The sequence below is a fragment of the Microcebus murinus genome, chromosome 11 (genome assembly GCF_040939455.1).
Source record: "Microcebus murinus isolate Inina chromosome 11, M.murinus_Inina_mat1.0, whole genome shotgun sequence".
NCBI lineage: Eukaryota > Metazoa > Chordata > Mammalia > Primates > Cheirogaleidae > Microcebus > Microcebus murinus.
The window spans coordinates 51,124,914-51,197,002 of record NC_134114.1 but is presented as its reverse complement, the minus strand read 5'-3'; the positions used below and the strand labels follow the sequence as shown (position 1 = coordinate 51,197,002).

Here is a 72,089-nt window from a genome sequence, read left to right as displayed (position 1 = left end):
ATGTTCACGGTTTTATCTTTAAAAATTTAATCCTGGAACTTGTGAACTCCATTTATATTATATACAGCTAGACTTATTGTTTTGTAATGTGGCTACAAACTAATGGTGCTTTAAACTCATTTTAAAAGACCACTTTAAAAACTAATAAAGGTTTTGTGTTGATTCTGTTTTTAAAAAGTATTTTTAAAAAGAAGGTTGTTCTTATTTGAGATATATCAGGCCTCAAAAATGTGCTCATGTAACACTGACTGTGCCTCCCAAATGTATGGCCGGTAAACAGCAACAAACACTGTTTTTTTTTAGATGAAATAAATTTAACTACATTTTCATGATTAGTGAGTCCATCACTTCTCATACTTACCTGAATTACCCAGAAATACAGAAAGAAACTTCCCTGCCACAAATCTCTCTTTGCAGAGGGAATGCAAGGATATGATGGGAGAAGAGGGAGTTATCCAGGTTTCAGGTTTGAATGAGGAGAAAACATCAGAGTTATGGCAATAATTAGTCTAATAAAAAATGAGGCTTCTGGGCTCTAGCCTTTGCTTTTCTACCCACATTGAAGGAACCTGAGACATCTCCTTGTAACAGGATTCCCCACTTGCTTGTCAAGGGTCACAGATTTCCATTTTCCTCAAGCGTTGAGGTCTCTGCAAGGGTGAAGTGAGTCGGGTACGGTCAGTTCCTCCCCTTGAGGTCTGCAATGAACCTGAGCAAACGGAGGGGTGGGCATGCAGTGCTCTGAGCCACCTGCATCCGCCAACTCAGGGGTCCACTGGGTAGGCTCTACGTGCATACTGGTGGATCCTGTTGTTTTTCAGACATTTGAGAATGCCAGAACATAGCATTAAAAAATAAAAATCTTGCTTGCCATCCTGTTTCCAAAGCTTTGGAGATATGGTATGTCTGTTATTTTTAGGCAGCCAATTAGCCTAACAAGGAACTCATCCAGTTTCCCCTTGCCTAAACTTGGGAGAATAGGTTCATCCAAAGGCCATCAGTGAGGTTTGGGACGAGGAATTCACTAAAGGCTCAAGGTGCTCTTTGAAGGCAGTACAAACAACCTAACATCAGCTGAAAGGTGGGTTTGCAAGGGTTTTCATGCCCACTTTCCAGCCACAAATAGTGGTTTTGCCAGGTCATAAAACTGTTAAATTCCATTTTGGGGAAGGATGTATCTTGTATTAGAAGAGTCTCCTAAATACAGGATCAAATGTGACCTCCCATCCCTAAGGAATTATGGTGGTAACCGTAAGTGTAGTGGGCCTGGATCTGGGCTCCTCTCTTTTGAGAAAACTGCACATTACTCTAAACTGCTGGCCTCTCTGCCAAGTGTGTCCTCTGTTTCCACGCAGTTCGCTGGGCATAGGAAAATATAGTCAACTACTAAAAAACAAACAGTGGGCTTAGAAATAGAGGGCAAATGACATGGGAAGAGCCAGGTTATGTCTAAACTGGGAAGATTCCTGCTAGATCATCTTGAACTAAAAGCCCGTCAGGTTCCAAGGGGTGGTAGTAGGAGGGGAGGGTAGTAGCTGTTTTGAAATATCGGCTTTAATATATTTATTATAGCATTTGATCATTGAGCCTTCACTTTCCAGATTCACTCAACAAAAACTTTGGTTTACAGTGAGAGAGTAATAAAGACAGACAGAGTAATAAAGTTTTTCCTAGATCAGGGTAAGGTTTTAGAGATCCCATCCTGCCTGGAGCCCTGTGTGAGAGGAGGCCGTAGCCAGACCTCCTGGTGTACAAACATGGGTGTCCTGGGCTCTGAAACCCAAATCAAGGAAGTGCAAGAGCTTCTATAGGTTCAATAGCAGAAACTTAATTTTTTTAACTGTAATTACATCTTAATTTTATTGAACTCTTAATGTACATGGCATTTATACCAAGATTATGAGGACTAGCTCATTTTAATCTTCAAATATCCTATGAAGTGGGTTCTACTCATACACTGGACAATATTTCTTAAGGGCCATTGTGTAATTGTTGCTGGGGTCAACAGTGGGCAGGATTCTCTGCTCTAGTAGTACTCACCTTCTAGTGGAGGGAGACAGACAGTGGACACATGGATTCTTCCATCAGTAGATGTTACTGATTACCTACTATTTGCTGTGCTGTGCTATCCACTAGGGGTATAGCAGTGGCCCAAACAAAAATATCTGCCCTCACAGTACTGCATTGCAGTGGGGATAAGATGGACAGTAAATAAAGAAACAAGTAGGTTATAGAATATGTTATATAATAAATGATAAAGGAACGAGAAAATATGGGGCACAAATTTTGGATCTGATGGTGAGCTAAGGGAATTTTTGCTGAATCAGTGCAAAATAAATACATCAACAAACAAGATAGGTTCCGAGTAGCAAATTTTATGAAATACTAGAACAGAATAAAGGGGGTGATATGAATTTGGGGGAGAAAGTATTTGGGATTGTATGGCCAAGGAAGGCCTCTTCAAAGGGTGACATTTGAATGAGACCCCCATGGGAAGAACTGGGGGAGAGACTTCCAGAGGAAGTTTCGAGGTGAGATTGAGCTTGGTGTGTTTAAGAAACAGAAAGAAGGGTAGCATTGCTGGCATGTGATGAACACAGGAGAGGGGCAACATGATGGGAAATAGAGTTGGATGGGCAGACTGGGATAAAATCATGTGGTGCATGTTCTCATTGGTCCATCTTCCAGATGAAGAAACTGAGGGCCCAAGAGGTGCCATCAAGGACACACAGTATTGGGATTCCACTGGCTCCAGAGCTCATGCTTATAACTGTCCACACATGGTCACCCCATCCTGGTAGCACACAGCTTGTGAACAGTCATCAGTATATAATAGAGATGTAAACAAACATTATACGCCCGTCCAGTTGCTCCATGAGGAATCTAGAGCGTAAATACATCTAGGTTAGTGATTTCCATGCAGGTGCATCTGGGGAAGGGCTGAGGGGAAGCCAGGGTGGCTAGTCCCTCACCTTCAACATGGTCTTTCAATGTTAGTCTGGCCTCCCCAGCACCTGGAACCCTGACCAGGAGAAAAGATCACTGCAAATCTGGTTGTCTCTAATCCGAGGCTGGGAGCACCCCCACCCTCCTGCTCTTCATTCAGTGAGCTCAGGCACATAGTGTCACCAGCAGGTGCAAGCAGGACACCCTCTGCCCTCCTACCTGGCCTCCCTGGCTGGCTGCCCAGGGAACATGCGTGCCAGCGGAGCATGAGCTTAACGACAGCCAAAAGAACCACCTCTTAAATACTTCTTACATCCCGGTCTCCCTCTATGCCTAGGGAAGCATCTTCTTAAAGGCACTGAGTAAATTGAAATTTTTTTTTAAAGCAACTTTCTTCAAAATTGGGGTTTCGGTTTCCTGTTTTTGCTCTTTCTTCATCTCACCTTCCTCCACCACCAGGAAGCACTCGGAGACTCCCGAGCCTGTGTTGTGGGAGATGATGTGGCTGCTGCAGGAATTCCTGAGTCATGATGGAGGATGACGTTTGCTGCCCTTTTACCTAGATCCGAGCTCCTCCCAGGGACACCAGCTATCTGTAGGGTCCCCACACTCCTTAAATCAGGAGGGGGCGTCTGCGGAGGGGCCCTCCCCATAGAGAAGCTGTCAGGCAGCACCCAGGAAGCCCGGGCTGCCTGTCTCCATCCTGACCAACGCATCTCCTGGGCACTGGTTGTGCTCGGCCCTTTCTCCTTCCGAGGACTCCTGTGTCCACAGTGAGTTCCTGAAGTCCTTTTGCTTATGTCTTTCTTCCCAGTCTTGGACCCTGAGCACATTTTCTGGAATGACCCCCTTTCTCAACACCCTCCTGCAATTCTGTTGTTCTGAAGCTCGTCCATGTCACCCTCCCCTCTGAGTCTCTCTTTGGCCTCAGGCACCAGGAATCTAGCTGATAGGCCTTGCCTTGGGCTGCATTGCTGAGTCCTTTTATTGAGAGCTTCTTCCTTTGCCTGTGTTTTTATCTTTATTTTATTTGGCTTCTGTTAAAACTTTGCCTGACATCACCCTTACCAAGCTCTAACTCTTTGGGAGAGAGAATTGATTAATTTTCTTTCATATCCCCTTTCAAACACATGGGCAATCTAATCACAGAAAAGTTCAGGTTGATAAAGCCAACAGCAGGGCAAATGTTGCAATAAGTGTCTCTTTCATCCCAGGGCGGAAAATGTAGGCTTTGGAAGGGAGGAACCACCCCCTACAGCTGAGGATATACAAACAGAGGCTCTGAGTTCATTCTGATTCTTGAATTCAACAGCTGAATTAATCATAAGCAAGTTGCCTAACCTCTCTGTGCCTTGATGTTCTTATCTTTAAAATGGGGCGAGAACAGTACTTATTTCAAATGAGTATTAAATGACATTAAAAAAAACAACTAAAGTGCATAGCACAGTGTCAGACATATAGATGCCATGTCAGCACTTTTTTTTTGAGACAGTCTCGCTCTGTTGCCCTGACTAGAATGCTGTGGCGTCAGCCTAGCTCACAGCAACCTCAAACTCCTGGACTCAAGCAATTCTTCTGCCTCAGCCTCCCAAGTAGCTGGGACTACAGGCATGCACCACCATGCCCGGCTAATATATAATATATATATATATATATATTTGTTCAGCTAATTTCTTTCTATTTTTAGTAGAGATGGGGTCTTGCTCTTGCTCAGGCTGGCCTCGAACTCCTGAGTTCGAATGATCCTCCCGTCTCGGCCTCCCAGAGTACTAGGATTACAGGCAAGAGCCACTGCACCTGGCCTCTTAATCTCATTCTTCCCTGGACTTGATTCAGTGCCTGATGTGACTAAGTCCCCACTATGCCTTGATTATGGGGACATCACCGAAGTGTGAGTGCAGCTTTCGAGTTTCCCTGTCACCCCACCCATACTTGGAAGTTATTTCTAGATTGCTTATCCCAGCCAGCTGCAGAAAGAGTAAGCAAAGAATAATTTCTTTTCCAATGATGTGTTCGCAGTACATATGTCCAGGCTTCTGAGTTGGTCACACGTCAGGAGATCCCAATCTATTTGAAAAATTTTAAACCACCTTAGATTTCTTATATGTCTGTATTTGGATCTTTCATTTAACCTAGTGCTTGTGGTCATTGCTGGTTTTCTCCCTGAATTAACTCTGATTTTCCCATGCATAATTTTTCTACATCTCCATTTTTTACCTTCAGTGTTTGCTTTCACTTTTTTGGCATGATTTTCAATAGCACAGGAATTCAACCCGAAGTATTTGCTATTCTTTAGGGACAGTTTGCACCCCAAAGAAAAATAAAAAGTATCTTTTACCTCTAGGGTTTTTGTTTTTTTTTTGCACTCTAAATAGAACTTGATTTTTTATAATCATCATCTGATTGAGCCTATTTGTTCTGTCTAAAATAAACTTATCTGTTGCTAATTTTTCTCTGTGCCTGAAAACAAAGTAAAAAGTTGTTTAAATGCCTGTCTGCTCCATTAGTGTATAAGCTTCAGGAGGCTGGGCTGGAGGGCTGGTCTAACAACAATACCTGGCTGATTAATTTTGTATCCCTGCTGCTTGTGTAGAGTTGGGCTTATAGGAGGTTCTCATTCAAATGTTTGTTGACTGAATATGTGTAATTTTAAAGATTGGCCCTTCTACATAAAAAACATCTTGCACTTGAATACTTTGCATCATTTAGTCCTCTGTGAATTAAGAGTGGACAGAAAGCTCTTTTAGATGAAGTAAAAGAGCTGACCAAAGGGTGAGTAGCTGACCAGAGCTAATCAGTGCTCCTGCCGGGGGCTTCAGGCTTGTCTGATTTATTAAATTTCGGATGCATATTCACCAGGGGAAATTATTCAGTGCAGAAATGTTAGAAGCTGTAAATACCCAGATTCTAATCAAGTCCAGAGGAATTAAAAATCTAACACTGAGTAAGTAATGCCCCTACTGGAAAGCCAATAGGTTCATTAGGAAAAATTTATAAGATGCAAGAAAAGATGATTAAATCTGAGCTAATAATACATGTGACATTTTAATAGAAATAGTCTGTATACATGCAAAAGAGTTCACCAGTTTTATTAACCTCATTATTCAGTATGTTGAGCTTACAAAATCGAGAAATTTGATAACAGTAATTAATCAGGAAAACGTGACAAACCAGAGCATCTAGGTGAGTTTCAAGGCATTGGGCCAAGTATTTTTAACCACCTGGCAGAGATGTTTATTAGAAGAGAAGGAAGGAAAGAAACAGAGAATGAATGAAAAAGAAAGAGAGGGAAGGAGGAGGAATAATTTGATTTGCTTCTTGCCATGTAGTTATCTCTATTCACCCACCTCATCTCCAATCTACTGCCTTAATAACTGGATTTGTTTTGATGACGTTGAAACATTCTGGCTTGCCATTTCCTTGTGCTCGGTGATTGAGTCATGTGGATGGGAGTGTTTGGGAAGCCTCTGGCCTGCCCTGCCCACTTATGCCTTTCCTCACTCTCTGCAGAAGACCCGCGGGGTCCTGCTGCCAGAAAGCAAAGGAGATTGAGTGACAGGAATGAGGGAAAGCCCACGCTCGGGTCTGGTTTCTATTCCTTCCTGTTGTGTTTCCTAAAGTATGAACACCAATCCCCAGAGGATCTCCAGGAAAGGATATTTTTATTGATTAAAATGATGTATATGTGGATAGGCGTGAGAGAATACTGCATGTTATATTTCCTTTTGGAGAATCACATGACCAATAGTATATGAAAAATGTAAACAGTCTCATAGTTTAAAAAAATCATTTAATTCAGTTTTTCAAAACTTATCTGATCCCTTTGGGGACCACCTGTTCGCAACCCATAAACACTGGGAAACCTTCTGGAAGGGGATGCCACTTATATAGCAAAGGTAAGGTGTTGTCAGGATCCCAGATGTCCCAGTTTTTAATGCAGCTTTCATTTCCTATTTCATTGCACCTTAGTGTGATTTATCATTATTTGAGCACCAGTATGCAACATTAACCCATGGTGGCTATTATAGAACTAGAAAGATAGACAAAGGTAGCCCCTGACTCCAGAGAGTTCATGATCCTGTGCTGAGGAACAGACATGTGCACAGTGTGACAAAGAAACCTTAGAGGAAATACAGAATGGGGGTTCAGAGATGAGAGAAGGCACGACCTGTTGGGAGTCTAATAAAAAGCTTCACAGAGGTGGCGGCATTGGAAAAGAGCTTTGAAAGGTGCACAGATTTCAAGACTGAGATGGGGCATTTAGGCATAGTGTTGAAAGCAGGGGGCATTTGGAAACAAGTGGCCCTGTGTGGTTGGATGTAGAGGCATGCAAGGGAGAGTAAAAGGGGAGCCCAGACAGTACTACAGCCGTGGCACGTAATGCTTGCATGCCAGATTGAGACGACTGATTGGACAATGGGTAGCCATTGAAGGTTTTAGAATAAGAGATCAAGTGGGAGCCCTACTTTAGGAATGATGGGAAACTATGATAGTTATGACCAGGATATGGCAGAAGAGGAAAAGGGGAAATAGAGGCCAAATAATATTCCATTTGAGTGGAAGTCAAGGGGAATGGTGATGAGATCCCAATTTAATGGGGAGGGGTAGGTGACATTGAGAACCCCCCAGGAGCTTCCCACAGCCAATGTCCAAATTCCTTGGTATGACCTAAAAGGATTCCCATGGTCTTTCCCCTCCCTGTCTCTCCAACTCAATATCTCACCATCTTTGTGCCTGTCGCACTTCCTTTGAACTCTTTGAACATGCCATGCTCTCTCTTATCTCCAAACCTTTGCATATACTGCCTGTTTTGCCTAAAATAGTGATGAAGACAATGATGATGCTGAAACATAGAGTGCTTACTATGAGCCTGACACTGTTCTAAGTGTTGGCATATATTAACACTTTTCCAGAAGAACCTCATATTTTGGAGTGGCGTTGTATCTTCTCTCATCTTCCGTGGGCAGCCGGTCCCATTGCAATGAAGTAACCAATAACCGACCTGAGATCGCAAGCATGGGGTTTCTAGCCCATGTTAATATTTAATATCTTTGAGGCATATGCCTAATTGCAATTGAAATTTATTAGAAAGTAAAAAGACTGCTATTCTATATGTGGGGGTGCATGCTTCTGTGTCTATTTTTAGAAAAATTAAAACTGTACTAAAAATGACCAGAAAATGATTTCACCATATTGCGAATACCTTAATGCAATATTACTATCAATTTTGTTAGCCTCTGACTGTATCCACAGCATATAAAACAGTTCCTGGCACACAGTAAGAACATGATATTTGTTAAATGAATGAGTGAACAAATAAATTAATGAAATTTCTGTAGAGATATGTTGTGGTCCCCAAGTCAGTTCCTTAATGCTTGGCTCTACCTATTTTTTTTTTCTCAGAGTCAAACTCACCAAGACCACAGCCACCCACTCACAGTGTGGCTTTTTCTCCTGTGGTCTTTTTTGATGGTCACAGAGACCACAGCAGGGTAAGAGTAATGAACCCAGCGCAATGTCCATGTCACTGTCTCTTCATCTTGCCCAGTTGCTGGCCCCCCATTGCCTGGGGTGTGGTGGGACAGGTGAAATACTCTAAAGGAACTTAGACATCTCAGAGGACCAAGCTCTGAAACGAAGGCGTGGGAGAGCGGGAAAGAGCAGTGCTTGACATGACTTGTCACCAGTTCTTGCTGGTGAAGATAATTCTAAGACTCCCTAATGAACACGCAAACTCAGGGGACACAGCCTCTGCCGTGGTATTGTCCGGGTGCATCTAGCTCTGAGCTTCTCGAACAAAGACCCGAGGGCCAGCTGTCTTCTTCACAGCCCCAGAGTTTTTAGATTTCATCCTCCTTGCCAGGTGATGGTGACAGACACGAGCCAGCATGGCTAAAGGTACCTGGGGTTAAAGACAGGAGTGCAACCATGTGGGACTAATGAGACTTACAGCCAGAACAAAGGCTTTGGAGCAGGGAAGCTCTCTTGCCTGTTTTATCAACTGCCTACAAAAACATGCCAAATATTGGACAGCAGCCTTCCATGAATATGAAGATTTTAACTCAGAGGGAACCAGTTTCACTCATATATTATTTTACTTCCCAAAGTTAAGAATTATAATTTCAAGGCAACTGAAAAGATAATTATGTTCCCAGTGCTGGATGAGGAGAAATAAGATAATGATCAGCTGGAAGTAAGGCTTGGGAAAAGGGTAGTTAGTTCAAAGGAATATTTCTTTACATAGGGAAAAATATAAGTTTTAAAAAATGGCACAAATTCACCTGATCATAAAAATTGAGATTAGCAAATAAATATATGGTCACCTTCAGAGAAAACCAATTTTAACATTATTATATATATACCACCTAACATGTATGCTGGTTGCATGTATATTTATTTTTCTATTTTTGAAAATGAAGTTATGTTCATACACCATGTTGTGCACAGAGTAGATATAGATTTTGTGGATCTAAAGTTTATAAAATTTGAAGGTCTTTAAGAAAATATTTCAAAATTATAAATATAAACATGTGTATAGGGTCTTGTAAGGGTCCCGTGCAAGTGATTAGTCCTAAAATTTAAACTTCATTAGTTTCTCGGTAAATCCCTCTCTTATGCCTTGGTTTTTGGGTTCCCCCTCCACTTAACAATACATAATGAATGGTCATAAATTTCTTTACCCTCTCATTTCTACTGGGAAGACACTCAGAAAAAGCTCAGTTCAAAAGCACACATTGAGCACCTACTGTGTGCCTGGCACTGAGACTACAATGAAGGCAAGTTGAGGCACCTGGCCTCAGCTCTCATCCATTGGGGAGTCACAGCACACAGGCAGAGAGGTCTCTTGGCTGGCGTCTCCGAATGGCCAGAGCACAATTCACTTACTTCACAGGCTGTTAAGAGCAAGTCCCGAGAGAAGCACCACTCCTTATGTTCAAACTGAGAACCCGATCTCACAGCTCCTCCCAAGCCACTTATTTCAAGTCAAGCTCCCCAAACTGGATTTCAGGAGGATGTGCTGTTCCACCTGCCACTACCCCCTGCAGTCACACTGTCATTGTCCATTGTTCCTCTATAGCACATGTTCCAAGAGCCTTTGTTCTAACAATATGGCTGATGGAGCACAGTCCTAAGATCTATCAAAAATAGATGTTATTATGTGAGTGATATAAATAATGTAGCTCCAAAAATGAGGAAAATGGATTTGAAGACTATAATTAAATATAGTTCAAATATTGTTTAAAGCTTAAATCACTATAGCTTCAGTTTGAATCTCTAAAGCTCTGAATTAGAAGGCAATTAATCCTTTCCTAGTGCATTTGAAATGCACACCATAAGGCAAAGGGAGTGTTACCCCAAGTTAAGTGCAATGGCAGCATGGAGCAGATGTCAAATGCATTTTCTGTTTTAACATGTTAACTACAGTGCTTTAAATGCAAGTGTTAGGATAACCCTTATTTAAGCACACATGGATATATTTCTAAGTTATTATTAAACACTATTTATTAAAGTTTTTATATTCATCTTTTAAAATGCTGTAAAAGTGACTGAATTTCTTAGTAACCACACAGTGCCTTAGGGCCTGGTGCAGAGGATTCTAGAGTCCACACTCAGCTGACACTATTGTTCAAAAGAAACCCTCAGGACCCTGCCTGGTCAGTATTATACAAAGCACCATCTGAGGAAAACTTATCTAATTTTTAAATACCTCCATGTAGACAGATTCCCAGCTGTTGTCAGTGAGCGTCCAGATTTAAATAGACCAACATTATGAGATAATTGCTCAACATTAGGAGACAGTACTAAAAAGGTACTAGTATATTCACATAGTGGACTACTATGTGGCCATAAAAAAGAGAAGGCTCTTTATGTATGGTAGGAAAAGATCTGTAAAATATATTGTAAAGTAAAAAAACAAAAGGCAAGGTGCTGAACAAATGCTACCATTTGTCAGAGAAAGTGGGGAATAGATGTGCAATTGTCTATATGTGCATATAAGATCTCTGGAAGGATACATAGGCGGGGAAACTGAGTGACCATGGCCCAGGGAAGCGGGGGAGACCTTTCACTGTGTACCTGTTTGAATTTTGACCCATGTGGCTGGGTCAAATTTTGACTATCACCGACTCGAAAGTTGAATTCAGAATGAAAGTATCATCACCTAAGGAAACCCTACATTTCCTACACTACAATTCGAATCTGATTTCTGGGTTTGAAAGTCAGGTGCTCTCACATGCTCTCTGTTCTTTCCCTTAGGAAAGCAGACCGTGGGACAACGTTCCACCTTGAGTTCCCCTAGAAAACACAGTTTTGGGGAAGTTTCTCTCTCGTAGCAATTATCAGGAAGGGAAATTAAGAGGCATAGTGTCTTGATCCTTCTGGATCACTCCCTTAGTTTTCCCAGGAGAGGGGAAGATGGTGACTGCAGGCTTCTCAGGAAGCTGCTAGGAAGGTGCCAGCAAGGGAAGTGCAGCCGGATCCCCAGTCAGCTTTCCGACCCTGGCAGTGATTGGCAGGTTCGTTGGCGCCTGGGTGGCACCTCACTCTGCCTGGCGGTGGGGGAGGGAACGTAGGGGGCAGAGCTGTGCTGCGCTCTGGGAGTGGCTCTAGGACGTCCTCCGCTGAGCAGTGACAGTGCCCAAACTTATCAGAGCGGCTGCTCAGCCCTTTGGGGGCAGAAAACCTCGCCCTCTGGAAGGGACAGGGCAGGAGGACACATAACTGCAGCAGTCCCCACGCAGAGCAGAATGGCTCCAAAGTGGAGATCTCCACAGAACAGAGACAAATGATGAACGCTTTTTTTTTTTTTTTTTAAGAAGATCTTTGATATTGAAAAGTCCCAGCAGAGCAAGGTGGCTCACTCCTGTAATCCTAGCCCTTTGGGAGGTAGAGGCCGGAGGCTTGCTTGAGCTCAGGAGTTTGAGACCCACCTGAGCAAGAGGTAGAACTGTCTCTACTAAAAATAGAAAAGTTAGCTGGGAGTGGTGGCACACCTGTAGTCCCAGCTACTCAGGAAGCTGAGGCAGGAGTTGAAGGTTGCAGTGAGCTCTCAGGAGCCACTGCACTCTACCTGGCGTAACAAAGCGGGACTCTATCTCAAAACAACAACAAAAAAAGCCCCACCCAAAAACTCAAAACAGGACTGCAGCCATCTTTATTACCTAAAAGAAGACATTCCTTGAGGATAAATCAAAGAACTTCATATTTTCTCCTGTTTTACGGATGTGGAGGTGAAGTTTTTCCCTCACAACGTTATATTTACCTAAAATAAATGGCAAGAGATGACAGCATCAATGGAAAATAAAAGACTTTTCAGTTCATCAATAACTGGACAGGGATAAAAATAGGCACTCAGAAGCCACAGCATAAAATATGCCCTCAAAGTTCTATGCTTGTGGGAGGAAATGGATTCTTTGGCTGATATCTGAAAACTCCTCAGAGGCAGTTACTCTTTAAAGAGGCCCCCTAAGGCCTCAGGCTTTTCTAAGTGTCCGCTATTTCAGGGCTTCTCCGCATTGTTCAGAAGCGCAGCCATGCTGCTTCTGTTGCGCAATACACAGAGAAGTCCCTGCTCCCTCTCCCCGACACCCGGCATCAGCTGCTGGCCAGGACATCTGACCCCCAGATGTTGATACAAACAGAGCTCAAGTTCACGGTGGTTAGTTGCTTGTCATGCCTTTCAGAAAGAATTTAAGCACCAGTCCTAAAAGGTTGAAGGTCAGGACTGATGAAGACCAAGGCAAGGCCTTGGTGGTGGTGGGGAAAATAAATGAATAATTAAATGAACTGAAGAAGAAAGAAACCCTCTAATATTCTACTTAACATAAGCACGAAACCTCTGTTTGTATCCCAGCCACCTACTTGAGCAGGTCACCCAATCTCTGTGCCCTAGACTCATTTGTACAAGGGGAATAATAATCGCCCACCTCACAGGGATGAGGAGACGATTAAGTAAAGCACAGAGATATTGCACGGCACAGAGAAAAGGCTCAGAATTTGGAAGCTATTATTTGTGTTATTAATATGCGGAAGCTGGGGAAGGAGCAAAGTGTAGCGTTTCCAGTAGCCTTCCCTTGGGAGAAGGCCAGGTCGGCTCAGGGATGTGATCGTGTTTTGTTTTTCCAAGTGCAGGCCTGGAAACCAGGTGGAAAAGTCAGCAAGAGGAAGATAATGCTACTTCCATCCCTTTGTGCCCATTCTTGGGGTTCCTGGTATCCCCACCACGCAGGCTGTCGCTGCTGTGTGAACCCCCGACCCCTCCGTGTCTAATAAAGGCAGCCTTCCCCGTTATCTACAGCCCCCTGCCATGCACTGTCAACCAGGTTATTCCAGAGTTGATTTGTGCCCAATGTGACTGTAATTGACACAGTTATCATACCATAAAACCCAAGGCCACGGGAAGGTGAAGATGGGCTAAAGAATCTATTATGTTCAATGAAAATAATATGAATAAATCATCTTGATAAAAAAAAAAAAACGACTATAGGAAAACACATAAACCCAAACAACACATCACATTTTTATGGGATTTAATGGCTTGCTTCTTTTCCTTTATGACTCGCTTTCCTTCCTTCAGGCACCATGGCCTTTTCTTGTCTGTAACGGGGGTCCTCTGCTGTTGTCTTCCATAATGATAACGGGGAGAGCTGTTCCTAGAACATATTTAGGGAACTATGTAATATATATAATAAGAATATAGGTGGATTTCACACAAAGAATTTCTTAAAGGCACTCCGAGGCAGGAGATTGCTGGCATCAGTTTTATGGGCTGCAAGATTCTTCCCCTGAGAAGAGATTCTAGCATCCCCTGGGGCAAAGTCAGGTGTGCCGGTGAGGATTGCAGGCAAGGGCGTGGAGGAGGATGGACTTCTTGTCCTTGCTCATATGCAAACAAGGCACTGGGCCAGCAAGGGAGAAGGTTCTGTTAGATTTTTTTTTAGAGGTCCTCTACACAACTCAGCAGTAATTTTAAGTTTAATTGCTCTCCCACAACGTCTTTGTGTTTTGGGCACTGCACCTCTCTTAAAGTAGATGTGACTCGTGTCCTGCAGAAATACCAGGTACAGACCCACAGAGCACAGAGAAACATAATATTGGGGTGAATATTATAGGGCTCCAGACTGCCTGGACTATAAAGACAGGCAAACCAGCCCAAACAGGGTTAACTTTCTGGTGATGTTACCTAGATTGTCTGAATTATCTTGAACAATCCAGATGAGGTTGGAACCATCCAGGTGAAGGCCTTTCTTTGCCTTTCTGTGGCGTAGGACTAGTCTATGTGTTCGGGAATTCTTTCCAACCCCAATCTCTCTAACAAAGCCAAACCTAATCATTACCTGTATGCAACAACCTCTTTGTATTGATAGCAGTGATATAGAGAATACCTTGTTTGTAAATAATGATGTAGAGAATAATACGTTTTTGTTTGTAAATAGCAGTGATATAGAGAATAATATCTTATTTGAGCAAGCCTGTTATTTGTGTATCAAGCGCTTTCATGTATACCTGTGAAAGATTTTAGAAGCATATTATAGTCTATGTTTTTACTGCCCCTAAATATTTATATGCACAACCGCAGTTTAAAGTGTCTAAAGGACCTTGTAGTTTATTTTAAAAGCTGTTGTAAATTAATCCAGCAGAAGGCCAATATAATCAAGATAAACACCTAGTCTGGCTCTGCCCCCCCCCCATCCCAGAAAGATAGCAGCTGCATAAATAAACAGCTCACACCAGCCTTGGTTCTACCCACTCATACTAGCATCGCATAGGGATGCTTCAGCATTTTGACTCTACACAGCACTTTTCATTGAATAGCTCAGCAAGGAGTTGAGATTTGTGGGCTCTTTTTAAGGGCTGGTATCTTATACAATCTCCCGACTCCAGCCTTCTGCCTTATCAGGGGCTTTGGATTAAAGGTGCTTAGTCCTGGGGTAGCCAGATAGTTCTATGTCTCCAAATAGTTGGGGATCGATCATAATTTGTTGGCTTTGAAAAAAATTTCATTTCTATATGGCATTGTATGCCAGGGCCTGGGGATGCTTTGGCAATAGGAACTCAGGATTCCTCTTTTCCTATTAGGATTGTGGGTGAGAAAAATGACAAGCAGGGCAGTTTTATTTGTGTGACTAGACATCTGACAAAATGTCTCTGCATTTGCATTTGTGTAGGAGATTTTATGAAAATGTAATATCCTTTAGGGGAGACAAAATCCATGGCCTATAATATAGCTATTATTTTTGCATGAATGGCCTCGCTGAATTTGATGAAATGCCTCTAATTTTGAGGAGAGATATTTCTAGACATTTTCTACCAGTTTTTTTAAAAAAGTATCAATTCTTCTTCCTCCATTATAATGACCATGACTTCTTGTTTGGTTTATTTGTTTTTTTCATAGCTCTTAAAGAGCCACAGAAAATTTTAAGCTTGAGCCAAGGACCATGCCTCCCAACACAATTTAGAGAAGGGAGGCATCGTCTGGGGGGAAGATGGCATGTGGGCACAGATCTCCACCTTGCTCACCACAGAAGGACACTCCTGTATGGGCAGGTGGCCACAACATCAGGAAGGAGAAGTTAAGTTTGCTTAAGTTGTTAGCCATTATTAATTGCAATAGTGTTGTGCATTTATTTAAGAGAAAGATGAACAAAACATAAAAACAAAAACGCAAAAACTGATGTTGTAAAACATTACTCCTATAGCTGTCATTTTGCAAAAGAATTTGGCATCTGGATACCTTAGAGTATGTCTCCTCAGCACAACAAAAACTGGTATACAATTTTTAAAAACTGTTTTGCCTATAATGTGATTGCAAGACATGTTGTCTAAAGATTTAGATATATGTTTATATATATATATTACATATGTTTTAGTAGGTAGTGTTTTTATTATTTATGCAAATACTACATACAAAGCATTATTTCAAACATTTAAAAATAACATGTAGTTTACATTCTCTAAAGCCATATTGGGTGATTGAGGCAGAAAAATGTCCCATGTTCCAGTAAGATGAATCTCTTGCCATTAGACAGAGTCTACTTAACCTCTACACCATGGCTGACGTACCGGATGGATCCGTGATGAGCATTAGTGCTGTGCTAACGATGTCCTGTCCTGCACATGGTATTGATCTGCTCGGGTTCCAGCTTACTAACCCCAGCTGCTCCCAGCTATCAGGGAGAATGCGCTGAATAAGCAAAGGAAAGAAGGAAGGAAAGGAAAGAATTGGCCAAGGAGACCAATTCTTTCCCTTCACTCTGGAGGGCTTACGTGACCCTCAACAGCAGGGACAACAAAAAACTGCACTGCCAGCATGCCCATGGAAGAGCATTGGAAAAATGAATGCTTGATCCTACCTTGGGGGCCACACAGGGGGTCCACAGTTCCAGAACCTGACCCAGGCCCTGCATCTATCTCTGGTTCCTCCTACGTGCTCTGGGATCCCACAACGAGGCAGGGGATGTTCTTGCCTTCGTTGTCTCATGGCCAGAAACGATCTGGGAATGCTTCAGAGGGTGGAAGATGGGCATTCTAGAGACCTTGGCTGTGTGGTTGTTCTAACAATTCCTGAGGGGTGTCTTAGTTTCTTCATCGGTAAAATGGATAGCACCTAGCTCACCAAGCTGTTGTCATGATTAAATGAGACAATGCCTGTAAACTGTTTAGTGTAATGCCCCACGCAGGCTTGCCATCCAAAGGGCATTCATGGCTGCTGCTGTTGCCATGGGTGTCTGAGCTGATGACACAGGGCTATATCAAGGGCCAACAGGGAGCCCAGAGAATGGAGAAAATAAGAGCTTCTGAGATACCCTTGCTGATCTGCTTGTCTACAAAGGGATGGGAGAATGTGGGGGCTCCTTTCCAATCAGATTAGAGTTCTCCAAAGGCTGTAGCTATTGTTTCTTTCAGAGCCCTACATTTGTAATCTGCCATCTTAAATTCTTGCTGTTTTTTTCTCTTACAAATTAAAAAAAAACCCTGTTTTCAGCTGCTCCTCAGGCAGTTTTGTGTAGGAAAGATTAAGAGGGAAAAATGCATATATGCATATACCCAAGAAATTAACTTACTTGTGAAAATGAATATGAACAAACCCTGAGATGCAATGCATTTCCCCACTTAGAACGAGAGATTGATTTCTTGATTTAAGACTGCAAGCACTGCGCTGCAGTCCGGTTATTGAGATGCCTAGAGACGTGCGCTTAAAAATAGAAGCACGGCTTATTGGATGATTGCTATCTATATCCTATGTAAATATGAAAGTGTTCCTCCCATCCGAGTGGTTAAATATGGAGCTATCCTGACATCGGGGAGTTTCGCATCTTGATGTGGCAGGCCCTGTCTCAAGAGGTGTTTAATGCTGTGGTAGGTGAAGAACACATTTCTTTAAATGTTCACAGCAGATGCAACAACTGGCTTTCTTCATCCTCCTTTAAAAAAATGTGTGAAATCCAAACGCTCAAGTCCTGGAGATTAAAGGGCCCAGGCGAATGCCTCGTTCCCTAACTAGTGGGATGAAACAGGGCCCTGCCCAGGATCTCCACAAGCGCTTCCTGCCTCTCTCAGGGGGGCTCAGACCCTTTCAGCTCTCCCCATCAGAGGTTAAAGTGGGGGATGCCTCTCCCCCAGCTACGCTGCCTCTCCGCTCCTGTCTTGTCCCTCAAAGTCTTTCCTTCCAGTCTACCCCATTCCCTGTGGCCCAAGCACACAAAGTCAGTCTGAAGACACAGTTCCGCTTTCTGGCAGCAGAAGAGAACTGGGGGCTTATAGCCCCTCACTACCATCCCTTGGGCATTGGATCTCCTGCTTTTCAAACAAGGCTGTGTTCTGGGGCCCCAGTGAAGACTGCATGTGTGGGGTCTGGGGCAGGGGAGGGGTGGAGCTGTTCCCTCAGTGAGAGACGGCCAGGGTGCCCCCTACGGCCAGGCCCGGACAGTCCACACGGTGAAGGGCTGTCCCAATGCCTGCACACTCTTTCCAAGTCTCTCTTCCATCGCAAGCCTCTCTTCCCTTCTCGAAGGCTGACCTCTAAGGCCACTAACTCCCCCTTTAAGACACTTCCTTTCAGTCCCATGTCTCCCAGAGACCTAGGGGCCAGGTCTCTGTGTGTAACCCCAGTATCCAGAATGGGCGAGATCCTGCTGTAACTCCTGACCTCTTGCTGGTGCTATGTGTCATTTCGGGTACAGAATGAAACGGGACCGAGGCTGAACATCTGATTCAGTGTCTGGACTCCCAAGCGCCTCTTGTGGGTGCTGTTCGCTCTAACCCCAACCTGGGACTTCAGGCCCAAGCCCACTGCCTGGCCAGCTGCTTGCTTCTTCCAGACTTAGCCCATGATGACATCTGCTCAGACCTTCGCACAAGTCCTGGTCTGGCCCCTTGTCCCCAGTCCTGCTGGTGTGGTGCCCAGTTCTCTAACAATGGAGACTTTTCTGCCTGGACACCAATCTGCTGCTCTGGATGTGGGTAAGAAATGCTCTCCTAGTGCAATTATCTCTGAGGACAGGATTACAGATGGTTTTTAATCTCTCCTAATTATACTAATTAATTTTATTTTTTAACAATTGGCGTATAGTTTTAGGCCCTCTCCCCCTTGCCACTTATTTATGTTTTCTTTAATACACAATGATGATACAATAAAATTTTAAAATATATATTCATTTTTTGTTACTTAAGACGACACTAACATTTTTTGTTAATCAGATGATGCTGAGGTATTTAGAGTAAAAGGTAACCATTCCACTTCTCCTAACCTCTCTTCAATTTGTCCTCTCCAGAATTTGTTATCAGTTTGGTGTGTATCATTCCTGAACATTTCTATGCACTTACCTATTAATATATGTATACATCAATTATAAATGTAGAAAAAAATAAAGGTTAACAAATGATCATTTCCTGGCAGCCATGCTGTCTACCATCTTGGTTAGTCTCCATTTTGATGCATCCACCTGAGATCATGTCTCGCTGTCTCGTGTTCCCATCCTGCTTTCCCCGGCCTGACTGACAACCTCTGGATCTGTTCTCCCGGGCCCTGCTCCACCCTTCTCCAAAGCCACTGCTTCTCTCTAAGTCTCCTTAGCTTTCTGCAGCCTTGCTTCCCAGCTGTGTCAGCACATTGGATTGATTTCTCCCTGTTTGTGCTCCCGCCAGATTCCTTTCTAGAAACAGGAGTCAGTAGTCATTTGTTCAAATAGCACACAATAACATGGAGGTAGGCAGCACTGTCTTCCACTAAGTGTCCCAGAATTATACCTTATCTTTACAACAATGGACATTTTATCACATATTCCCTTTAGGATGACTTCTCAATCTTAGCAAATTTATGGGAAGACATTTTTCTACAACCTTTCACAATTTACAAATAATAAAACTAGATGGTCAGTTTTTTAGCCCCAAGGTAGACATTGTCCCCCTAGACACAGAGTTGAACATCTGATACGTGGAAAAATCCAACTGAGAAACAACAGCTAAAAATAGAATTCAGAGAAACAGTGAGTCATGGCCTAAATGAACAAATACATTAAATAATATATTAAATAGAACAAAATGGCCAAAGGAATGTTGAGGCTGGCTTAGGTAACTTCCCCATCTCAGGACTGTAGATGTTAGAGGGTCTCAGGGATACTGGGGACCGCAGACAGTTTTTTTTTGGCAAGTTTATCATTTGTTTGTTTGTTTTTTATCCTCTTAAAGATATGACCTGCCCCCTCACCTCCCCCAACAATACACACACACATCCTTATTTTAGTCCTAAAATAAAGGTTGGTTTAGACAGATTTTTTTTTCCCTTAAATGGCAATAAACCTACCTTTGAAACAGATAAGCAACCTGGCTTCTGTGGGTTTAGCAGGACAGTAACATCTATGCTAATCCCTGATCAGCCAGGTGCTTTCCCCCTGGGTGACCTGGAATTAAGACCAGGCTCCCTGCTCCTCTCTCTTCTCCTATTACTTCCCCAGACAGTAACATTAGCATGCTCTTCTGCCCTCCTGAGCTGTGGGGTAAGCTAACGCACAAAAACATGGGAAAGCTCTTTGCAAAAAGGAACCCCTTGGTGACACAGGCATGATGAAAAGAGACAGGTCAGCTAAGACAGGAAGCTCTAAATCCTGACTATGGCTCCAGCTTCAGGCATAGAACCCAATCACCCTAAGTGAGTGTCAGGTACTGTGCCGGCAGCTGGGGAGATGGGACTCAAACACCTGAGAATCAGACAAAAGTACTAGAAAATAACTAGTGTCACCACTGAGTGTCACAGGATGTCACTTCTGTATTTGGAGTTTAAAATACCTCCTATGCGAGATTTCTCACTCCCTAAATTATGTGCCTTCTCAGGATGGCAGCCCTTGTTTCTTGATGTAGTATTTGGTTACAGCCCATTTGGTATAGCTTACTGTTTCACCTGTGCTTGTCTTCCCAACTGGTGTGTTGACTCATCACGGGTGAGAGTCACATGCTTCTTTAATACCTAAAAATTCATGGACATATAATGATGTTTTTTTTTCAGCTTTGAAATGTAATTCATATATCATACAATCGACCCATTTAAAATACACAATTCAATAGTTTTTAGTATAGCCACAGAATTGTGAAACCATCACTATAATCAATTTCATGACGTTCTCATCATGCCAAAGCTTTAGCTTTTGCCCCCCCATCCTCTCCTCCCCGCCCCCACTGCAGACGTTAATCCACTTTCTGTCTCTATGGCTCTGCCTATTCTGTACATTTCATATAAATAGAGTCATACAATGCGTGGCCTTTTGTGTCTAGCTTCTTTTACTTAGCTTAATGTTTTCAAGGCTCATTCAAATTGTAGCATGTACTGGTACTTCCTCCTTTTTATGGCCAAATATAAATGGATGCATGGATATACTACATTTTATTTATGCATTTATCAGGTAATGGACATTTGGGTTGTTTCCTCTCTTTTGGCTATTATGAATAATGCTGCAATGAACATTCATACATGAGGTTTTGCATGGACATATTTTTCATCTCTCTTGGGTACATCTAAAAGTGAAATTGCTGTTCAAATACTAACTAACTTTTTGAGGAATTGCCAGACTATTTCAAAGTGGCTATACCATTTTACACTCCCACCAGGTGTGGATGAATGAGGTCTCTGATTTCTCCACATTCTCACCAATGGTTGTTATTATCTGAATTTTTGATGTTAATCATCCTAGCAGGTATGAAGTGGTATCTCATTGTGGTTTTGATTTATAATTCCGTAATACCTAATGATGTTGAGTGTTTTTCCATATGCTTAATGGCCATTATACATCTTCTTTGGAGAAATGCTGATTTATTTTATTTTATTTTTTTTGGAGATGGGGTCTTGCTATATTTCCTAGGTGGGAGAGCAGTAACTGTTCACAGGTACAACCATAGTGCACTGCAGCCTTGATCTCCTGGACTCAAGCAATCCTTCTGCTTTAGGCTCCTGAGTAGCTGATATTACAGGCCCATGTCAGTGTGCCTGACTTCCATTGCCTACTTTTTAATTGGGTTATTTACCTTTTTAATTACTGAGTTATAAGTATTTATTTTTAATATATTCTGTATACAAGTTCTTTACCAGATTTGTGACTTAAAATATTTTGTCTATTCTATGGATTGTCCTTTTATTTTCTTGATGGTTTCCTTTGAAGCACAAAAGTTTTTAATTTTGATAAAATTCAACTTATCTATTTTTTTCTTTTGATGCTTGTGCTTCTGCCGCCATATTGTAAGACTTCATTGCCAAATCCATGTTTTCTACTAAGAGTTTTATAGTGTTAACTCCTACATTTAGATATTTGATCTATTTTGAGCTAATTTTTATATATGGTTATAATGATTCCTTAACACATTCCTGTTAACTATCCCCTTATTTTATAATCAAAAGAAAGTTCAAGGTGAGCTATATTTTTTATTAATCATTCAACAAACAAATATTTATTGAGAACCTCATATGCCCCAGGTTCTTATTAGGCACTTGGGATACAACAATAGGCAAAACAGTCTTGCTCTTAGGAAGTTCCAAGAGTAGAGGGAGAGACAGACAGTAACATTATCTCATACACGGCAGTAAGTGCTATGAATAGAAAGTACAAGGTGGTTTCAAAGAGTTCAGCACGGGGACCTGATCCAGTCTGGAAGGCCAGGGAAGGCAGTGATCTGGAGGGGTGGGGAGGGAGATAGGCAAGTGTGGGGTGAGTGGGTGGGAAGACTGTTCTTATCAGAAGAAACACAGCACTGAGAGCAAGAGGGGGATGGGAGAGAGGAAATTAGAAAGGTAGGCAGGGGACAGCACAAGGAAGACCTTTTAGTAAACACTTTCTATATGCCAAGTGTTGTAAGATCTCTTCTGTGCTGCATCATTTTAAAGAGTGTTCATTCCAACCCTGGGAAGTAGGGTCATTATGCATTTCTTGAATGAGGAAACCATAGGGGAGGGAAGTTAGGTGACTGAAGAGGTGGGTCCACCCAGCCAGCAAGCAGCAGAGCCAGACACAAGCCCAGGGCTGTCCAGGTCACATGCTGCTCCCATGGCTCTGCTACATTGTTTCTGCTCAAGACTGGAGTCATCCTCCAGGGAAGCTCTGAAGTTTAGGTTTAGTAAAGAGCAGCTTTAATTGAGACATTTTAGTAAAGAATCATCCCAGAAGCACTTATTTTGGGGAGAGAATAGAGCACCCACATACAGGGCCAGAGTCTTCTGGACAGTGAAAGTGTGAACATGCCAGCTGCCCTGGTATTCATCCACACCTTGTGGGAGTGTAAAATGGTGTAGCTGGCATACCTTATTCATAAGGTCATTAGGGAAAAGCTTAGTCACCCTCAGTGTCAGTAGCCGGAGCTTAATTGTCTGTCTTATGCACCGAAGACATGTTCTGAGACAAAGCCCCCTGGAGTCACATGGCCTCAGCTTGGAGGCCACAGTGGACTTGAGGGGCCCTTGCTTCTCTGAAGGTACTCAATGTGACATCATTCTCTGCTTACTCCAGAGACTTCAAAAACTGGACTTCAACATCACACTATCCCAGCATGGTCCTTGCCTTGATCAGAGTAGCTGATTCTTCTGGTTAAAGAAAATCAATAAATCATTTGATCTACTCTACTCCTCAAAAGGCACCACAGCCTTTTAAAGGGCAGGGTTGCCCACTCGAGTATGTGAATCTCAACTCTGCAGGCACCCGGAGAAGACTGATATCACAGGAAACTCTAAACGCAGATGAAATTTCCCACCCGATTACCCAGAAGCAAGCAGGCTGGTGTAACTGTACAGCCTTGGGCAGGCAAATGTTCTCCTCTGGATGTTGTAGGCTTTTAGCTTTCAGACTCTGGCCAGCTGGAAGCTCAGGCAGGGATGATAAAGCAGAGCTTATGGCAAAGTGTTATGGAAAGCAATCTCGTAAAAGTAGACAAGGAAAGTTGTTTGCCTCAGACGACAGTGCTTCTTGAGATTTCTGTACATCTCCTCCCCCACTCTAAGCCAGCTCTTCTTGCTTATCTGTGAGCTTGAAAATGAAACTAGGGATAAATTGGCCTCCGTGTTGGGCTTGTGCTCTTTGAGAGCGTAACTAAATGCAAGGATACTTGCTGCTATGTAACTGGGCCTTACCACCTTGTCCCTCCATTCTAGCTTGTACTTTTACGTCTTGTTCTATTTTGCTTAGCAGGAGGCAATGTCACAATCTCAAAGCGTCAAGAGCCAGGCGAGTCATTTTCATAAATGATTAAAATGGGCTAGGAGTTAGACAAGAGGGAGCAGCACAAATGGAAGAGGCAACAGCAACTAAGCCCCAATTCATTGTTGCCAAGCAACAATTGGGCTAATGTTGGCAGATCTCACCATTTTCTCAAAAAAATCCAAAACCCTGAATGTTATTGGACATATTCATATTTTAAAGCAATGTGAGGACCAGGCACATTGAAGGTTCATAGGCTACCAGCTTGCAATCTCTGCAGAATAGCATGGTGCCTGCAAGCACAAACTCTGGAATCCAATTAACTAAATTTGCATTCTGTGCGAACTGTGGACCTTGAGCAAATTATCTAATCTTTTAGCATCATCATCAATTAAAAATTCACCCATTGAGATGTTTGGAGAATTAAATGTGCTTAGCACAATGCCTGAGCTATAGTAAACTCTCAGTAAAGGTTAACTATTTCTATTCTACCCTGATTTCCTTTGCAAAGACAATTCTTCATCCTTGAAGAGCAGGTTTGCAAAGACCCCTAGTGCCGAAAACTGCCCAGCAACAGGGCCCGCTGGGAGTGCTGGAGCTGCAAGCTCAGTGGAGCAGCCACTTGCTTTCCTGCAGCTCCTCCAAGGCCAGACACTCAGCCCCTCCCCCACTAGGCATGCCCAGAAACTATAGATCCTGCCTTAATTACCAGCAATTAAGCCGGCTTCAGTTTGCAATACAGGATCAGGCACCGTGCCATGGCCTCCTGAGGGCCTTACAGGAACACGGCTCAGTCCTTCCGGAGCCTCCCCTACCCACCCCCCATTTATTTAGTCCCTGGACACCCCTACACCCCCTTCAACCCTCCCTGGTGTGAGACACACCCTGAGCCAAGGAAATCCAAGGTCCGTGGTGGGGGAGGGTAGTCCTTCCTTAGCCACATTCTGAACCTCTGCCTCTAAACAGGCTTTCTCAAGGGCAAACCTCAGCTCGCAGGATTCACTGAATGATGAGAAATGGAGCCCCCTGTCCTTGCCAGTACAGTTTTTTCACTTGCTAAAAAACATTTGTAAGAGAGAATTTTCTTTCAGTCAGGAAGGAAAGCATATATTTACTCGAGTAGAAAAGAAAATTGAGAAAAGAAAAATAAGAGGCCTTCGAGTATGGGAGAAAGGAAGAGTAGCAGTGGCAGAGGTTTCTTTAGAGGAGGACCCTGTCTGCGAAAGTTGAGTGAGGAATTAGGAGGACACTGGGGGAGGTGTCCATCCACACAGTTCTCCAGACACTCGTGCAGACCTTAAATGGAGAAATGGTGAGAACTCTGGGGCTCAGACTTGGAAATGCACTTTGGTAAAAGCATTTCTGGGTCTGACGTGCTCTGGTTCAAGAGCCTCACATTTCTGGTGCAGGCTGAAACAGCTAGGAAAGTCCTCGTTCCCAGCTTTTGTTTGCAGCTGGGTCTCAAGGCAGCTCTTCCTAGCCCCGGGGGAGACTAGGCATGTGGCTCACACCTGCTCTTGGCTCTAGGGCCCTGAGGCCAGATGAAGTTGGTGCTCAGGGTAGCTGAGCCGCCTCCATCTGCGACCCAAGGTTACAATGAGCCTCTGGGAAGGCAGGCAGGAACTTCCCTGGTTTCTATGCCACAGATGGCTTTGTTCTATTTACAGATCTGGAGTCAATTGCAATTCACTAGTTCAGTAGTTATTAATGTTTTTCAGCCCGGTTAAAAAACACACACAATTAGAAAGTTTTAAAACGAAGATTTAAGGTAGCTTCCTCACATATATTAATCTTATCTTTCAGGCATGTCTGTGTTTACCTAAATAATCCAGGCAAGGAAAATTCCCACCAGCTCGATCAGTATGATTACCTATCGCAGCAGACTCTTGCTCTTTTTTTCTTGTGTAAAAATTAACCAGATTAGGATGTGAGTTCTTGGCTGAACCTCTGCATGACTGGTCACTAGGTGCTTTACCCATCTGTTCGTTCTCCTATCCTGGAACCTCACTAATTGTATTCTACCAAATGGCATGCCTACAGCCTCACTGAGCATAAAGTCAGCCACACAAGGACAAGAACAACATTAATAAATATTCAGCTCCCGTAAGTTCTAATCTTTCAGAAATTATGTCAAACCAATTAGATGCATGGCAACACTAATAAAAAGCAGAGGTCATTTGCAGCAGCCTGGAAAGTTGGGGTGACACCAACCAGAAGCTCCATTATACCTAAGGATGTAAAGTTCAGATTTGGGGTGCCAGGGGTAAACTCAGGGAAATTCATGCACAAACCAGAAGATGTTTTTAAGGAAGCTTTTTCACTGGGATGGCGAGTGGGGTCACACACAATGAGGAAGAACTCAACTGGTAGAAACATCTGCTGCAAATGTTAAGAATAATCGCACAGGACTAGCCCTATCTCATTTTACCTCATTCCAGGTTTTGCTGAGTCTTGGACCTCTGCTACTTAGGAAAAATGGGCTCACTCTCCATGTCTATGTTTTCTCAGTTGCACAGATAAAAAATTGGACTAGATATTCCCTAAAATCCTTTCCAGCTGTAATATCCTGAATTTAAAGACATTTGTTCTTTGTTCTCTAACCTTTCCCACCTCACCCCACCTCTACCTCACGTGATTGCACAGGCCTGGTGTCCTCACCTCTACGGAGGATGAGTTACTGAGCTAGGAGAACATTATCCCTTAACCATTGGTGTTTCAGCACCACGGAGAGCGACATGTGCATTAAACTACTCCGCACCCACTTTACCCCCAAATACTTTGATATGCCTATGTCCAAGTCACAAATATATCTTCAAGAAAAACAACTGACATCATAGAAATAAAGCCATTTTAATGGATATATACAATTCTATTTGCTCCCTTTAGCCTTAACTCAGTTATCAAGTTATGACAAATATTTTCTTGTGTAGCCAAGTCCTTAGGCCATTGTAAAATATCTGAGGTCAGTGGGTGTAAGCTCTTCCCAACATAGGAAATTCTTCTATAGTATCTCTGGCAAGGGACTCTCAGGCATTTACATGATTATTTCCAGGCACAGGAAGATTGGTACTTCATTGGAGATTACAAAGACTTTATTAAGAAGGAATTTCTTTCATTGTTGCGGAAAGCTGCTTGCTAATAGCAATTATTATTCATATCCAGAATATGACCTCTTCTTATCCCCTCCACCACTAGCCCTCTGGTCCTAGTCACTATAAAGGTGACATAAAAGATTAAAAACAGCAATTATTTTAAAGTCTAAGTCGTACTCATGTCATATTACTGTTCTACCCTATTTTTCTCAGAGTAAAAGCCAAAATACTTATAGTCATCTGAAAGGTTTTTCATGACTTGCTCCTTCTTCCTTCATCTATCTGTGGCCTCATCCCCTATTGCTCTCTCCCTCCCTCACTCTGCTTCAGCCACACTGGCCTCCTTTGCTGTCCCTTGAACACCAAAGACACTCCTGCATCAGGTGCCTTATAGTTGCTGCTTCCCATTACAAGAAGACTCTTTCCCCAGATATCCACATGGTTCACTTCCCCACCTCTTTCTAGTCTGCCCAAATGCCACCCTAACAGTGAGGTCTTCCCTGGCCATCCTATGTAAGGCCCCTATATTCTCTATGCCTGATTAACTCTTAGGCAGTGATTGGTAAATGTTGGTAAATATTTAACAACCCACTTGGAGGAGGGATCCTAATTTGTAGCATTTGCTGATTTCTACGATGCAAATACTCCCACCATAGCCAATTGCAAGCTATCAATGTGAGTTCGCTGAAGGCACAGTTGAGAAAAGCTAAAAGTTGGCTGTCATGTACTGATATAAACCAGTTTAGCAAACTACTGCAGGTCAAAAAGGCAAGGAGGAGGCATCATATTCCTGGGGTTGACTGCAATTGTGGCCATGAGCTTGAATCAGGAGAACCCCAAAGGAATGAAAAAACCCATCATGAATGGATTTTGCTACAGCAACAGGGAGCATCAAGCTTTACTTTGGTCTTTCCAGGTGTTTTTGGAACAACTAAATCTGGATGCTCTGTGTGCTCCTTAAATACCACATGCTAAAAGCCAAACCCTTGCTTACCCTTCCAAACCAACATTTGCTGATTTTTCTGCTTCTGACCATGGCACTTCAAGTCTCCCCATCTTTGACCTCTTGTTCTTCCTTGCCCTACACATGTACTCTCTGTAGTGCTGACCTTCCAGGCTTCCAGGCTGATAGGACCATTGTGTCCTGGGATAACTTTTCTCCATGGTCTGTGAAGACATGTGGACACTTGTAGATAGCCTAGTATGTCTGGAACCACCCATTTCTCCTTTCTCTGCTCTGTCTGCATCCCACATTCTTGCCTATAAGAGCTTTGGAAGCCACTGAGCCCAGGTCATCTCTGGCAGTGCAGTGACTGGTTCTGCATTTCCAGGACCTTCTGACAGTGTCTCCAAGACCCCAGCACAATGATTCTCATCCATCTCTTCTGCAGCACATTGGTTTCTTAAACATTTGGGGTTATAGGTTCTCACTCTAGAAAAAATACATTTATGCACATGCCCACAACATTTTGCATATAACTTAAGGGTTACATAGACTGCCTATGAAGCCGACTCATTGATTTCCTAGGTATCCGTGGCCTCCAAGTTAAGAGTCCTGGACCAGATCATCATTAAATTCTCCTACTAATTTTAATATTGTATGATTACTTTAATTCTTTTACAATCCCCCAAGCTTAGTCATCTAAGCTTGAGGGAGAGAGAAAAAGAGAGAGTTAAATTGGTTAAATTCTTCTTACTTAATTGGTCCTCTCCAGCCAAATAATGGCACTTAATTATCAAATTAGTAAAGCATCTCTTCCTTATTCATAATGTGCTTACAAACAAATGGATATGTTTTTGCAAACAGTGTTTCACTGAAGGGTATGACTAATGAGTTAATACACAAAAACTGAAAATGAATTACAATATGATTACAACTTTTCTATCATTCAGAATGTTTATTTGCAACAATCTAATGCAAAAATAAAAATAGCCTCAAATAAGATGCTCAGTTCCATTTTTAAAAAGATAAATAAGCTGCTGCAGTTGGTTTTAAATGCTAGTTTTGATTTTATTTTATTTTTCACATTTTGGTCTTTATGATGTAAAAATATTACAAAATTCAGTAATTTCATCAAGAGATTATTTTTGTTCTTCTTGACTAGCTCTTTTGCAACCTTCAACATTGTCCTTTGTTCCGCAAAGATGATTGAGAATTTTTTGGAATTTGTTTAAAAGAAAAAGGAATAACTACACAAAAATTAATCTTTTTTGAGACATGATCTCACTCTATTGTCCGGGCTAGAGTACAGTGGCATCATCATAGTTCACTGCAACGTCAAACTCCTGGGCTCAAGTTATCCTCCTGCCTCAGCCTCCCAAGTAGTTGGGACTACAGGTTTGCACCACCATGCCCAGCTAGTTTTTCTATTTTTTATAGAGACATGGTCTTGTTCTTGCTTAGGCTGGTCTTAAACTTCTGGCCTCAAGTGATCATCCCTCCTTGGCCTCCCAAAGTGCTAGGATTATAGGCATGAGCCACCATATGAGAACCATTTCCTCATTTTGACCCCTATGAACATTCATGTACAAAGTTTTTTGTTGTTGTTTGTTTGTTTTGAAACAGAGTCTTGCTCTGTTGCCTGGGCTAGAGTGCCGTGGCACCAGCCTAGCTCACAGCAACCTCAAACTCCTGGACTCAAGTGATCCTCCTGTCTTAGCTTCCTGAGTAGCTGGGACTATAGGCACTTGCCACCATGCCTGGCTAATTTTTTCTATTTTTAGTAGAGATGGGGTCTCACTCTTGCTCAGGCTGGTCTTGAACTCCTGGGCTCAAGCAATTCTCCTGCCTTGGCCTCCCAGAGTGCTGGGATTATAGTCATGAACTACCATGCCTGGCCCAATGTACAAAGTTTTGGGTAGACAAATGTTTTCAATTTTGTTGGGTATATGCTTAGGAATTGCTGGGTCATGCAGTGAGTGTTTAACTTCTTGAAGAATGGACAAACTGTTTTCCAAAGTGATTGCTCCATTTTGTAAACTCACCAGCGATGTAAAAGGGTTCTAATTTCTTCATATCTTTGTCAACACTTGTTATTATTCATCTTTTGTTGCTGTTATTTGTCCATTTAAGAGTGTGAAGTGGTTATTTCACTGTTGTTTTGATTTGCATTTCCTTAATGACTAATGATGTTGAGCATCTTTTCATGTGCTCGTTGGCCAGCTGCATATCTTCTTTGGGGAAATGTCTATTCAAATCCTTTGCTCATTTTTAATAAATCTATTTGTCTTCTTATTTTTGAGTTGAAAGAGTTCTTTATATATTCTGGATACCAGACCTTTATCATACATATGAATTGCAAAGATTTTCTCCTGCTCTGTGGGTTGTCTTTTCACTTTATTGATGGTATCATTTGAAGCACAAAAGTTTCTAATTTTGATGACATGCGATTTTTCTCCTTTTCTTTGGCTGCTTGTGCTTTAGGTGTTATATCTAATAAACCATTACCTGATTGATGGTCATGTAAATTTACACCTAGTTTTCTTCTAAGAGTTTTATAATGTTAGCTCTTAAATTTAGGTTTTTTGACCCATGTTGAGTTAACTTTTGTATACAGTGTAGGGTAGGGGTCAAACCTCATTCTTTTGCATGTGGATATCCATGTCCTGACTTTTGAACTAAGTCCAAAGACTGAGGGCAAAGAGGCCCTAAATACTTCACAGTCTGAAGAGGTATCTCTCCATAGCTAAGAGTTTGCAGAATGAAATCTACCACAAAGATCCCCACACCTAACTATGTGTCTATAGTCTTCATGAGCACAGAATTGAGAAGGATGAGGAAAGAGTGGTCAGTATATTCAGGAGTGCTGTTTTCCTAGTGAATGACCTTTGTCTCCTCTCCAAAGCCAAGTGAAAGTGGCGAAGGCCTCCAGAGTCTCTCTTGTGAGTTTGGGAGCACCAAACAGAAAGAGAGCCTGGTATTCCTTGTCCCAGCTGATGCATCTGCTAAGGAGAGGACTTGCTGATCTCCCAGGGGGAAGAGAATTGAGGTGCACAGGCAGATGGAGGGGTGGCTGGAACAGCCTGGACATAGGCTGAGCTGGGTGCTAGAGAGGATGCTGGTTGGGCCATCTCCCTGGTATACCTCTAAGAGGGCTGCCTACTATGCAAAGAGAACCTGAGCAGCAAGAGGCATTGGAGTATATTGTTAATAACTGTAAGATATGGAGCCACAACTAGATTCCCCAAATCAGGGAACTGTGCAGCTGGGGCTACCCAGGGCCCTCTGCAGACACACACACGCCCCCAGTGAGATCAGCTAGGGGAGGCACTCTCTGCATGTTGCCTGCAATTAAGTCAATGTGGTTTAGGTCCTTGCAAGTTTGATAATGTCAACTATCTCTGTACCCCAAAATGAAGGAGTTGAAAACTGTGAATTTGAGTGACAGCCTTAAGAAGAGATATGCATGCTTCAAGCCTTTTTTGATCACCTCTGTTAAGAGTTCTCTGTTAGACAGTAAGAGCCAGTCCAGCAGCAAAGATTAAATTAAGAGTGTATGATTAGATTAGGACTGTTACCTTTGCCAACAGCTTATTGATTCACCTAGTCTCAAGGTAGCTGCCATTAAGGTGGGACTGTGAGGTGTGCAGAATGCAGAGAGCAGTAAGAATAGAAATAGTGCTTAGCATTCAAAACCACATCTAGATAAGATCTTAGGTTATTACAACTTGTGCATAGAACTAACCAGAAGAAAGTAGATCTAGAAGCCTACTAAATGTTTGAGAGAATTGTATTGTCAAAGAAATCTTATGCCTGGCCTACCAAAACATGTTACTCTGTAACCCCTGGCTCTGTGAAAAACTAGGAGCCCTCAAGTATGCCGCATTCTCTTGGCGGGACTCAATAATTGCAATGGACCAGTGACTGCTTCGCGTTTCCCATTCCCTGTTTTCCTCTTTTCCAAATATGAGTTTTACTGAGTTTTCCTTTTCCACCTCTGGCATCACATACTGGGAGTGTGTATAGCAGATACATGTTTTATAGCATCAGGTTGCAGGGAGTCACATCTGCATCCAGTGCAGAGGATGCAAGTGATCCTGGGCTTTGTGTAGGCTGCGGTTCCTCCCTGTGGAGAGAGTAAGTGTGCTTTACCTGTGGGAAGGAAGGTGTGTGTAGCCAAAGGGCCAAAGTGCTAGAAACTACTAGTGGTTCCCATATCTATTCTTTTCCCTGGACACAGGGTTGCCCACAATACAAACTACACTTTTTCCCAGTCTACCTGGCCATAGTTCTGGCCATGTGAGAAACCTCTGGCCAATGGGATATTAGCAAAAGTGATGCTGCTGCTCTAGAAAATATCCTTAAAAGAAGGAGGAATTTCCTTCTTGTTCCCTTTTCTTCTTTCTGAATGTAATCGTGGTAGCTGGAGTTGGAGTGATCTTACTGCATAAGGAAAACTTGGGAAAGGTCATGGATTACAGGGCAACAAATTAGAAGCAGCCTGAGTTCCTGACACTATGAATGGCACCTTGGCAGGCCTCGGCCATCTACTTCGATCTTTATAAACCTCTTTCTTGTTTAAGCTGCTGTAATTTGGGGTATTTTGTTGTTCAGAATTGAAACAAATCCTAATACAGTAATGCTAATACAGTAATGCTTTGGAATAGCCACTCGATCCTTCATAACAGTATTGCATACTCTTCCCTTGTCATCGTGTATGTGTGTGTGCTTAGAGGGGAAGAATGGAACATATAGAAAACTATTCAGGATTTTTAAGGAAATAATTTTCCAACCCTGAGAATGGCTCTGGGCAAGATACAGCAGAATGGTCCTGGCCTCTTCTGAATTCATGAGCAGAATCACTTCTGAGAATTGGCAGTTCCAGAAAGACCCACTGACAAACTGCTACTGGTCATTTGCTTCTCAGTTATGAAAAGTGCAAGGCCAAAACACCCTGCTCCCCTCTGCTCCCTACCTTCACCCACTCAGCTTCCATAGCAGAAACTGTTGCCAGAACAAAAGGCAGAGTGATGATATATACAGGTTTATGTTTATGCAGCAAATATTTATCAAGCATGCCTACCACGTGCCAGGCATTGAAAAAGTAATTGAGATATGGTAGGGAATCAGAGAAATGCAAACAATCTGTAATCTTGTGGAACTCACATTTGGTGGATGGATAAGTGAGCATTGTGGGACAAGAGCAGATGAGAAAATCTGAGGCTAGAAAAATATATGCATTTACCTCTCCCTATGGACAGCTCCCAGCTTGTCTATATCTGTGGCATCTTTGGAGAGTTGAAGACAAAGTACTACATTCTAGTGTAGGGAATTTCCAACATCAGCATTGATGATGCCTTTTTTCTTTCCCTTTCAGCAGCCCAAATGGCTAACGAGTATGTCAACTCCTACTATAGTAGTATGTCCCTACCTTATAAATAAGTTGTAGGACACACGAATATTTTATGATTAACCAATGAGAAACAAACAAACAAACAAAAGGCTCTCATTCCTGGCTTGTCTAGGACATTAGAAATACATGTGATCTTTGTGTCTTTGTCTCACCCTGAACAAGACAGTCAATTTCTGTGTGTGAAATGTGTTTTGTTTTTGAAGCAGCAACAGCACTCAGCTGATTGGACAAAGAAATGCCACATGCATTAGTTTGGGTCTGCCAAGAAGCAAATGCCAAGATGGGGTTAGACCTGTAAGAGATTTCTTGGAGAAAAAAGCAGGAAGGGCAAGGAGAGCTTTCAGACTGCAATACAGGCTTAACACCTAGAGAAGGAGAAAAGGAAGGTAGAAGAATCTCAGACTACACTGAATTTTCAAGAAAGATTCAAGCAGGGCTATGGAGAGTCCTGGAGACACAGTTATCCTGGGAGGAGTCCTGCAGCTCACTGGAATCAGCCTGCATAGTCCTCTTGTCATGGTAACTGGAAGTAGCTCCAGAGCCTGGCCTCCGTGTGAAAGGGCTGGGGGGCCCAGGGCAGCTGGGCAGTCAACCAGCTCTGCTCCCATAGGAGGAGATGTGAGTGGCACTTTTTCACGGCCTCCACAATACGTCACTCTTTTAACCTTGAGGAGGTCTCTTGCCTGCTGTGAGCTTCCCTTTCCAGAGCTGCAAGCTCTGTCCTAGGCTATTAGTTGTTTCTGGGAAGCAGTCTCCACCTGACCTGTCAACAGCAGCCCCGGATGATCACATGGAATGTCTCTCAGAAGCAGCACAAATTCTGCTTTCTTCTTCACACTCAGATTAGACAACCAGAACAATTTTTAAAAATAGATCACATTTTTTTAGAGCAGTTGTAGGTTCACAGGAAAATTGAGTGGAAGTGCAGAGATTTCCCATATACCCCCTGCCCTCACACATGCACAGCCCAAGATCAGCAGCCCCCACTAGAGTGGTACATTTGTTGCAGTCAGTGAACTGACATTGACACCTCATTGTCATCCGAAATCCACAGTTTACGTTAGGGTTCACTTTCAGTGTTGCGCATTCTATGGGTCTGGCCAAATGTATACTGGTGTGTATCCACCATTATAGTGTTATGCAGAGCAGTTTCACTGCCCTAAAATCCTCATGCTCCACCTATTCATCCTTCCCTCCCCACTAACCCCTGGCAAGCCTGATCTTTTTATTTTCTCTGTAGTTTTGCCTTTTCCAGAATGTCCTAGACAACCAAAGCATTTTTTTTTTTTTTTTTTTTTGAGACAGAGTCTCACTCTGTTGCCCAGGCTAGAGTGCAGTGGTGTCATCATAGCTCACAACAACCTCAAACTCCTGGGCTCCAGTGATCCTCCTGCCTCAGCCTCCCAAGTAGCTGGAACTATGGGCACAGCCACCATGACTGGGTAATTTTTTCTATTTTTAGTAGAGACGGAGTCTCAAACTCCTGAGCTCAAGGGATCCTCCCACCTCGGCCTCCCAGAGTCAACCAAAACATTTTATTCTTTGTTTATAATTACATTTTCTGAGTGGGAAGGAAATGCCAAATGCCATGACTGGCTGTACTGGTCTTTTCCAATCACAAATTTGAAGTCAGCTCTGCTTGAAGTATTTAGGCGAGGAGAATATTTGGATGAGTGCATAAGCCAAGAGCAACATTCAGTCAGGTGGCATTGGTTCCCAGGCCCCACCTTCCCTCGCCTCATGTTTGATAAAGAATTTCTTTTATAAACACTTTCCACGGGGGACTGAATCCCACTTTTTTCACATGCCACTTTGACCATATCAGAGATGCTGCAGTCTGGAATTAAAAAGACTGAAACAACCCGTGGACCACTTGGCCCTCTCACTTTTGGGGTAACTTGGTGTCTGGTGTAGCCTTGCTTGCACAGCCTTAGGGAGAGAATGCTGTCTGCCACGCACGGTTGGGGTCACATCACAATGTCCAGGTCGCTTTCTAGGTGTGATCTTAGCAAGGAAGAGTGAGGCTGGAGGTGTCAGAGTGGGGTTCCACCTGGTGCTGGAGACTTTCCTATCGATCATGGATATTTTTCTAGAAAATAATTATTAAAGGGAAAAAAAACAAACAACATGGGAACATGCAGAAAAAAAAATAGTGACTACTCAGAATCAGATGGATTCAGTTTGTCAGTCTGTAAGTTACTCAAAAAGTGTTCATTGTGACCAAAACAGACATGATTGGTCGGGCGCAGTGGCTCACGCCTGTCATCCTAGCACTCTGGTAGGTCAAGGCTGGAGGATCACTTGAGCTCAGGAATTTGAGACCAGCCTCAGCAAGAGTAAGACTGCCATCTCTACTAAAAAAAAAAAAAAAAAAAAAAAAAATAGAAGGAAATTAGCTGGACAACTAAAAATATATAGAAAAAATTGGCCGGGCATGGTGGCGCATGCCTGTAGTCTCAGCTACTTGGGAGGCTGAGGCAGAAGGATCGTTTGAGTCCAGGAGTTTGAGGTTGCTGTGAGCTAGGCCAACGCCATGGCCCAGACTCTAGCCAGGGCAACAGAGTGAGACTCCGGCTCAAGAAAAAAAAAAAAAAAAACCAGACATGATTTCTATCATATTGACTCTTACTGCCTAACCGGGAGAGAGACAATAACAAAAACAACCATTCTGATCTAACTTCAATACCTTTGCCAGACTGTAGACTAGGCAAATATGATAAACATGGATTTGACAAAATCTATCATAATGTTCTTGAACAAAAATGGATTCATGTAGCTGGAGAATAATATGGTCCCATTTTATACTTGTGTCCAAAAAATAAACTATTCAAGGATAGAAATGAGGACATGTGGGCCAAGAGAAATTTTCTTGGAAGCGATTTGTAAAGTCTGGGAAACAAATGCCAGCATGACTCAGCACTTCTATCCGCCAGCCAGAGCTGCTGCATCTGAAGCCTGCAGTCCAGGGCGTGGAGGGTTAACAGCAAATCGGAGTTACTGCAGCCAGCAGCAGTGACCCAGGGTGACTAGTGCCACCTAGGAAACACCATGGATCCATTAGGTGTGGTCCAATCCATTACTGCAGACTTTTTAAAGTCATAGTCTAATTACAGGATTATCAAAACATACCACAGAATATTATTTTAAGTTATACTTTCTTGGGCAGAACACAGACAGGAAGAGGTCACAAGATACAACGCATGCCTGGATTAAAGTAAACAACAACAAAGAAAGGTCTTACAAATAATTTATTTGTTATGATTAGCAATTAAAAGTCAGTCTAAATGTTTTTTATTTTATTCAAAACAAAAACAAGAAAAATACTGACTGAGATAGGTAATACTGAGGGCTATCTATGTGCCTAGCAAAGTGTTTATGGTACATTACACAAAGTGTTTAGACTCACGGCAGTCTATGAGGCAAGGGCTATTATTGTCTCATTTTGCAGGGAAGACACTGAGACTTGACCAAGACCAGTAAGTGGTGGGTTAGAGTATGAATCCAGGTTTGCCTGGCTTCACAGAAGCCTTTGCAATTAAAATTTTTCTTCTTATAAATAATGCTGTTAAAAACACCAACTTTTGAAAAATGAGAAGTGTGTTTTAATTAAATATTTGTATAATGTAGGAAGCATTGTCATATGTTCTCATCAGGTAAAGCATCCAGTCTGTCCTTTTGTTTGTTTTTTAGCAAAATAGGAGAAATTCTATTTTGAAAAACACATTACCAAAAAGTGATGAGAAGTTGGAGCTGCATGTTTGGTGATAATCTGGTACTCTGAAGACAGCTTGCTCTAAACACCATTAATTGTCTTACCTTATACACCTCAGCTCACAATTCTTTTAGAAACCCAAGTCCACAGTATTTCTTTTTCCTTTGCAGAATTCTGATTTTGATTCAGAATGAATTTGAGAACTAGACTCGGTTTTCCATCGAAGATTTCCTTTTCTGAGAATCTGATGGATGCATGGGAAGTGAGTCTCTGCTATGTGTGCATAGTATACCACAGTCTGTCGCACCCCTCACTGATGTCCTCCCATCCTGCTGTCTTTTTGCTTGAGGGAGTCAATGTGCTGAGCTTTACTCGTGGATCTTCATGTCTTTAACCACTTGGGTACGGTGCTCACCGGCCATGAAACCTTGCCCACAGCCGGCACTCACAGTCCGCACGGTAGTTCGTGCTGTGCATTGACGACGAATCCGTTTTGCTCTTGTGTGATGAGGAAAGCTTTAAAGCACTGACAGCTTGTTTTACTTTACAGGCAGCTTTACTTGTCATGTAAATCAGAATAGGCAACATATACATGTATGTTTTCATTACGTTATGTTTAAATGTTCACAATTTTATTTTGATAAATGAAAAATTAGAAAAGTCATATCACGCTGACAGCTAAAGTCGACGCTCGGCTGTGCGCCTTCATATCACGGCTGTTGGCTAAAGTCGCTGTGCGCCTTCATCTGTGGCTCTCGACTATAGTTGACGCTCATACCAAAGTGGTTAAACCAGTGATAATATTTCTGTTCTCTTTTGCCTGATACTCACTTCCGAATCTCCCTTGCAGCCGGGTGGCCATGGGATCTATATGGCTAGTGAGATATATAGGGGCATTCTGCCAGAGGGAGTTTAGGAAAGATTTTATTTTCAGATAAAGGGACAGACACAAGAGGGAAAGCTCATGGAAGCCATGCCTTGTCACTCTACTTGCTTCCTATGTGAACGTGTGGCCTGGAGAGGCACCTTCTGTGCGTGGCCACGAGGCAACACGCTGAGGACACAGGAGCAGAAAACTGGAGAGGCCCGGACCCTCGGCATGCCACTGAGTCAGCCTGCCACTGCCTGCTTCCTGACTTCTTCTATCAGGGAATAAAACCAAACTTTTAATGGTTTAAGGCACTGTTAACCAATTTCCTATTTCTTGGTATTAAAAGCCTTCCTAAACTATTGTATGTCACAAATGCATGTTACATAGATTGTACTTTAAAGTGGGCAAGACATTTTAAGGGAGACAAGCTACCCCAGTGACACATGTCAGTTCAGAGTTTGCATGCCCAGTGCCAGCAAGATGAAAAGCCACACGCCTTTGCGTGGGTGATTTCTTCGCATTCTTGGATATGACAGGTCACTTCCATATACACTTGTATTTTTCGTATGCATTCAACATGAAATACATTTTAGGAGAAACCCTAATTCTGTTGTTGATTTTTCCTTCAAGAACCACCTGCGAACATCTTAAGCCTCCGGAATTGAAATAGGCTGACCCAACAAGCGCCTCTCTTCCCCACTAAAGTCAGCAGCCCTTAAAGCCGTCCCCATGGCTACGGCTCAGCGCCTGAGCCAGCATGCAGATCACACAGAGAGCAGCCTTGACGCTGGCATTTGGCGGAGTGCTCATTAAAGGAACCCAATATGCACAGAATGCAGTTCCTGAAGGCTGCACTTGAGGAGGAAACTTGAAGCAATTGCAGACAGAATGCCTGTGATTTCTCCACAGGTCGTTTAATTAAAGCCTCCAGGACACCTCAGACTGGTGCTGCAGGCCCAGAACTGTGTGGCCCAGATGGAAAATGGGTGGGTGATGCTGACCTAAGGTGACAAAGGGACCAGGACACAAGCTGCTTCCTCATTCACCCCAGGGAAGGCTTTCTGTGATTCCCCAGTGGAGAAGGATTAGATGTTAACATCAGAGCGAAATTACTTGTTCCTTGCTATTAGGCATAGTCATTCTCAATCAACTCTTGGAGCAAACTACATTTACTTCCTATTTCATAGCATGGGGTTAGTAATTTTCAATTAGTGATTTTTTTTTATTTTTATTTTTTTGCCTTTGTAAATTTTCAAGTGAAAGAGCCCCTTCAGGATAGTGTCTGAAGTGCGTGGACCCAACTGATGATTTTAATAAAAATTCTCATTCCTAGAGTGGGCCCAAGTAGGTGAGCGGAAACCCTCTCTCCTCTTGCCACCCTGATTAATGAACTTGATGGGCTAATGTTTATAAAGCACCTAAAAGCTCACAGTAAACACCCAAAAATAATAGCTTTCTCTCCCTGACTGTACAGAATTCTTTCTTCACACTGCTTATATTTCCCATGAATAATTGTCATTGTCATTAATGAGGAGGGTGATGGTCACACCATGTACCTCTCTAGTCAGATTGTACCTTAAAGTGGGCAAGGCACTTTGAGAGAGAAAATAGCAAAATTCTTCCCGCCAAGAAGGAAAAGTCATGACCTTTCAGGAATGGCTGACATTCTGGGAATGTTTAGCTTGGACCAAAGAAGTCTTAGAGGACATATGTTTGATACCTGTGTTCAACTATAAAAAGGGCTGTCATGTTGAAGAGGTTGTTGACTTGTTCTGTCTGGGTAGAAATAGGAACAACAAGTAAAAGGACTACAGAAAAAGAAATTTTTGTTTTTGAGACAGAGTCTTGCCCTGCCACCCCGGCTAGACTGCAGTGGCGTCATCAGAGCTCACTGCAACCTCAAACTCCTGGGCTCAAATGATCCTCCTGCCTCAGCCTCCCCAGTAGCTGGGACTACAGGTACTCACCACCACACCTAGCTAATTTTTCTATTTTTTGTAGGAATAGGATCTCATTCTTGCTCAGGCTGATCTTGAACTCCTGGCCTCAAGCTATCCTCCCACTTTAGCCTTCCAGAGTGTTAGGATTACAGGCGTGAGCCACCATGCCTGGCCCAGAAATTGTTTTTTATTGCCACCTACTTTAGTAGTGTTGTACTCAAGGATCCTTGGATAACTTAAGTCAGTGTAGGGAAGGAAAGACCATTCCTCTACCCTCTTAGCTTCTGTGGCTGGGCCTGAGAATTAAAATGATAAAAGACAGATTAACAAGAGAAAAAGCATACAAATTTTATTTGATGCTAATAATTTTACATGTACATGGTGGCCTTCATATATAAGAAGTGAAGACCCAAAGAAGCAGATAGGCCTGAGAGCCTATAGACAACTTTAACAAAGAATGATAAATCCAGAAGATATAACGAGACAAATTAAGAATGGACTTGGGCAGGGGCAGCAGATTGTGGGAAAGGGACTGGGAAATATATGGGGAAACTAATAGAAGATAAGGGTTATTTCAGGAGGTTTGTTTGCTCAGATTCATCTTGGCGTTGACTATCCATATTTAGTGATAAGAATGTTCTCTTCTTTCTGATACAGGGAGGGTACTTTTCTTAAAAGAAATTTATGCCCTATGTTTACATAGAAAGGGGGAGGTCAGAGAGCCCTTGCTATGCCTACTATTTCTAAATTGCCTTCAGCTCAAAATAATCAACATGCCAAAGTACCATATTTTAGGGTGGCATGTTAGTACCCTCTTCAGTGGAAACCAGGTCATATCCGTGCTCTAGCCCATATCAGATCACGATACATTCCAGCAATTTTTTAAAATTTTTATTTTGAGATAGAGTCTTGCTCTGTCACCCAGGTTGGAATGCAGTGACCTCATCATAGCTCACTGTAGCCTCGAACTCTGGGGCTCAAGCAATCCTCCTGCCTCAGCCTCCTGAGTAGCTGGGACTACAAGCACACACCACCATACCCAGCTAGTTTTTTCTATTTTTTTTGTAGACATGAGATCTTGCTCAGGCTGGTCTTGAACTCCTGGCCTCAAGTGGTCATCCTGCCTTGGCCTCCCAGAATTTGAGGATTACAGGCATGAGCCACTGCACTGGGCCTCAGGAAGATTTTATAAGCCACGAAATTGAGCTCTGTTTATAATCCCACCTCCTTCCTCACAGTGACATGTAACAAAAAGGATAAGAAACATCTGATCCTGTTTTGCCTGGGGCCCTGTCTCAGTCCTTAATAGCCAAAGATCTCTAACACTACCAGGCGGCTCAGTGTTATCCTGTGAAGAAACAAAAAACATAAATATTACATATGCTTGCACCCTTTCCTAGGAGGAGGAGTTTGCTGGAAATAACAATGTTGTTTTAAAGCAATTAGTTGGGGGGGGGGTAATAGATAAAAGGACTAGGAAAGCCATTATGCAAATACAAGGCTATTCACAGCAATTCAAAACCATCTGCCCTGAAGAAATAATGTCAGTTGAGGGGATGGGAAAATTTTCAGCCAGTTTGAGTTATTATCCTTCCTTGTCATTAGCCCCAGGCCTGCATGAGTATCAGAGTTATTTCCCAAAACTCCCTCATATTTTCTCTCACTTTAAAAGCCACTCTTCCTTCTACTTCACTGCTAGGTGTTCTTCATCCTTGAAACCCAGAAATCCCCGACACCCATCATCCTACCGACCCATCTTGGCTTTGAGGAGTAGAAATGGGGTCACAATTGTAGGAGAGGCAGCAGTCTCATAAGGGTGGTGTGGAGACGGGGGAGGTGGGATTCTTGAGCTCTGGCCCGGTGTCCTCAGGTTACCAGGAGTCCAGCTGTTCTTTCCTATTAGCAATATGTGAGCACAATTCTGACTGCCTAAATAGAAAAAGAAAACCTCTCTTCTATGGGAAAATTGAGGAATCTGTCTAAAGACACAATGAATATAACCTCATGTGTAGAATTCTTAAAACACTTAATATGGAATAATAATAATATCATTAGATAGCAATTTTTATTCATAAAACTTTATTGAGGTATAATTTTTCTACCATAAAATCACCCCATTTTAAATGTACAGCTCAATGGTTTTCAGTAATGTACAGAATCTTACTGCTATTTTTGAACCTTATAGTTGAGCAACCATCAACACAATAAACTTCATTACTGTGACACTTCAGGAAATTGGACTGCAGTAGCTAAAGGAAAACCGATTTTTATTACATGGCTTGGCCTATACACATATGCATACACAAAAGTATTGAAATTCCTCCAAATGAACACAATTACCGATCATTTTTCTTAAGGAAGGATTCCTTAACATTCTCCAAGCCAGGCAATCACTTCAGCCTACAGCCTCGAGGATAATTGTTCAGGGTTCCCCACCTATGTGCAAAAGGATGGGTTTGGACACCTGCATAGAGAGATCCAAAAGTTAAGAAAAGCCTCTGCTCGAGCCCCAAGCTTGGTCTGATTGCAAGACATTTTCTCCCAGGTCATCTTTATTCCCTTCAGATTTCCATTTCCAGGAGTCACTTGTGTATGTTCTGGAAGGTAAGTTTTTCAGCAACTCTCCAGAGTCCAGTCCATTCCCTCACAAAGAGTGGGGTGTCCCCAAAGCCCTTATTTCTTTAATTAGCTCGGTCAAGGAACAAGATCAGTTATTAACAGAGTCATTTTCTCCTTTCCAACATTTCTGGGGGTAGAAACTGTTGCGAGTATTACCAAGGGAAGGAACAAAGTCTAATTGTTCCATCTCATCCTGTCCCTTCATCACCCTTTGTGGTCACAGAGATTTGTCCCTCCATCCATGATCTGAGCATAGTTTACTAGAGGAATTTAACCTTCCTCAATTACAACCGCAGGGTGATCTCCAATCTCTGGATTCTAAGCATGTGTTACACAAGCTAAGTATGGCATCTGTGAAAAGATGTGTCCAGTCTGTGTGTCTCTTAAAAGGTCTCCCCCAGTGGTTCTTTCAATTACCCATATATTGGCCTGGACCCCTCTACGGGATCCCATCCCTGTGTGAAGAGTTCTTTAAAATCTACTTTTGGGTGCCAGATTTTTCTGCCTCAAATCTGAGTTGACTCCATCATAATTCAGTCCAAACTACACAGAACACACACTCCTTGTTTTAGTGTTTGTGGCTCACTGGGGTCCCATCGAGTAATGTAAAGGAATACAGAAATTATTGCCCCTTGTAATATGGGAGTCAGAAAATTCCCTTCTAAAAATATTTATAATTTGTTAAATATTAATGTTTTTCCAAGTCTTTCAAATCTTAGTCTTCATCACATCACTGTTTAGAATAATAGTCTTATTCTAAAGCAATTAATAGAATAATGCCAACACAAACAAAAGAAAAGAAAAAGGATGCCACTACAAAAAAAGTGTGCCCCATTGTAATTACTCAAAACCCTCCTGCCATGAGAAATTAAAGTCAAATAAAGAGGCAGGATGAAATATTTGAAAATATTTTGCTTGGCTGAACTATTCAACCCCCTTAAAAGGATTATTTGGTTTTTAAAAATACTTATTAGTAATATTCTTCAACAGTTTGGGGTCCAGAAAAGTTATGAACTATATACCCATTGGAGCTGTTCTCTTAGTAGAATTGGGCCTGTCATGAACTTAATGTTTGTGTCCCTCCACCATCAAATTCATATGTTGACCCCTAATCCCCAGTGTGATAGTATTTGGAGATAGGCACGTTGGGAGGTGAGTAGATCGGGAGAGCGAAGCCCTCATGGTGGAATCAGTGCCCAAATAAGAAGAGATATGAGAGAGCTTGCTTCCTCTTTCTCTGCTATCCACAAAGTGAGGACACAAAAACAGCCATTGGCAAACCAGGAGGCAGGTCCTCACCAGACTGCTGGCACTCTGATCTTGGACTTCCCACACTCCAGAGCTGTGAGAAATAAAGTTCTGTTGTTTCAGCCACCCAGTGTCTGGTATTCTGTTATAGCATCCCTGAGACAGAGTCTTTGGGAGCTGGTGAATGTTCAGTAGTGTGTTGTTAACTGAAGGAATCAAAGACCCTCAAGCAGCCTCCACCCGAGGAAGTTATGGAAGAGGTTCGTACTCAGTAAGCACAGCGGGAGCTAGCTAATGCCTAAGGGTTGTAAAGGCTTCCTCTCCTTAGCCTCAGATGGCAAAAGAGAGACCAGTGTAAACAATATGCTGATTCCACTTTCCATTCACTCTCAAGTTCTTCAGGGAACTTAGTATGTTTTTCCTCAGTTTCACTGGTTACACCAATGCTGGTTTCTTTAGGAAGTTTTGCAATTGATGAAAAGGCTCTTGGCAATTCCCTTACAAATAAACCACAATCTCAACAAAAAAAATACTGATGGAACAATCTCTGTCCAAACCCTCTGATCAGACTCTGTTATAAACTGTGTTTTATTCTAGGCTACTTTTTATTGCCTAATGAATAGATATGCTTTGGGAATACATAGACCGACGTGCTTTTATTTGATTTCAAGAATTCTAGGGAGGTTTCAGTTCTGGCCCAGGGAGTTTGACTAGTCTCTGACTTCCTCATGCTCCAGAAAAGGAGCTCTGTGGATTTATTTTGTAAAGCATCTTTTAAGCTTTCGGGCTACAGTCAACAAATAGCTGAAATTCAGAATAATGTAAACTTAGTTTTTATCTCATTTCATTGACCAAAGGACTATTTGAAGATTAGCATCTGATGAACTGTCCCCAAACCAAGAGGGGGCTTTAACCACAGCCAGAGTGTGTGAAAAGCCATCGGGCAGCTGCCAGCCACTTCTGGGGATGGGCGTGTAAAGAACCGCTGCTTCGTGTCTCTTTTGGTCATCAGATGCCACATTTCTAACCAAGGGAGATGAGCTGCCGGACAATGATACCCTCTCCTCTAGGGGTCTGTGGGGCCCCCTAGGGCCCCCTTTGTCCCTCAGTACTTTCTCCACTGGGTCTCTTCGGCATGTCCCTGGGCTGGCTCAGGCCAGGCTCTAGCTCTTCTGAGCAAAGGCATTTTCAGTGAACTTGTTTAGATAACAAGCAAAAGACACTGTTTATTTTGCCTGAAGGGACTTGGAGGAGGGAACAAAAGCATCCCAATAAGTTTTGAAGATAAGCATTTGATTTTTTGTTTTCCCAGGAGATCTGACTAAAGAAAGCAGGTTCATCTTAAAATAGTAGCGATTTCGATGAGGTATGAGGAAGAGTTTTGGGATGCAAGATACTGGCCTACCTCCCCCATGAAGTGGAGTTTTCCGAGCATGAGTAGACAGTTTAATGCTGTCTGCAGGTGGGAAGATGAACCATTTCACCGTTCGAGTTTGCTTCTGGCTGCAGCGCTCTGTAATTTTGTTCTGGATATGGTTTCTATTTTGGGAGCAGCAGAAAGATTTGATTTCAGAGACCGACAGGAAAACTGCGATTGAGTGAACCTCTGGGGCAGGCATTCTTAATGTGAGGTCCCTGCACTCTTACTAGTGGGCATCAGAGGTCTATGAACCTCCTGAAATTGTTGTGAAATTGTGTCTGCATGTTTCTTTGGGGAAGAACATTTATAGCCTCCATCAACCTCACAAGGGACTCTATGATTGAAAAACAAAAAGAAACCCAGTGAAGAATCATTGCTCCAAGGGATGAGTTAATTCAGTGAGGATGATTAACTCTGATTCTGACTGTTCCTTCCGGAGGCTTTGCAATGTGGCGGGAAGATGAGGAAGATGGCTGGGGAGGCTGGTACAAAGCCCTCTTCACTGATGGCGGGCTGAGCTACTGGAAAGGAGGTGCAGGATGCCTCCCCTTCATTCATTTGTTCAACAAATATTTATTGAGCAACTACTGTGCACCAGGCACTAATCCAGGCATTGCAAATATAGCAATGAGCAGAACAGATGTAGATTCCTGCTTTTATGAAACATTCATGGGGGCAGATAATAAGTAATAAGCACAGCATGAGTATGTTATAGACTATGTTATGGAGCCAGGCAAGGGGGATTCACAGTATAAGTATGGAGCAGAGGAGCAGGATGGAATGCAGGCAGTCTGCACTATCACATAGGGCAAATATCAAAGGGAAGGTGTTATTTCATCAAAAACTCTAAAGATGTGAGTTAGCATTGAAGATGTCTTGTACCTGGGGGAAGAACATTCCAGCAGAGGGAATGGGCAGTATGCTCCTAAGACAGGAGGACACAAGAATATTTTATGAATAGCAAAGAGGCTGGTGGGGCTGGTGCAGAGGAAACAAAAGGGAGAGTAAGTGGAAGAGGAGGTAACTTGGAGAGGGGGAGGCAGAACAGGTAGGGCCTAGCAGTCCATTGTAAGAACTCTGGTTTTAGTCTGAGTGAAATGGACACCCATGGAAGGGCTTTGAGGAGAGGAGGAACACGATCTGACTCGCACTTCAGTAGGATTAATTTGGCTGGTGCATTGAGGATAGACGGCAGGGGGCAAGGATGGGAACAGAAATGATGCAGGTGAGAGATGAGGGTGGCTTGGACCAGGGTGGCAGCAGTGGACGTCGTGAGAAGTGGCAGGATTCTGGTTGTATTTCTAAGGGAGAGTCAACATAAGATTTCCCTATGGCAGGCTGTGGAGGGCACATCAACCCTCATCAGCCCCTCTTCTTGTTTGCATGCCTCCCCTCGCTGGGAGCAGAGCAGACACCGTCTCAGCCCACTCTCTGCGCTCTCTGTCCCAGGTCGGCCTGTGGTCTGGATCTGTGCTGTCCAGATGTGGCTAGCCTGAACCGAGATGTGCTTTAAGTGTAAAATACGCCCCAGATTCCAAAGGTATTGTACAAAAAAAAGTAAAATATTTTATTGGCAATTTTAAAAAGTATTGATTACATGTTGAAATGATAATATTTTGGATATGTTGGGTAAAATAAAATATGTCATTGAAATTAATTTTATATCTCTTCTAATTTCTTTGATATGGCTAGTAGAAAACTTAAAACTACACATGCAGCATACATTGTATTTTATATTTTGATTAGACAGCACTGGTCTGGAAGATATTTGAGGTTACAAGTGCAAGTGGTTACACTTGGATCAAGAATCCCTCTGGGCTCTTTCTTTTAAGGATGGAGAAGCTGATTTGAAATTCCTACCTAAGAGTGATGAAGAACCATACATTTTTAAAACATTTGTTCGTCAGAGCCTCCCACACTGCTTTCTTTGAAAGAAATGAGCCCTTCGCTCATGCGCAGAAACTCTGAGTTTGGCCCATACAAGCCTCAACGACCAATGGCTGGATCTGGCAGGGAAACACCTTTGAGAGGTCACTGACTGCCCCAGACAGCCAGAGATAGAAGCCCTTGGAGCCCCTCAGTGGCGTTCCTTAACCCTAAAGCCATGACCTCCAACTTGAACTGTCTTCATACTGAGGTAGTGGCTTCACAGTGAATGTCTACACTGGAAATCCTGGTTGTACCAGAGCATCTGTGCTGGAAGCATATGCCTGCTGAGCCGTGCATTTCTAGATTATTTCCCTACTTACCTTGTTGCTTAGAGAGACCCTGCACTCTTCACCCAATGGTAAATGTCTATTTTATAGGGTGGGTGATGCTAAATACTGTGAGTAGAAAAACAGGTTTTATCCATTGAGTCAGAACCTCTGAGGAAGGGGACTGGGGATTCACATGTTTATCAAGCTCCCCAGGTGACTTTTATACTCCCTGAAGTTAGAGAATTGCTCTAGAGAAACAGCAACAGGCCTCCACTTAGCAGTTCTCTCCTTTCAGTCAAGAGTCTTAAGCTCAGCAACCTTATTTTTTTAGGCTTAGTCTAATGTGTCCTAAATCATTATACTCACACTTATGTATATGTACGTGTGTGTGTGCTTGTGTATTTGACCTTTCTCCTCAGTCTATCCCTATTGTAAGACTCAAATATTAATAGTAAAAATCGCCATCTTATGCCGTTACAAATGACTGATTCTATGATCCTAAAATCTGACTTTGGCCTTAAGACAGCAATTTAGAAAATAGCTTGAATATTCCGGGTTTTTTGTTGTTGTTGTTTTGTTTTGTTTTGAGACAGGATCTCACTCTGTCGCCCAGGCTAGAGTGCAGGGGCTTCATCATAGCTCACTGCAACCTCCAACTCCTGGGCTCAAGTGAACCTCCCACCTCAGCCTCCCATAGTGCTAGGATTACAGGTGTGAGCCACCACATCTGGCCTGAATATTCTTTTAGCAAAGTCAAGGTAAGTTTAAAAATGTGTGTGTGTGCATTTTTAGGTGTGTGCATATGTGTGTGTGTTGAGAGAAAAAGAGAGATCTAACAACAGAAGACCAATATGAATGACCATAGCAACAAAAAATTCAGCCTGTTTCCATTGACTGGGAGGAAAATTCCACCCTGAGTCACAGGCAGGCAGCTCCGGCCAGCTCCTACCTCACAAACTCAGACTTCTCAGGCGTCTGCTCCTCGATCGGCTGCCTGGAGCTGCTGAGGGTGCAGGGTGGAGAAGCTGTTCTGCTGTCCATTTAGGGTGTTCCCTTTAAAGTTCTTGTCCTCCTCTAGGGCCATACCCCTCCTCCAAGGTCCTGCCATTTTCTTTCCAATTCCTTGTAGCCCAAAACATCTTTGGGGGAGAGCAAAACAGTCCCTTCTCTGAGTGTGGGCACAGGAAATTTAATCCCAAACCCATTGTGGCCCTGCTCAGCAGCTAGGGCTGTGGCGCCCAGCCAACTCAACACAACAAAGGGTCAGGCCTGTGCTTCCCTCGGCCATGTCCGAACAATTCCCTGTTATGCCACCATCTTCCTGCTCTGTTTCCTTTAGATTGTCCAGTCTTTTGGGGAGACCCAACTTTACCTTTCTGAGATGAAATTGACCCAAGGAGCCACATCCCCAAAATGGGTTTGTTTACCTGCATTTCATTTTTTAAGAAACAATGCAATACACAGCAGCCATGAATGTCTGTTTCACGCACAGAGGGTCTGAATAGGAGTTTTGTTCCAACTGCACTGTTTTAGTTCTGTCTACTGAAAATAATGTCTCATATGATCTGAATGCGACTTGAGAACAGGAGCACATCTCCCAGTGCCCCAGCGGATGCTGGGGGTGAGGTGGAGGTGAGGTGGAGGTGAGGGAGGAGGGGTGGGAGAGGGGCAGGAGTGTGTGGGAAGCGGGTAGGGGCTGGGGGTTCTGTGGGAAAGAGAACCAAGGACATTGCTCCTGAGCTCCAGTCACTCGAGCATCCTCTGCATTGTGTAAGAGGAGCTAGCAGCCCAGAGATATTCTCAATGGGGGGACAAAGGACAGAGAGCGAGGACTGCGTGATGCTGAATAGTCTCCGAGTCATTCACAAGATAAGAGTCTGTAGATGGGACATGGCCCACATTTTATTTCTTTCCATGGTAGCCTTTCCACCAACTCTCTCCAGACCAACACATTGAAGCATTTCACATTTTATGAGATTACCCTGCTTTTTAATATTTCTGACAGGTGTCCTGTGGGTCCTTCTGGAGTGGCAATCTGTCCCTTTCTTCTGTTATGCAAATGTGCTCACCCTATTTTAGTTGTCAGGGAGAGGATCGGAGATGAAAGATGTCCCTCCTAACCAAGCTCTTCTGTCACTGGTGGATTAAAAATACTGTGAAGCATCTAAAGGAACAGACAGGCCTCAGAGCTTGCTCCCGGTTGCAGGCGACGCTGTTTCATGCTTTTTCTCGCACGCTTTGGTGTTTGCATCGCCTTCCCGAAGAGCCTCCCCTCCCGCCTCTGTCGCAGAGGCCTCGGTGGTGCTCATTTGTATTTCTCAGTTCTCTGACTTTTAATATCTGACCTTTGCCGAGACAGAGAGCGCTTGAGAAGGCTGGACTGTCGGAAGGATGGTGTGAGGGCTGGCGTCAGTACGAAGTGGCTTATTACCCACCGCCTCTGTATGGGGCTATCTTTTAAAGGAGATACCAAATTTAAATTGATTAGGCTATTTTCTCAGAGCCAAACCATATTTGTTTTTGCCTTTCAAGACGGAAGCAGGATTTTTAAGACTTATGGAAGTGCACGAAGGGTGGAAGGAGAGAAAGAAGTGCTAGCAGATCACCAGAGCATGGAGTTAATTATGTCTCTTGTACAAACCTGTCAATATATTCCTTCTCACATTGAAACCGCACTCTGTCTTCTGCTGCCGTATTGATAATGTGAACCTCTTGTGACCCTTGAGACAAGTAGGAGGCAGGGCTCTATTTTGGGAGAGTAATGCAAATGCAAAAACTACAGGGCTAGAATGACAATCAAAACAAATCACTCTGAACAATTTGGTTGAATGGGAGATTGTCCAGAAGGCCAGAAGCTTCTGACTCATCCTCATTTTTCTGCTGGGGAGCCGGTCCTTGCATTGTGGCTACAGAGCCTCGGGCTGCAGGGGAAGCTTAATGACTCCCAGTCCAAGCTCCTTTCCCCCGTCTGTCTGTCCCTCCTCAGCAATCATCTTCCTGGCTCTGCTCAGCTGCACCCAGGCAGGGAAGTTCTCTGCTGTCAGAGCTGGCCTTTGCATTGAGAGGAGATCTGTCTTCCTCTAGCCTCCACCCTTTGGGACTGGTCTCAGGGCTTTGAGGAGATGAGGGGATTACTCATCCCTGGCAGCTCGTGACAACCAGACATCAAGTCAAAGCAGAACGGATGACCTTTTTACCTCTCTGGCTCCCAGGAGGACATGCCGATTCCTTGACCTCAGCCCCCAACACACTGGTGTCCACAATGGAGTGACTGACCCGCAACCAACACTGACATGCTCTACCCCTGCCATTCCCAGAGTGGGCCCTGGGCCAGCCGCACCTATATCACCTGAGGGCTTATTAGAAATAAAGGATCCAGAGTTCCACCTCAGACCTACTGGCCTAGAATCTGCATTTTGACAAGATCCACCTAGCAGGCGATTCGTCTGCACATGTGCTGCACACCCTCGCTTGTCCACGCAGAACTCCAGCCGACGGGCGCATGCTCATGCCATGTGCCTGGCTTGGCGTCCTGGAAGGTGGAGACACAGCTACCAGAGGATGCCCTCTTGAGGGGGTGACCCCAGGTAGGAGCCCTAATGTGTACCCCTAAGACGGGGACACACAGGCTTCAGGACACCTCTAACCATTCCCCTGGTACAGGCCCTCCAGACCACATGCTGGGAAGAAATGCAGCTCCATGCCTAAAAAAATTGTTAGGTTCTGGTAACTTTGTAAATTTCCCAAGTTTGTTGTTATTTTTTTCTATCTCTGTTTACTCCTAAAATTTGTTTCAAAAGATTATTAGCAGTATAATAACTGTATGCTATATAGTAGTATAAGTCGACACGTCTAGGTGTCAGCTTCCCAAAGGCGGCAGATCATCAGGGAATGGGCAAGTCCACTGTTGCTCATGGCTGAGATTGCAGGGAAAGGAGCCCCCAGAGGCAGAAAAGATGGTGTTAGTGCGGTGAAAAGGAAAGGGGGATTCAGGAGTTAAAGGAAGGGAGCTGGGGAGGCCCAGAGGTGGCCAGCAACTAACCATAGCCTCAGGGTTAAAGTGGCCCATGGGGTTGACACTCAGTTCTTCACCCAGAAGCCCAGTGAGCTGCAGTGAACTCGCAGCACGGGGCACTGGGAAGGCGGCATAGCGTGGTGGTGGAGAGGGTAGCGCTTACCAGCTGTGTGTCCTTGGTAACACCACTTAGCCTCTCCGTGCCTCCTTCTTCCATCTGTCAAATGTAGTTGGTAATAGTATTTACTTCACGAGAGCATTGAGAGGACCAATGAGAACATATTTGTGGTGGACATGGTGTCTCCTTCCCAGCATCCATTCTGCCCTAGCTATTGAAAGCTCTCAACGGTGAATAGTAACCCTGTGTCTCCACAGTGAATTGTTGGAAGTGGGTAGGCCTGAGCCAGTTTGGGTGTCTTCTACTGGATACAAGCATGGAAACACAATGTCCCGACTCTACTGCATTCTTCTAATGGCACCTGCAAGGCATAAGGCAGAAAGACAGAAGGACCCTCCAGACTTGGCTGATATGGTTGGGCCTCCGTATGAATCAGTCCTGCAAGCTGCTGAACTCTGGACTCCAAGTTATGTGGTCTAATGCATTTAGTCCATTGGAACACGGTTTTATGACATCTGCAGCTGAAAGTATCCATGCTGATACAAAGCCTCATACAAAGTGCTTAGTGCAGTGCCTGGCACATAGCAAGCACTTGAAAATTGTTAGTTATTCTTTTTATTATTACTATACACAGTGTACAAGACACATAGAGACTTTTGCTGGAGAAAGCATCAGTCTGAAAGGGGTACAAAAATGCATCTTTTTATAGGAGGTTGAAAAGTAATGTACAGTAATCTCATGTAATTGTAACTAGGCAACAGGAATAATTTTTTTCCTTTTTTCCCTCATCTTTCATTTTGCTTGCAGGATAAAGAGGAACATTGCTAAGAAAACCAGCTGATTTGAAGGAATTAGTGAACTCTGATCAGCAACAACTCCCAGGCCTTGCCGTAGCCCCTGTATAGATAGCTCCAGGCCCTCCCTTCTTCCTTGACCACTTAATAAGAAGAATAACAGCACGCCAGCCAGAGGGCCAGGGCTGGACCAAATGGTATCTTTTTTGTTTGCTTCTCTTCATTTTGAGCAGCTTTGGAATTATAGAAAAAATCCAAAGAACAGTATAATAAGAATTCATCTTCCCATGTTGTTTCTACTTCATTAAATAGAATAAAAATTACAGAAAAAAGCTTGAGGACTCTTTGACTAATCTCTTCTCTCCAGAGGCCACTTTTAACTTGGATTTGATTCATATTTTTTCAGCCAATTTTTATTCATGAATCCATTTACAGAATATATCATTCTATCTGTGTTTTGAAATTTTACATACATAGTAAGTTATGGCTCTGAAACTTGCTCTTTGAGTACATGTTTTATCCATGTTGGCACACATAGTTCTAGTTCATTATTTTTACTCAGTGTAGTGTTTCAATATATACATATAAAAGATTTCATTTGTTCATTATCTTGCTAATGGCCACTTTTTTTTCAAATTGTCACCATTATAAGTATGACAGCAATGAACATCCTTGTGTGTGACCCATATCTTTAGATCTCCTTCATAGTAAAACTTATAGCTAGAGTCTAATGCATAGAACATTTAACTCATCAACACCTATTTATTAAGCTTAGTTGGTATTAGTGCCAAAAATTGGACCAGAGAATCTCAATTAACAGCCCAGACTTACATGGGGACATGGTTTATAGTTTAAAGAATTGTCAGTGCAGTTAGGAATAAATATATATGGCCACGAAAACATGCCTAATAGAAATGCAAGGCAGGAGATGGTAAGTATCAAGTTAGAAGTACAGTCGGTGCTATCAGAAGTTTAAAGAAGATAAGTGTTTGAAGTAAAGTGATCAGAAAGCAGAATGTTCTTCTGGATATTGAAGAATGAGAAGAATTGCCATGGGCAAAAGCGAGGGATGGGAGGAGCCATGTTGTCTGCCTTCATTTCTCTTTGGCCATGAGTATCTGGGCATTTTGCCACCGGCATACTAAGTTAGCAGTTGTTGCTAAGCCTTAAATTTGGGCTCAGAGAAGGAAGAGGCTACTTGTAGGCCTTGGGCCCGTTCCCCTATTCCAGCCTGGTTTACTAGTCAGTACTGTAGATTTGTAGACAAGTGGACAGAGCAATGTTGTATAGAAGATAAAAGAAATTAATTTGAAAGGGTATGTTTTTGGCTGGATTGTGATGAACATTGATATCAGACTGTGGGTATTGACTGATTGCCAAGGACAATTTTAGGTGCCACCGAAAATTTTTAAGCAAGAGAATATAGGATCAAGGAATGTTCCAGAAAGACCAGTCTGGATACTGGGGAGTAAACTAAGAGGCTATGGAAGAAACCCAAATGTGTGATTAACTGAAATTCCATTTCTGGAAGTGTCAGTGGAAATAGATAAAAAAAAAAAAAAAGGGGGGGTGGGGGTGGGGGAATGACTGTGTGAATTGTTAAGACCTGTTGAATAATGGATGTTGAAAATGGTGATGGAAAGAAATATGATTTGGATGTTTTTAGGCTAGGTAATAATAATTAGCAAAAAATCAAGAAAGAGATCTGAGATTCATTGCTATTGAGTTTGAGTCACTCAGTTTCCATTAAGCTGTGAGAAATGTGAGCCTGGGGCTGGAAACAGTAGAGAGACATGAGGTAATGATGAATGAAAATGTACCTGCAATGTTACCTGGTCTTTTCATATAGTCCAATAAAAATGGCTACCCTCATGGAATGTTGATTCTATGTCTGTCAGCCACTATTCAAACTAAGCCATTTACGTATATTGGTTCACTTAATCCTTATAGCAACCCTATGAGGTAAGCACTATTATTCTTTCAATTTTTCAGATGAAGAAACTGAGGGTTTGAGAATTTAAGTGCTTGGCCAAGGTCCCAATGCTCCTAAGTGGTTGATCAAGGATACAAACCCAGATAGTCTGGACTGAGAATCAGCTCCCAACTACTCCTCAAGACTCAGGCAGCCTTGTAAATTACACACAACAGTTATAACCATTGGACAATTTACTGCTGCTGAATATCACTGTCTTCTCTGGATGATATTTAAAAGTAGGAATGTAAGAAAATGCAACTATTTAAAAGATTATTCAAAGAAAATGATCCCTTCTTTTGATCAGTGTAGGTAATAAGTAGTTGAAAAGGATTAGAAGTTATTTGTAAACCTTTTCATACTCCAAAAGCCATAAAAAGCTTTCTTTCTCCTTGCAGCCATGGGATGGGTAAGATGGTGCCTTAGAGTATACCCCATATAACTGCATTTTCCCATCAAGGTCTGTTTGTGTGCCTATTAGACTGTGAGGCCCTATAGGCCTGGGTACTTCCTGGTACCTCTTTAAGAGTTTAACATAATGTTGTATTAAATAAAAGAATAAATAAATAACTGCTCACTTATATATGTGCTATGAGATATCCCAAACCTTGGGTATGTATCAGGGAAAGCTATCTATAGGTGATGACATTTGAACTGAGTTTTGAAGAATGAATTGGAGCTAGCTGGAATAACTAGGGCAAAGGGTTTCAGGGCTGAGGGACTAGCTTATGCAAGAGAGGACATGGCAGGCAACAAAAGCAAAAATAGAAAAATGGGATCACATGCAACTGAAAAGTTTCTGTACAGCAAAGGAAACAATCAACAGAGTGAAGAGACACCTACAAAACGGGAGAAAATATTTGCAAACCATGCATCTGATAAGGAGTTACTATCCAAAGTATATAAGGAACTCAACTCAATAAAAATGAAACAAATAATCTAATCAAAAATGGGTAAAAGACCTGAATAGACATTTCTCAAAAAAAAAAAAAAATACAGATGGCAACAGGTTTAGGAAAAAGCACTCAACATCACTAATCATCAGGGAAACACAGATTATAACCACAGTGAAATATTATCTTACACCTATCAGAATGGCTATTACCAAAAAATGAAACATAATAAGTATTGGCAAAGATGTGAAGAAACAAGTACCCTTGTTCACTGTTGGTGGGAATGTAAATTAGTACAGCCATTATGAAAGGAAGACAGTATGGAGGGTCCTCAAAAATTTAAAAATAGAACCACCACAGGATCCAACAACAATCTCACTAATGGGCATATATGCAAAGGAAATGAAATCAGTGTGTTAAAGAGATATCCACACTCCCATGTTCATTGTAGCACTGTTCATGGCAGCCAAGATTCGGAATCAAAGAAGGAAATTCTGCAATATGTGACAACGTGGATAAACCTGGAGGACATTATGTTAAGTGAAATAAGCCAGGCACAGGAAGACAAACGTCACATGATCTCCTTCCTATACAGAATCTAAAAACACTTGATCTCATAGAAGTAGAGAGTAGAATGATGATGGCTACCAGGGGCCAGGGTGGGAGGGCAAGAGGGATTGGAAGATGTTGGTAAATGGATACAAAATTTCAATTAGATAGGAAGAATAAGTTCAAGAGATCTATTGTACAGCATGGCGAGTGTAGTTAATAACAATGTATTATATTCTTGAAAATTGCTAAAACAGTAGACTTTGAGTTCTCACAAGTAAATGATAAATATGTGAGATGAGACATGTTAATTAGCTGGATTTAGCCATTCCACAATATATACTTATTTCAAAACATTGTGTTGTACACTATAAATATATACAATTTTTATTTGTAAATTGAGAGAAAGAGAGAGTGAGTACATGGCATACTTGGGGAGCTTTCAGCTGTCAGTATGGATAGAAGAGAGAGTGCAAGCAGTGAGACAAGACATGAAACTGATTAGGCACACAGGAGCCGCCCTGCAAAAGCTTTGTCTTGAGGGCAGTGGTGAGCCATTGAAAACCTTTTTTCCTCCCTCTTAATGATACTTTTTCTTTTCTAGATTTATAAAAATTGAAGAATAGCATACATATGGGAAAGTGCATACATCTAAAGATAGGGTGACCAGCCATCCTGTTTTGCCCAGGAGAGCACTATTTGTTTTAAAACCAGACCAGTTCAGGTCGTCCATGCTGAGTTGGTCATCCTCTCTCAAGTGTGCCGCTTAATTTTTATGTATGTATATATATACCATGTACCCACCACCTAGATCAAGCCCCAGAAGGCTTCCTCATATCAAGGCTTCCTCTTATCAATCACTACATCTCTACTAATCTCTTTTCTAAAAATCTCTCACCATAGATTAGTTTAATCTCTCTCTTTTTTTTTTTTGGGTTTTTTTTTGTGGTTTTTGTTTGTTAGTTTAATCTCTTTCTGAAGTTTACATAAATGGAATTATATAATATGTTGTATTTTGAGTCTAGCTTTTTTCACTCAACTTTATGTCTGTGGGATTCATCCTTGCTATTGCTATAGTTTGTTCCTTTTCATTGCTGTGTAATATGCCATTGCAAGAACATATCTCGATGTGTATATCCATTTACCTGTTAATAGGTTGTTTAGATTGAGTGAAGATTTTGGCAATTTTTGATAAAGCTATCATGAATGTTCTTGCACACTTCTTTGGTGGGCATATATGCTCATTTCTGTTGGGTAAATACCCCAGATAAACCTGAAGGGTTGTAGGGTATGTATAAGTTTAATTTTAGTAGCAATTGCCAAACTGTTTCCCAAAGTGGTTGTACCATTTTATACTTCCACCAACAATTCTGAGTTCTTATTTCTCCACATTCTCATCAACATCTGGTATTGTCAGTCTTTTAAATTTTAGCCATTTTCCTGGGTGTAAAGTCATATAATGTGGTTTTAATTTGCATTTTCCTAATAACTAATGATGTTGAAAATTTGTTTATTGGCCATTTATATATATTTTGCTAAGTGTTCAAATCTTTTGCCCATTTTAAAAATTGGATTGTTTGCCTTTTATTGCTATTAAGGAATTATTTATATATTCTAGACACACAGACACACACCCTTTGTCAGATATATGTATTGAAAATATTTTCTAGCAATGTATGACTTGCCTTTTTATTTTCTTAATAGTATATTTTGAAGAGCAAAGAGCAGAGTTTTAATTTTGAGCCACAATTTGTGGCTCAAATGAATGTTTTTGTACCTTGCCTAAGAAATTATTGCCTAACACATTGATGTGAAAATATTAATTTTCTTCTAGAAGTTTTATGCTTTCTCTTTTGCATTTATTTCTATGATCTATCTCAAATAAATTTTTGTTATGGTTTGCAATAGGAATTGAGATTTATTTTCCCATAAAGATATCATGTTGTTTCTGCACAATTTGTTGGAATTTCTCATTTAATTATCTTAGAGTTTTTGTAAAATATTCAATTGATCATATATATGGGTCTATTTATGGACTGTAATATGTTACATTGGCCTATTTTTTGATCTTTATGTCAATACCATATTGATTGATTGCTGTAATTTTATAGTAAATCTTAAAATCATGTAAGTCTTCCAGATTTGTCCTTTTTCTTTCAAAATTATTTTGACTTTTGTATATTCTGTGCACGTCCATGTAAATTTTAGAATTTTAGTAATTTCTACAAAAAAGCCTGCTGGGGTTTTGACTGGGAGTTGCATTTCATCTGTAGATCATTTAGGAAAAATTAACATTGTAATAATAATACCAAAAATATGTATATACATCTTCTAATTCATGAACTTGGTATATTTACCCATCTATTTAGGGCTTTGAAAATTTCTCTCAATATGTTTTATAAATCTTGTGCATCTATGTTAGTTTTATTCCTAGACATTTGAATTTTTTTAAGCTACTGTAAAATGGAATTTGAATTTTTTTTCATTTTCTAATTGTTTGTTGCTAATATATACATATGATTTCTATATATTGGCCTTATGTAAAGTGGTATTATTATTTATTAATTTTAATAGTTTTTCTATTGATTCTTTTGAATTATTTATGTATGCAATCATGTAGTATGTAAATAATGCTAGTTTTATTTCTTCCTTCCAATCTTTATACCTCCTTTTTGCTAAGTCTATTGTTGGAGTGGCTTGGATCTCCAGTACAATATTAATGATAGTAGCAATAGTAGACACCTTTGGTGGTTGTTGTTGAACTCAGGAAGAAGCACGTAATATTTTATTCTTAAGTATAACATTTGTGTTTGCTGTAGAACATTTCCTTTTAATACTAATTTGCTGAGAATTTTTAACAAGAATGGATGTTGAATTTTTTTCAAAATTTTTTCCCATACTATTGAGATAATTACATGACTTTTTCCCTCTATTCTATTAGTATAATGAACTATATTGATTTTTGAATGTTAGATCAACCTTATATTACTGGAATATAGCCATTATACATTATTTTTTTATGTATCACAGGGTTTAATTTACCAAAGTTTTATTTAGGATTTTTCCATCTATGTTCATAAATAAGATTGGTCTGCCCTTTTTTTTCCCTTGAAATGTCATTCTGAGGTGTTCAGCTAATGAAAGTCATGCTGGTTTTATAAAACAAGTTGGGAATTATTCATTCTTTTTCTTTTTCTTTCCTGGAAGAGTTTGTATTAAATTAGTGCTATTTTTCCATAAATATTTAGAAAAATTTACTAGTGAAGTCATTTAAGCCTGAAGTTTTTATTTTTTGTAGGAATATTTTAAATTAGAAAATCAAATTATTTAACAGATACAGGAAAATTCTACTTTGTGTTAATTTTAGGAAGTTGTGTTTTTCAAGGAAATTGTACATTTTCTTAAATTGTCAAATTTATTGGCATAAGACATAAACTTAAAACCAAATATATCACTACTTACAGTAATTGTAAATAGACTAAACATTGAAATTAAAGACAAAGATTTTCAATACTTTTTAGAAAATAAAACCCAATTAAATGTGTTTTAAAGGATAAACTTTACATATAACAAAACAGAAAAATTTTCAGTAAAAAGATAGGAAAAGACAAATCATGCAAATCAAAAACTAGTGTGGCTATATTAAATTCAGATAAAAAGACTTTAATCAAGATATATAACTAAGGCCAGGCATGGTGGCTCACTCCTGTAATCCTAGTACTCTGGAAGGCCACGGCAGGCGGATCATTTGAGCTCAGGAATTTGAGGCCAGCCTGAGCAATAGTGAGACCCTGTCTCTATTAACAAAATAGAAAGAAATTAGCTGGACAACTAAAAATATATTTATGTAAAATTAGCTGGTGTGGTGGTGCATGCCTGTAGTCCCAGCTACTCGGGAGGCTGAGGCAGTAGGATTGCTTGAGCCCAGAAGTTTGAGGTTGCTGTGAGCTAGGCTAATGCCATAGCACTCTAGCCCAGGCAACAGAGTAAGAATCTGTCTCAAAAAAAAAAAAAGTATAACTAGATATAGATCTCTGAAAAGATTATTAAAGTTAATAACTCTCTAGCTAAACTAATATAGTGAAAAAAAGAGAAAACACAAATTTTCATTATGACAAAAGAGTAAATTCAAAAGAAAGATTTAATAATTGTAAGTTGTATGAAATTAATAACAGCTTCAAAGTATGTAAAGCAAAAGTTGATAGACTAAAAGGAGAAATAGAAAAAGGTACAATCATAAGTAAAGGTTTTAATATAACTTTCTCAGTAACTAATAGAACAAGCTGAAAAAAATCATTATAGTAGTAGAAGCTTGAGCTTGAGCTGCTATTACTATAATATTACAGAAACTTGATTAGACAACTTGACCTAATTGAATACTGCACCAAACAACTTCAGAATATATTCACTTCTTTTTTCTTTTCTTTTCTTTTCTTTTCTTTTCTTTTCTTTTCTTTTCTTTTCTTTTCTTTCCCTTCCCTTCCCTTCCCTTCCCTTCCCTTCCCTTCCCTTCCCTTCCCTTCCCTTCCCTTCCCTTCCCTTCCCTTCCCTTCCTTTCCTTCTCTTTCCTTTCTTTTCTTTTCTCTTTTTTTTTCTTTTTTTTCTTTTCTTATCTTCTTGGATATTATTCTTTTTTCTAAGGGGTACAAGTGTTTTTGTTACATGGATATCTTATATAATGCTTAGGTCAGGGCTTTTGGTGTGCCTATCACAGAATAGTGTTCATTATAACCCAATAGATAAGTTTTTTTCTCACACCCACAGGAATATATTCTTTTCAAGAGAATATGGAACATTTACTAACTACTGCTATGTGTTAGGCCATAAAGAGACAGCACTACAAATCCTACAGACATTGAAAGAAAATAAGCATACATTATGAACAATTTTATGCTAATAAATTTGACTGTTTAGAAGATTGACTTTAAAATATAGAGTAGCATGATCAAATTTTCAATTCGGAAAGATTACTCTGGCTGCAGTGTGAAGAATGGATTAGATGTGTGTAAGCCCAGAGGCAATGAGGGTGTCAGGAGCCTACTGCAACAATGTAGGCAAGATGGCCGGGCATGGTGGCTCACGCCTGTAACCCTAGCACTCTGGGAGGCTGAGGCAGGTGGATTGCTCAAGGTCAGGAGTTTGAAACCAGCCTGAGCGAGACCCCATCTCTACTAAAAATAGAAAGAAATTAATTGACTAACTAAAAATATATATACAAAAAATTAGCCAGGCATGGTGGTACATGCCTGTAGTCTCACCTACTTGGGAGGCTGAGGCAGTAGGATCGCTTGAGGCCAGGAGTTTGAGGTTGCTGTGAGCTAGGCTGACCCCACGGCACTCTAGCCTGGGCAACAAAATGAGACTCTGTCTCAAACAAACAAACAAACAAAAAAACAATGTAAGCAAGACAACAGTGGCCCAGACAAGGAGATGGTGGTAGGTGGACTGAGGAAGGGATCAAATGAAAGAGTAGGTAAGAAAGGAAAACTGAGGCTTAATGATTAAGTGATATTGCAAGACATTGATTCAAAAAGTATTTACTGAGTACCTACTATATGCCAGGCATTGGTTATAATAGTCAGCAAGACAGATATGGTCCCTGTCTTAGTGATGATGCTTACCTATGATTGACATCAGAGCCAGAAGTTGTATCTTATAAACCTAATTCTAGTTCAAGGCCTGGGTGCTTTCCACAAGATACAGCAGCTCAGACCTCTCCTCTGTTATATGACTTGCTCTAACTGTTGCATTAAAAACCAGCATAAATATCCCTGTATCTGTCTTTTGAGCCACTGTGATAACCAGGCTCTTTGAGGCAGATGTTATTGATTTGAAAATTTTATAAGATTAAGCTGAACTTGCATAAATTTCCTTGGTTTGGCTCAAAGTCACATACACTAGGAAATCGCTATTCCAAAAATCAATATGCTTTCCTTTTAAAATGGAGCTGGGTTCTTTGTCAAAGTGGCATTTGCAATCTGCTGGGCATTAGCACCATAGGGCAGGCCAAGATTTGGTGAAAACAGCTTCTTCAAGCCACCTTAATCACCTTTGTCAAAAGCAAGGGATATGAAAATCCTAGCACCCTCGATCTATCTGATTTGCTCAGTTTTTCCTCTGAACTATACAATGTTGGAGCTGAAACATTTTGAAGAGGAAGAAATCAAGGCTCAGAGAACTAGATGACTTGCAAAGTCATCCAGCTCCTTTTACATAGAACCAGGACTAGAATCTAGGTCTTCCCAAAACTCGTTCTTTTAACACTAGCACATCTGCACATCAGCATTGAGAGCCAGGGATATCGTTCTTACCTACTTCATATCTGGAAAAATAAAACTTTAGTTTTTGCTGCAAATGACCATTTCTAGTTTGACTCCCCCTCCTTAGTCACATCCTGTGTTGGCTCTTCGCCATTGTCTCTGGCTGAGGGGAGATCAGAGCTGAGCTATGCAAAATACAAGAAGCAGGTACTATTTGGGGTGATTTAAGAGACCCAGGAAAGGGCCTTATTCTTTCCCTCTGCTTTTAGAAACCTAAAGTTTTTAAGACAAAAATTTTCATTATACAAGAAAAGCTAATGCCCATGGTGCAAATGCCCCTGGAAGGGGAAATGGTTTCAGGTGACACTGAATAGCAAATAATTGACCTTGAATCCCTTCCTGGGATCACTTTTTGATAGTCCAAAGAGAATATAATGCACAAGGGCACTGGGAGTCTTAGGAAGGATTGAGAGAAGCTCACTGAGCTACAAGAAAGAAGCAGAGGAAGTATATATGCTGGAGGAAGGTGGGATGTCAGAGTGGAAGCAGGAGAGTCCAAAGACAACTTCATCTCTACAATATCATCTCTGCGTCACAACCTGGTCTTGCCATGACCCTGTCTGTCAGTCTGAGGTGCCCACATCCCAGTGCTGGACCTGTGTGTACATACCGAAGCACTTCTATCCTGAGTGCCAGTAACAAAGGATTCCGGGGAGGTCTTCAAGCCAGCGAGCACCCAGCCAGCTGTGCACCAAAGAGAGGTCCCTAGTCCAATGGCAGCTGAGCCTTGTGGTTGGTTCTTTGTTATAGGGATTGTCATGAAAATTTCCTGCGGGAGGATTTTTTATGGCAGTGAGACTCCCTCGTATGATGCTATAACGGTGGATACACATCATTATACATCAGTCCCAACTCACAGAATTTACACCACCAAGAGTGAACCCTTAATGTAAACTATGGACTTTGAATAACAATGGTGTGTCAATGTAGCTTCATCCATTGCAGCAAATGCACCACTCTGGTGGGGGATGTTGATGATGGGGGAGGTTATTGCTGTGTGGGGGCAAGGGATATATGGGAAATCTCTGTGCCTTCCTCCCAATTTTGCTATGAATCTAAAAACTGTGCTAAAAAATAGTCTATTAAAACAACTTCTCTGTGTGTGGTGCCCGGTGGGCTGGCTGGGAGTTCCTGCAGGAGCACAAAGCAGATGCTGCAGGGCGGGGTGAGGGCAGGATGGGACGAGGAAACCTTGGCTGTAATCCTGGCTCTGCCACTAACTGTGGGGCCTTGACCTCCACTCCCTCATCTGTGAATGAGAAAGAGGCTCTTAGAGGTCATAGCTGAATTCTGATCTGAGATTTTTATGGTATTAGGAAAGATAATTTTCCAAGTTCTATCTTCTTGAGAGAAACATTGTGCCTTGGAATGAAAGGATACCTGGGCGTAAAGAAAGAATTGTATTTTCTCAATTGAGACCCTCAGGGCTCCCTCCAATGTGTTTCACTGAGTCTTCGGTATTGCCCTGATCCAGCCAAGGTTTGGTCCTGATCCAAGGAGGCCTCTGTAGCTTGGAGGCTGAATGTTGAAAAGGATCTAATTAAATGAAAAAGAGCAACTGTCCATCCAAAGCTGGGGCAGCGGCTTGCTGTGTGCTTAAAAATGAGAGAGCGTAATGAGTGAGATGTGCACCATCTGGGGGATGGTCATGCTGGAAACTCAGACTTGGGGTGGAGGGGGGGAAATGGGCATTTATTGAACCTCAAAATCTGTACCCCCATAATATGCTGAAATAAAAAATAAAAAAATAAATAATTAATTTAAAAAAATGAGAGAGCAATTCAACTGTAAGGAAGGACTTCCCTTCCAGGTAGCTGGCTGAGCCTCGTCACTCTCAGTGCCCTGGGCCCCGTGGAGAGGCCTTTGGGGGTGTAGCCCTGGGCACCACATGAGCCAGTAGGAAAGGGGGCGAGGCTCTCTGTCTGGTCACTTTCTTCTCTGGTCTATTCTGAGTCATGGGAAAGACAAGGCCTGTGCCACAAAGTTCAGGAGATGTCAGTCCTTTCAGAAAGGAGCCCATTGGCCCACTGGCTAGAGGTAAGTTGTCAGAGCTTTTAAGTGTGTGTGTGTGTGTGTGTGTGTGTACACGCACGTGGGTGTTTGTGTATGTGTTGTGTGTGTATGTGTGCCTGGGTGGGAATGCTTATAATATGGATGATTTTTATTTTAGGGTGATGGAATATATAAAAAACATTCTCTTTGCTCACTTTCTTCTCACACACTGACAAATGCATGAGTGCCCACTCTCATACTTTCCCTGCAAAGAAAACTGTTCTTCTTTCTGCTGTATACCAATCAACTGGGCCTTCCAAACGTTTTTAATTCAATATCCTATTTTCCTTAAGATCCAGGAAAGAGAGCTCAAATATACTCTGTGGAGCACCAGAGGATGGAGAGACACTTGCAATGGCTTCCTCCTTTCCTGTGCTTTCTCCCTCAAGGGCCCTCCAAGGAGCCATGAAAGAGAAGAGGGTGGAGAAGTCTGGCGAGCTAAGAGCTGAGTGCAGGGTTCATCTTGGGGTCAGGACAGGCAAGCTAAGTGGCTGAAACTCTACCTGGGCAGCCTAGGTCTGATGTGAGAGGGGGTGGGGGCTGGGTAGTGGGACAGCTGAGGCTGGCATACATCCAAGGAGAAAGTCCTGCAAGCAAGGCAAAATGTTAACATCTTCAGAAATGGTTTCTGTACCACCGTTCTCCACTCTTGCCCTCTACGTGGCATTCTGCATTTCCCCTCCCCCGTGCCAGAGTCCAGCAAAATGGCTGTCAGGAAATCAATCATTTCCAACCTACTAAAAATGTAAGCCAATGTATTATCTCTCCCAGTGTTATTTGCATTGTAAGCTCTAGTCCCGATTGCTAAATAAGAGCCATTTTACCTTCTAAAGGAATAACACCATTAGCTCACATACAAGAGAGAAATTTAAGGAACAAGAGTATCTTTTAAACTTTGGAACTTTAGTTTACTTCTAACTTCAGTCCCACTCAGGAGAGGAATTGGAGGCTGCTTCCAAGCTTTGGCTTTTCAAGTTGGAAAGCTCTCCTCTACCTGCCACCAATAGAAGAATAGAATTTTTATCATTTATCTCCACGGTTAAAGCATTGCCTTTCAAAGCCACTGTTTGCAGAACTGTTACCTGGGAGAGACAAAACAGTGACTGGATAAGTGACAATCATGTTCATTTTCACATTATAGCCATCTCAGACCTGAATAGGCACAAAACAAGTTAACTTTAATGGCCAGAAGAGGAAAGAAGCACGATGTGGTGGGAAAAGGCTTAAATTTGAAGTCAGTAAGCCTGAGTCCATTAATAGCTATGTTGGAGGGAGTAAACAGCTTACCCTTTATATCTCCATCTGTAAAAGGAAATATCAGCTATTTTCACAAGGTGGTTGTGAGACTCCAGAGAGAGTACATATTAAAGAACTTTTAAAATGGCAAGCCCCATAAAAATGTAAGTTGTGGTAATATTTGAATTTATAAGACTTAATTCCTTTCTTTTGCTGATTGGGTCTTCCAAGACACTGGGCCTGCAATTCAGGTGTTCTCCACTAGAGGGAAGTGTCGTCTATTAGCCTGCAAAAACCAACTGTCTTTCCCACTTGACTTACAGTTGAAGTCTAACGACTTTTGCTTAGAGGTTTTCATGCACACTGGGACACCAGGCTTGGCTAACATTTTCTGCACAATAAATATAAACTTTATTTGCTCCACATCAGGCACCTTGGACTAAGTCTCTCTCTATATATTAGAGCCTTCCACTCCCTAAAAATGGTTAAAGAGCCCAAGAGTAAATGTTTTTAATAAATCAAGTCATGGACTCTTACTAATGTCATTTTGATAAATCTAGTTTACTCACATCCTGAAAATCAGGACACTGGTACCATCCTGCTCTTGTTTCCACAAAGTCAGACTTTTCCATCTTAGGAGAGCAAGTAATACACTAGTCTTTCTTGAAGCTTTTCCTGAGTGCACGCATCCAAAATAGCTCAGTCTGTAGTGGTTAGTCCTAAAATACAACATCAAGGGTCACCACATCCTCTAAGTACTTGGCAGCATTTGTGTCTCATTTGTCAATGTGGTACAGGCAATATGCCCTGAAACCCATCCCTCAAGGAGTTTGGCTATAGTGGCAGAAAATGAAGAGCAATTTTCAAGCCAACTGATGCAGGACTAACAAAACCTTGAGAATGGCCAGAGTCTTGAGGTTAGATCCCAACTCGCAGATACATGCGGGAGATATTCCAGCCTATTCTTTCTCTGGCTTTGGCACCCGTCATGAGAATTAAGACAATTCAGTGATCTTTTACTATACTCTTCATTTTTCTTCTTTACTTCATTTCTATGCTTCCCTATCTCCAGATATTTGGGGGCAGGGCTGCAATTTCTCCAACAGTTTCATTTCTGCCTGACCTCTGGGGATGGAGACATGAGCTCCTGAAGTCTGTGCAAAGGCTAGACTCATGTTAGAATAGCAACCAGACATAGATCTTCTAGAAGATGACGTGTAGGTCAGGAGCTGAATGGGAAGCTGAGGTCTGTGGGGCGGAGCTGAGTGCTCCTTAATCAGGAAAGCTCTGCCTGTGGCCTCAGTTGTCTACTGCATATCTAAAGAGCAGAGTTAGAGACCCTTTTCCTGGGAGGAAAGCCAAGTAGTAGCTTGCCTCCAGTTTCTTTCAGGACAGAGAAGTCACTAGGCCTGTGAGCATCTGGCCCCAGGCTGTGTGTTGCCAATTCATGGAACTCCTAAAGTCTCTCTCTCTCTTTAACTTCCAGGGAGGCTTCCTTGAAGAATCAGATCCACAGTAGACATGGGGATAAGGGAAAGCAAATCGTCCCTTTTAGAGCAGCCATAAAATAAAACCCGACTGCTCCAGGACCTGTCTTTCTATGAAGGTAATCAGCACCAGCAACAGATGTCAAAAAAAAAAGCTTCCAAACTCCGTCATCCATTTGTACCTTAATAATGTCCAGGAGCTAAGATGCTTAAAAGAAGGACACCCAGTCCTGGAGGAAAGGAGAAAACAGCACCAGAGGCTGAGATGCAAGACATTTTGGGAGTTGAAGGGACAAAAGCAGCAGAAATCACCCAATTATTTATTTGTTTACTTATTTATATGTATATACATACATATGTGTCCCTCCTTGTTATAAATGGAATTGATTCACTTATTCATTCAAATATTTGTTGAGCACCTGCTGTGTTCCAGATGTTATGAGCAAAACCAGCTACAAACACTGCCTCAGTGGAACTTATAGTCTAGTAGGGGAAACAAATACTAAGCACCAAATCACACAAATAGCCCAATGATTATAAACTGTGATCAGCACAATGCAGGAGACACAGGGACATCAATGAAGGAGTGGTGTGTGGAGGTCAGTGTGCTATGGCTGGTGAAAGCCAATTGTTAAGTTTCCAGGAATGTTGGGAGCCAGTTGTCAAATGCAGCCACGATTAAAAATTAAATTATATAAACTTATAATTAAACAACTTATGTTAAAAACAAGATTATAAACATTTAAAACTCATCAATCCTAATTATTTTATAGTTTACTATTATCTGTGCCTTTGAGGTTATTTATATCTTTTGTATCTGCATGGTGAAAATACTACAGGATGATGTGTTACTGTGTATCTCTTCCCAGCTCCATGATGTATGTTGGCTGCTTGAAATTGGCCAGGGCGGGCCATGGAAACCAGCAAACACTACAAGTCAGCGCCTTTCTTTTTGTTCCAGAGGTCTAGTTGTTAAACACTTTCCAGCGCACCACTGCGTGAGGCCATATAGCAGGGAGAGGTGACATAAACTAGAGACAGGAGGTGCACAGGGAAGTTGCAGAAGGTGCTGCTAGTTGTCTGCCCACACTGGTTCTCAGCTTACCCTTAAAACATAGCTACAGTTTTGTTCATGGGGCAATTTGCTCAGCTAAAACCCACATATCCCAGCCTCCCTTGGAGCTTAGGATTGGAGCCACAACTCAGCTGTGGCCAACGAGATGGAAGTGAAAATCTGCTGCAGACTTCTGGGGAAAGTGCTGCTTCTTGATGTGGGCACCTCCCCTTCCTCTTTATTTCTTCCTTCTTCCTTTCCTTTTCCTGCCTGGAATGCTGACTTGAGGGAAGGGTGGGGGAAACCGTCTTGTGACCATGAGGATGAAATATGCCAACAGCGGCCAGGCAGAGAGGCAGGAGGAGCCCGGAGGTGGATGATTGCGGAGCTGGCGGCCCTCCTGGACTGCCCGCTTCTGGGCCTCTTCCTATGTGGAAAATAAACCCCTAGTTGGTTAAACTACTCAGTTGGGTCTCTTTACATGCAGCCAAATGCAGTCTCTTGGTAAGATAGGAGACTTCCCTCAAGATGAGATGTTTGAGCTGATTTGATGGGAAGAGGCAGGAATTAAACATCAACTAAACGGAGCATTTACCTCCTACCAAGCAGGTTCGCTGTTACACAGCGCTCAGGTTTGCACCCCCTCAGCTCTTGACCTGTCCCTGCTAAACATGCCTGGAACTTTCCAGGTGAAAGGGAAGACGTGATGAGGCTGCTGACGCAGTAGCAGTTTGGTTTTGTCCCTAGTGGTCTCATTTCGAGGATTAATGAGCAGTGGTGGTGGGCTCCCACACAGGAAGCTGGAAGATGAGTTCAGGCTGGAACCAGCCAACCTGGCACAGTAAACAGCAATGGCTCTTCCTTCCTCTCCCCACCCTAGTCCACAACAGCTCTCCCTTCATATTTCCAAATTCTCAGCCCCTGGACAAACTAGCCAGCCCTTCCTGCCTGTCATGAAGCTGCTTTGCCAGGGAGGGGCCTTTTGAATTCAAGTACTGAAAATCCTCATATTTTTTTTTTTTTAAAAAGGCTTCATCCGGTTGCTAGGGTTTTGTGCATCTGTTTTCTCCTGTGAAAGAGACTCGTCTCTATAGAAACTGCCACGTCACAGGGGTCTGTACCGCAGCCTCAGAGACTTAGGCTGCCTCTTCCAGAACAGGTTTCCTATCAGAGCCTCTCACTGAAGTGTGTGCCTGGGGACTGGGAGCGAGAGGACCCTGGAGCCCACAGAGGCTTCAAATATCTTTCCCTCGCCACCCCCCTTCCCCGCCCTCCCGCTCCTCTCTCCTCTAGTCTCCTCTTCTCTCTCCCTCCCCTCCCCCACCGCTTCCTTCTCCTCCCTCTGAGTTGCAAACAGAGGGAGGAAGCAGTTCCAGCAATACAGAGCATTTCTTTCTGCATTTCCACTTTTCTTTTCTACCCATGGAACGATTATGCCGCCATCACTCCTGTACACATGTGTGCGCGCGCGAGCACACTCACACACACACACACACACACACACACACACACTCTGCTATTCTGGTGAGATAAATGGTGGTTTAGAAGAGCCTCATTTGACAGAACACTCGGGAATTCCATGTTGTTTATAAGGATCCAAGGCTAACTCAGGCCAGCCTCCCTGAAATCCCTTGACTCAACCCCAAGGAAGTTCGCACTGAGGGAGCTGGAGGTGTGGGGAACCCTCTTCCTACTTCAGAGAGAAATGCAAGGCCAGGCGTCTGTCTTCCAGGCAGAGCTATTACCTCCCATACTAAAATACAGGTAGTCCTTGCCTTATAAGTAGCGTGGTGGTATAGTTTAGGGTCCAAATCAGGACATCTATGAGAGGAGTTCTTAGTAATTATACACTGGGACAATATCATGCACCAGGATTGTATGGACAGACTAGAATATTGATGAACACGTGCTTTACAAACAACGCATGCTAGAAAGTGTCTTCCTGCACCCTGATCTCCCCTGAAGTCCACACTGCTCCTGAAAATTGAGAAATTTGAGCAATTGGAAGCTTTTGGATAATGTATGGGTTCAGAAGATTTGAAGGATGAGTAGATTTTCAAGAAGACCTTTGTATAGATAATGTCTTATACCTGTGTATCTGCAGGCTAAGTGCCCACCAGCAGTAGATGAGAGTCCATTTCCCCACGCCCACACGAACATGTGTCTTGTTCAATCTTAAAAGCCACAATCCCTCTACTGTCCTCATAGAACTAAGTCCTTCCTCTTATGTCTGGCTCCTCCTGCTCTGCACACAGCCAGGCTTTTGTCCCCTCAAAACTCAGTACTGGTGTGATGAAGGCACAGTGACCTTAGATCACCTTAAGTCTCTGTGTGAGGGAGATGCTGGAGCTTGAGACAGAAGGAGCTGGCTTCCTCATAACATGCTATCAAATCCCATAAGGCAAATCTTCTCCCTCAGAGATTTCAACCTACTCATGCCTGTTAATTTTTCTAAGAAAACTTTAGCATCAGCTATTCCCTTCACAATTTTTTTTCTTTGCGTATCATGGGTATTAACATAAAGGTTAACTTATGGGGAAACGACATCTTTATGTTGTTAAGCCCTCGCATTTCCTTATGCAAGAAATGCTTTCCTTTCCATTTGTCTAAATCTTCTTTTATGTTAGGGTTTTGTTGTTGCTGCTGTTGCTTTGTTTGTTTTGTAATACAAATTCTTGAACCATAAGTCTGGATAGTCTGATTTCGTATCCTTGGAGTGGGGCTGGTGAAAAGAGCAGCAGAGGTACAGGAAAAGAGGCCCAAGGTCTCAACAGATAAGTTTAGCATAGCTTATTTCACATTGTTGCCTATAGACTGCCTCAAATCCTGAAATTGGAAGGCAAATGTTTTTCCCAAATTGCAGTATTAATGATCATGGGTAAAACAGCCTTTTAAGTTTTGTACCAGGAACCCGGCCAAGTGTGTTTATATGGAAAGAGGTTAGAGCACCAGGACCTGGGTTAGAGATCTGGCCATGCCACTCAACTAGACCCATGGCGTTGAAGGACTTGACTTAGCTTCTTTGCCAGCTTTTCCCCCACCATCTATAATGTGTATTAATAATGCTTTCTACCCAAAATTATTGTGAGGATCAAATGAAATCACATATCCATTTACATTTGAACAGCTGCACAATATCTACAAGATATAAAATGATAAAAAGTGATGTGTCATTATTATAATTTTTTTTCAAGGCAAATTATATTTTAAGTTACAAACATCTGACCTGCAGCCTTTGAAATTCAGCACGCCCTTGAGCTTGGGATTCTTGCAGATGGCAAGAATTCATGCCTGTGTTCCCAATGTGTTTTAAGAAAGAAAATCAGTCATGGGGATGTATCTTTAAGAATCAGCAAACAGAATACACTCCCTGGACAGCAGGGTTGACTCTTTGGTTTGACATATTAAGAAACTTGGAACAAGAGACTGTGAGCTCAGTGTTAGCCACAGCAATGCATATATGGAGTGCTTTTTTCTTTAAATGATATTTACTATTGGGAAAGTAAAGCTCAGCTCTCCCCAAAATGACATGTCCCTCCTCTTTACCAGAAACACAGAAGGCAGCTCCACTCAATAAATAAGCCCCAGTGCTTGACAATCCAAAGTTCTACATCAGATGGGACCCTATGTGAAGATTGAAATCCCAGAAAGTAGTGGCAGCTGTGCTCATGGCCAGTGGGCTGAATGACGACATTATTCTATTGGATGTTCCATGAGTCAAAGGGAGAGGAAATGGGCTCTATTGTAGATTAACCTCAAATGTGAGCAATCTCTGTGTAGAAAGTGAAGAGTATTCTCTTCTTTTTCCTGTTCCCTCTTACCTCACCTCATGGGTTTCAGGACTTTTTATATCCTATTATAGAGGACCCTTAATGCTATTCTAAACCCCATCTTTCTCTTTCTATTATATATTTCTTCTGCCTTCTCTTTTTTTGAAAATATAGAATTATACTTTATTTTCTCTTAAAAGAATCACCTCCACAGCTATAAGTTTGTTTACATTTTTTAGAAGTCCTAATAGCACTATGGAACAAAAATGTTCACCTTTGACTTCTAAATCTCAACCTTGGGGAACAATCTCAGAATAACAATTCAAAAGAAGAAAAAGAAGAAGAAAAGTACATGTAAAAACATATTTAAGCAGGGCATGGTAGCTCATGCCTATAATCCTAGCACTTTGGGAGGCCGAGGAGGGAAGGTCCCTTGAGCTTAGGAGTTCAAGACCAGCTTGAGTAAGAGCGAGACCTCGTCTCTACTAAAAATAGAAAAAATTAGGCAGGTGACTTAAAATAGAAAAAAAAAAAAAAGCTGTATGTGGTGGTGCATGCCTATAGTCCCAGCTACTTGACAGGAGCCCAGGAGTTTGAGGTTGCCGTGAGCTAGGCTGACACCACAGCACTCTAGCCCAGGCAACTGAGACTACTGAGACTCTGTCTCAATAAATAAGCAAATACATAATTAAAAAGTAAAAGATATTTATAGAAAAATAGTGAAAAATAACCAATGATAGGTTCAAATAAACTAGTGC

The 72,089-nt window shown here is 42.1% G+C and overlaps 1 long non-coding RNA gene across 1 annotated transcript; it reads right to left on the bottom strand.

The window, feature by feature from the left end:
* Positions 1-13,460: 13,460 nt before the first annotated feature.
* On the bottom strand, positions 13,461-19,807 carry LOC142873796 (uncharacterized). The gene is made up of 2 exons (XR_012921771.1): positions 19,751-19,807; positions 13,461-13,598 (listed from the first exon to the last, which is right to left on the bottom strand). It is a non-coding gene; the product is annotated as an uncharacterized LOC142873796 (long non-coding RNA).
* Between the last annotated feature and the right edge of the window lie 52,282 nt (positions 19,808-72,089).